Source organism: Pan paniscus, chromosome 10 (genome assembly GCF_029289425.2).
Source record: "Pan paniscus chromosome 10, NHGRI_mPanPan1-v2.0_pri, whole genome shotgun sequence".
Lineage (NCBI taxonomy): Eukaryota > Metazoa > Chordata > Mammalia > Primates > Hominidae > Pan > Pan paniscus.
Window position 1 is genome coordinate 34,379,938 of NC_073259.2, and position 72,089 is coordinate 34,452,026.

A 72,089-nucleotide genomic window follows, 5' to 3' on the forward strand; every position below is an offset into this window, starting at 1 on the left:
TTCAGAAATACATAATTTTTTTAATTGGATCAAAGCAAAGAAAAAAAGGACCAACAACGAAAAATCAAGCATGTAATAACTTGGGCCACTCTCTAAGACAAAGTGAGATTTCCCAATGGTAATTTTTATGTTCCAGTCACTGCACATTACAGGGGTAGCAGCTTCTTAGCTTCAGTATATTCAAAAATAGTGATGAGGCCTTAAACATATGCCAAAGTCCCTATCAGTGCAGCAAGAGATGTCACCTACTCCAAAAGGAAAATATCAAAAAGAATCCCAGGAATGTAGCCAGGCATTTGGCCTTTTCCTTGCATAGCATCTTGTTTCATTTTTCCACTTGAACACACCACCACTGTCTCCAGTGTTCTAAGCTTACATGTGAGGTGGGTCTTAGAAAGTCTGAAAACTCATGACAGTGGTGGAGTTTAGCCTATCTATGTTATATAGCCCAAAGGCTTACTTTTATATCCAGATATTTTTAACTCTTGGTATTAAAAAACTTTGTTGTTTTTGTTTGCTTGTTTGTTTTTTGAGAGAGGGTCTCGCTCTGTTGCCCAGCCAGGTTGGAGTGTAGTGGTGTGGTCACGGCTCACTGCAGCCTCTATTTCCTGGGCTCAAGTAATCCTCTCACCTCAGCCTCTGGAGTAGCTGAGACAATAGACATGTGCCACCATGCCTGGCTAATTTTTGTATTTTTTGTAGAGATGCAGTTTCACCATGTTGCCTAGGCTGACCTTGAACTTCTGGGATCAAGCAATCCACCCACCTTGGCCTCACAAAGTGTTGGGATTACAGGGGTGAACCACCACACACCTGGCCTATAAGAAATCTTTTATAAGCCTCAGAATACTGGGAAGGAACTGAAACTATAGTTTGATAAAATCTCTCTTATTTACTTATTCTGGATTGGAGCCTAGAAGTCGACCTTCAGGAATCCATTTTGTAGACAGGTATTTTACCTTTTCAGAAACCAGACACCAGGCGATGAAGTGTGGTATTTTGGTAAAAATGACAACAATCACCAGGCTGATATCAGAGGCATTATGAATAAATTTTAATGTCATTGTACTTCAAAGGGCTTTTTGTAAGAAGATTAGAACAAACTCTTTGTGGTTGAGTCTAGTCCTTATCTCAGATACAGGTGTCACAAAGAGTTGTGCCTTATTTCTACAGTTAGGCTTAAAGATAAAAAATTGCTATTTACTTTTCATTTATCCCATATGAGTTACTTGTTAGACTGGCTGGTTTGTTTTGTTTTTCTCCTGTTTAAGTTCTTTTGTATTAACTGAGCTTAAACAAATATATTTTATTTCATTTATTAACATTTATTTGTAACTGTTTATTATATTAGTAGTTAACCTATGAATTTATAGTATGTGTCTTATAACAGTGAACTGAGAATTATTATGTACTTCTTGTATAATGTAAGAAACTAAAATGGTATTCTTCCATTTACACTGTTCCCACATTTTGAGCTAATTTTGTCACACATTTTATTTCTACATATCTTATAAAAGCCACAACATATTATTTTTATTTAAGAGGTTTCTTTGTTAAGAAAGAAGAAAAATTCATTTTATATTTAACCATATATTTTCTATTTGTGCTGCTTTTTATTGGTTTCTGTAGATGTAACTTTCTCTCTGGTATCATTTTTCCTTCAGTCTAAATTTCTTTAACCTTTCCTGTATAGTTCTATTGATAAGATTGCTTAACTTTTTTTAATCTAAAAATTTTCCATTTTTCCTTCACATATTAAGTATGTCTATATAATATAGAGAATTCTAGGTTGATAATCATTTTTTTCTTTCAGTGCTTTAAAGATGGCATTTGTTCTGTTCTAAATAGTTTGCCCTATTTTAAAAAAAAATTATGGGGACATAGTGTTTGTGTATATTTATGGGGTACACGATATTTTGATAAGGCACCAATGTGTAATAATCACATAAGAGTAAATGGGATATTTATCATCTCTAGCATTTATTCTTTCTTTTTGTTACAAACATTTTAGTTATACTTTTCTAGTTATTTTTAAATGTACAATAAATTTTAAAGACTGTCGTCACTCTGTTGTGCTGTCAAATATTGGCTCTTATTCATTCTATCTAACCATATTTTTGTACCCATTAACCATCACACCCACCACTGCCCTTCCAACCTCTGATAAGCATCATTGTATTCTCTTCTTCCATAAGTTCAATTATTTTAATGTTTAGCTCCCATGGATGAGTAAGAACATGTGAAGTTTGTCTTTCTATGCCTGGCTTGTTTCACTTAACATAATGTCCTCCAGTTCCATCCATGTTGTTGCAAATGACAAGATCTCATTCTTTTTACTGGCTAAACAGTACTCCATTGTGTGTATGTACCATATTTTCTTTACTCATTCATCTGTTTCAAATATTGGCTATTAATAATAATGCTACAGTAAACATGGGAGTGCAGATATCTGTTTGATATACTTATTTCCTTTCTTTTGGGTACCTACCTAGCAGTGAAATTGCTGGATGATATGGTAATCCTATTTTTAGTTTTCTGAGAAACCTCCATACTGTTCTGCATGGTGGCTGTACTAATTTACCTTCCTACCAAAATGTATGAAGGTTTTCTTTCTATACATCCTTGCCAACATTTGTGATTGCTTGTCTTTTAGATAAAAGCCATTTCAACTGGAGTGAGATGATACCTTATTGTAGTTTTGATTTTCAGTTCTCTAATGATCAATGATATTGAGTATCTTTTTATATGCATGTTTTACATTTGTCTGTCTTCTTTTGAGAAATGTTTACTCAAATCTTTTACTCATTTTTAATCACGTTATTAAATTTTATCCTACTGAGCTATTTGACCTCCTTATATACTCTGGTAATTAATCCCTTGTCACATGGGTAGTTTGTAAAAATTTTCTCCCATTCTATGGGTTGTCATTTCACTTGTTGATTGTTTTTCTTTGCTGTGCAGAAGGTTTTTAACTTGATGTTATCTCACTTGTTCATTTTTGATTTGGTTTCCTGTGCTTGTGGGATATTACTGAAGAAATGCTTAACCAGACCAATGTCCTGGAGACTTTTCCCAATTTTTTTTGTAGTAGTCTCATAAGTTGAGGTCTTAGATTTCAGCCTTTAATTCATTTTGATTTGATTTTTGTGTATTATAAGAGATAGGGATGTAGTTTCATTCTTCTGCATATGAATATACAGTTCTCCCATTACTACTTATTGACAAGACTGTCCTTTCCCCAATGCATGTTCTTGGCAGCTTTGGTCAAAATAAGTTCACTGTAGCTGTGTGGATTTCTTTCTGGGCTGGCTCTTCTGTTCCATTGGTCTATGTGTCTGATGTTATGCCAGTACCATGCCATTTTGTGTTGTATAATTTGCAGTCAGATAATGTGATTCCTCGAGTTTTGGTCATTTTGCCCAGAGTGGTTTTGGGTATGCTGGATCTTTTGAGGTTCCATATAAATTTTAGAATTATTTTTTCTATAAGAATTATTTTTTCCTGAAGAATGACATTAGTATCTTGATAAGGATTGTGTTGACTGTAGATTGCTTTGGGTAGTATGAACAGTTAAACAATATTGATTCTTCCAATCCATGAACATGGACTGTCTTTCCTTTAATGTCTTTTTCAATTCTTTACATCAATATTTTATAGTTTTCATTGTAGAGATAATTCACTTCTTTGCTTAAGTTCATTCCTAGGTGTTTTATTTTATTTGTAGCTATTGTATTGTAAATAAGATTACTTTAGGCCAGGCACAGTGGCTCATGCTTGTAATCCCAGCACTTTGGGAGGCCAAGGTGGGCAAATCACCTGAGGTCGGGAGTTTGAGACCAGCCTGACCAACATGGAGAAACCCCGTCTCTACTAAAAATACAAAATTAGCCGACCATGATGGCACATGCCTGTAATTTCAACTACTTGGGAGGCTGAGGCAGGAGAATTGCTTGAACCTGGGAGGCAGAGGTTGTGGTGAGCTGAGATCCCACCATTAGACTCCAGTCTGGGCAGCAAGAGCAAAACTCCATCTCCACAACAACAACAACAACAGCAACAACAACAACAAAAGATTACTTTATTGATTTCTTTTTCACATTGTTCATTGTTGGCATATAGAAATGCTACTGATTCTTATATGTTGATTTTGTATTCTGCAACTTGACTAAATTTATCGGTTCTAATAGTTTTTTGGTGGAGTTTTTTCCAAATATAAGGTTTTTTATATGTATATATATATATGTATATATATGTGTGTATATATGTGTATATATATGTGTGTGTGTATATATGTGTATATATGTGTGTGTATATATATGTGTATATATATGTGTATATATATGTGTGTGTATATAGATGTGTGTATATATATGTATATATATATGTGTGTGTGTGTATATATATATATATATTCAAGGAAAATTTAACTTCTTCCTTTCCAATTTGTGTGCCTTTTATTTATTTCTCTTGCCTAATTGCTCTAGCTAGGACTTCTCATACTATGTTGGATAACAGTGGTGTAAGTGGACATTCTTATCATGCTCTAGATTTTAGAGGAAAGTCTTTCAGTTTTTCAGTTTTCAGTTTTTCCTCATTCAGTTTGATACTAAATGTGTGTCCGCCATATATGGTATGGCATAATATGTTGGGGTATGTGCCTTCTATACCCAAGTTTTTGAGGATTTTTATCATGAAGGGATGTTGAATTTTATCAAATGCTTTTTCAGCATCAATTGAAGTGATTATATGGTTTATGTACTTCATTCTGTTGATACATTGTATCACATTCACTGATTTGTATATGTTAAACCATCCTTGCATCCCTGCACTGAGTCCCACTTGACCATGACGAATGACTTTAATGTAAAGTTGAATTCAGTTTGATAATATTTTGTTGAAGAATTTTTTCATTAATGTTTATCAGAGATATTGGCCTGTAGTTTTCTTTTTGGATGTGTCTTTGTCTGGTTTTGGTATCAGGGTAATACTGGCCTGATAGAATGAGTTTAGAAGCATTCCTTCTATTTTTCAGAATAGTTTGAATAGAATTGGTATTGGTTCTTCTTTAATTTTTTTGCAAAATTCAGCAGTAAAACCATCAGGTATCAGGCTTGTCTTTGCTGAGAGACTTTTTATTATGGCTTCAATCTCATTCAATCTTGTTACTTGTATTGTTCTATTTAGGCTTTCAGTTTCTTTATGGTTCAATCTGGTAGGTTGCATGTGTCTAGAAATTCATCCATTTCTGATTAGCTTTTCCAGTTTATGGCCATATAGTTGCTCATAACAGTCTCTAATGATCCTTCAAATTTCTGCTGTGTCAATTTTAATGTATCCTTTTTCCTCTCTGATTTTATTTATTTGAATCTTCTCTCTCTCTCTCTTTTTTTTTGGTCTGACTAAAGGCTTGTCAACTTTGTTTATCTTTTAAGAAAACTTTTGATTTTATTGACTTTTGTATTTCTTGTTTCAATTTAATTTATTTCTGCTCTGATCTTTATTTTTTTCATTCTACTAACTTTGGGTTTGGTTTGCTCTTGCTTTTCTAGTTCTTTAAGATGTGATATTAAGTTGTTTATTTAAAGTTTCCTACTTTTTCGATGTAGGCAATTATTGCTATGAACTTTCCTCTTAATATTGCTCTATCCCATGAGTTTTGAAATGTTTCCATTTTTGTTTGATTAAATAAATTTTTAATTTTCAAAAATTTCTTTACTGACCTACTGGTCATTTTGGAGCATATGATTTGATTTCCATGTGTTGTATAGTTTCCAAAGTTCCTCTTGTTTTTTATTTCTAGTTTTATTCCATTGTGATCACAGAAGATATTTGAAATGATTTTATTTTTTAAGTTTTTAAGATTTGTTTTGTGTCCTAACATAAGTCTATTATTAGGAACCATCCTTGTGCTGAGGAGAAAACTGTGTGTTGTGCTGTGTCATTGAATAAAATGTCCTGTAAATATCTGTTTTTTCCATTTGGTCTACCGTGCAGTTTAAGTTTGATGTTTCTTTGTTGATTTTATCTCTAGATGGTCTGTCCATTGCTGAAAATGGGGTATTGAAGTCTCCAGCTATTATAGCTTTGGGGTCTCTCTTTTAGCTTTAATAATACTTGCCTTATATATCTGAGTGCTCCAGTGTTGAGTGCATATATACTTACAATTCTTATATACTCTTGATGAATTGACCCCTTTATCCTTACATAATAATGCTTTTTGTCTTTTCTTATAGTTTTTGTCTTCAAATCTATTTCATTTTATGAAATTATAGCTTCTCTTGTTCTTTTTTGGTTTCTATTACCACAGAAAATCTTTTTCCATTTCTTATTTTCAGTGTATTTTTGTCTTTATAGGTGAAGTATGGTTCTTGTAGGCAACAGATAGTTGGGTCTTGTGTTTCATTGTTTAACCCAGTCAGCCACCCTATGTATTTTGATTGGAGAGTTTAGTCCATTTACATTCAACGTTATTATTGATAAGTAAAAACTCACTATTGCAATTTTGTTATCTGTTTTCTGCTTTTTGCATGGCCTTTTCTTCTTTCTTTCCTTCCTTCATTTCTTTCTTTCTTTCTTTCTTCCCGTCTTCCCTTTTGTGAAAGAAATATTCTCTGGTGGGATGTTTTAGTTTCTTGCTTTTTTTTGTGTGTGAATTCATTATAGGTTTTTTATTTCAGCTTACGATGAGGACTGCAAATAACATCATATAATTCATTATTTTAAACTGATAGCTAAACTCTGATTCCAAAAACAAATAAAGAAACTAACAAACAAGCAAAGAAAACCAATAAAAACTCCACTTTAACCTCATCTTTCCTGCTTTTTAACTTTTTGTTGTTTCTATTTCTATCTGATTATATGTCTATGTCCTGAAAATTATTGTCACTATTTTTTAGGTTTATTTTTTAGTCTTTCTACTCAAGATGCAAGTAGTTTACACACCACAATTACAGTGTTATAATATTCTGTGTTCTTACTATTACCTGTGGGTTTTGTACCTTGAGATAATTTCTTATTAAATTATCTCCTTTATGATTGAAGAAAGTCCTTTTCTTTATGATTGAAGAAGTTTCTTTAGAATTTCTTTTAGGACAGATCTGATGTTGACAAAATTCGTCAGCTTTTATATGCCTGGGAAAGTCTTTCTTTATGTTTGAAGGATATTTTTAATGGGTATAATATCCTATGATAAAAGGTTTTTTTTTCAGCACTTTAAATATGTCATGCCACTCTCTTCTGATAAAGTTTCCGCTGAGAAGTCTGCTGCTGGATGCACTGGAGATTCTTTATGTGTTGTTTCTTTCCTCTTTCTACTTGTATGAAACTTTGTTTATTTTGACCTTTGGGAGTTTGATTATTAAACATCTTGTGGTAGTCTTATTTGGGTCAAATATGCTGGTTGTGTCATAACTTTCTTGTACTTAAATATAGATATTGTTCTCTTAAGTTTTTACAGTTTTGTTATTTATTGCTTTGAATAAACTTTCTAACCAAATCTTTGTCTCTATCTCCTTGTTAAGGCCAATAACTCTTAGATTTGTCCTTTTGAGGCTATTTTCTAGATCTTGTAGGCATGCTTCATTTTGTAATTCTTTTTTATTTTATCTGCTCTGACTGTGTATTTTCAAATATCCTATCTTTGAGCTCACTATTCTTTCTGCTTGATCATTTCTGCTGTCTAGAGACTCTAATACATTTTTCATTTTGTCAATCAAATGTTTTCGCTTCAAAATTTCTGCTTGAGTTTTAAAATTATTTCAATCTCGTTGTTAAATCTATCTGACAGGATTCTGAATTCCTTCTCTGTTATCTTAATTTTTTCTGATCTTCCTCAAAGCAGCTATTTTAAATATTCTGTGTGAAAAGTCACATATCTCCGTCACTCCAGGATTGGTCACTGGTACCTTATTTAGCTCATTTGGTGAGGTCATATTTTCCTGAGTGGTCTCGAGCCTGTGGATGTGCATCAGTGTCTTGTCATAAAAGAGTTAGGTATTTATTTTAATCTTTGCAGTCAAGGCTTCTGTGTACCCATCTTTCTTGAGAAGACTTTCCAAGTATTCAAAGGGAATTGAGTGTTGTAATCTAAGTCTTTGGGAACTGTAGCTGTATCTGCATTAGGTGACACCCCAAGCTCCATAACTGGGTGACTCTTGCAGACTCATAGGTGTGCTGCCTTTGTAGTCTCGGGTGAAATCTAGGATAATTCCCCAATTGTCTATCAGAGACTCTTGTTCCCTTCCCTTACTTTCCCCCAAATAAACAGCATCTCTTTCTCCATGCTGAGCTGCCTGGAGTTGGGAAAAGAGTGGCACAAGCACTCCTATGACTACCACCACTGAGAATGTTCTGGGTCACACCCAATGCCAGCACATTACTGGTTCTTGCCCAAGGCCTGTGACAACTATTACGTAGCTATTGCTGACGGTTATTCAATGCTTAAGAGTTCTTTAGTCAGCAGATGGTGAATCTAGGCAGGCCCATGTCTTTCCTTTCAGGTTATTGGTTTCCTTTCTGGACTGGAGTACATCTAGAAATGCCATCTAGGAACTAGTAGCTGTAATCAGGAATTTTAGGAAACTACTTGGTGATTTAATTTACTGTGGTTGAGCTGGCACCCAAGTTGCAAGACAAAGTCTTTTTTACTCTTCTCTCTCCTTACCTCAAGCAGAAGTTTCTCCCCACAGCCACTACCATCCCAGGCCAGTGGTGACTGTTGTGTGGCTACAACTGATGTTTATTCAAGGCTGAAACAGTCTTTGATCAGCAGGCGATGAATCCTGCATCTCTCCTTTCATAATAACAGGTTCCCTTCTGGCCCAGGGCAGGTCTAGAAATGCCATCCAGGAGCTAAGACCTGCAATCAGGGATTTTAGGAGTCTGTGTGATGCTTTATTTTACTGTGGCTCAGCTGGTATCCAAGTTGCAAGACAAAGTCCTTTTTACTCTTCTTGCTCCTTTTCTCAAGTAGAAGAACTCTCTCCCCATGGCCAACACAGCTAGCAATGTGCTTGGTCACACCTGAAGCCAGCACAGTACTGGATCTCACCCAAGGCCTGTGGTGACTCCTGCCTGGCTACCACGGATGTTTATTCAAGGCCCATGGCTCTTTAGTCAGCAGGTGTTGAAGCCTACCAGATGTGGGTCCTTCCCTTCAAGGCAATATGTTCCTTTCTGACCCAGGGTGGGTCTAGAAATGTCATCCAGTAGCTAGGGTCTGAAATGGGAGATTCAGGACTCTGCCTGGTGCTTTATTTTGGTGTGGCTGAGCTGGTATCCAAGTTCCAAGGCAAAATCCCCTTTACTGTTCCCTCTGCTTCTCTCAAGCAGAGGAACTGCAAGCCTCATTGCCTAGGGTCTCCCTCAGAACTTCAAGCTTCATTGCCTAGAGTTGGGATGGGGTCATAAACTGACTCCCTTAGCTACTCCAGATGGTGTCTCACTGGATCACATACACCCCAAGCCCATTGGGTCCAAGCCTAGCTGAGCACTAGGAGTTGCCCAGGAATTGCTTTCCTTGTGGCCTAGACTGCCTTTCAAGATTATTTAGAACCCCAGAGCACTTTAGCCTTAGATGACGGGGCTAGCCAGAACTCAGGTTCTGAATGCTGGGATGGGCAATTCTTCTCTGGCTAGGGCTGGTCTTACATGCTTCCTCTGTGGCCACTAGCTGAATTCTGCCTTGTATTATTTTCTGCTGTGAAGCGGCACCCCTGAGTTCCAATGCAAAACCTCACAATTGCTTTACTTCCCCTTCCCCAAGCACACAGATTCTCTCCCCACCACCCTGCCCTTCCATGGCACAAAGCTGCCTTGAGATGCAGTAGTATAGGTGATACAAGACTGTCTTTCTTACTTTTTTCAATGTCTCTCTCCTTGATATGATATTAAAACCAGGTAATGTGATCACTCACCTGATTTTTGGTTCTTATGAAGATGCTTTCTTGTGTGGATAGTTGTTCAATTTGGTGTTCCTGCAGATGGGATGATTGCTAGAGGGTTCTGTTCAGCTATCTTCGTCCTTGATGTTGGTCTTAATACTATTATTATCATGGGTAAGCAAAAGGGAATTCAGAGAAGCTAACTACCAAAGTTACAAAGTTAGTTTCAGAATTAGAATTTGAATAAATTCTATCTTATTTGAAGCCTTTTTTTCTGTCTACTGAAATACAGTTACTTCTCTATTAGATAGATGTTCAACAATATTTGCTTAATTAAATTAAAATGTTAATGTTTCTTTATAAGTAGAAGCTGAGCAACAGTGTAAGTCTAAACTTAGTTCATCTTCTTTTCTCCAAAAATTAATTGCACTACTTTTCCCAAGTTTTGGCAACCGTTTTCATGACTTAATATTATTTAGTGTTTCTGATTTTATTGCACAATTTTTTGTTGGTACAGGATGTGAAGCTAATGAGTAAGAGAGACAGGCTTTGAAGTGTCAGATATGTCTCAATTCTGAATCATTGAGTCAGTAAGCTAGTCAATTTTTAAAAATAATAACAAAGTAGAAAAAAATTAAAGTGGAGAAAAGGTCAACATTTTTTCTCTTCATGAGTTATACTTGTTTCTAAATGGTTTTAATGAATCATTTCAAATTTGAACAAGAAACAGGAGTCTGTTAATTAGAGATTTGGATTTAATGACATGGTTGCATAGGTATGGCACACAGAACATCTGTGTTCTAGTACCTAACATTAATTTAATTTCTTTACAGGAGTCATTTATGTTTTTCTTCATTTTTAATAAATTGTTTCACTGCTCAAAATAACATTGTAGTTGTGAAGTCATTGGCATCTACACAGACAGAATGCCGTGAAGCTGACTCCACAGCCTTCACTTAACAAGTTCTTCATTCTCATAGTGGATCATATGCAAAAATAACAAGAAAATAAATGAGTTCTGAATTATGAAAGATACTACATTCTTTGTGCCATGTGAGGAGATCTAAGTATTAGTAAGCTTAATAAGTCATACACTATCCAATTGTAAAGTACTAGTTTAGGATTGGATCTTTTTTAGGTTTCACTTTACTTATTCTTTGCACTATTATACTTGTGAAACACAAGATAAGAACCAGTCTTATGAGTCTTATGCTTGCTGTCTAAGAAGTTTATTTAGATAAATAAATCCAGTTTTTTTACTCTCATTTAAAATTTAACTAAAATATACATACGTATTTATTGGATATTTACCATGGATCAGACCTTGGGTAAAGCACTTTACATATATTCTTTTATTTGGTCCCACTCTCCACATTTATGGATGAGGAAACTGAGACTCAGTAAGGTTATAACAACTTGCTAATAATCACAAAGTTAACAAATGACAGAGCTGTATTAAAAGCAAGAATTTTTTTTTTATCTGAGCCTTTGCTCTTTTTTTTTTTTTTTTTTAAGGTTTTTTTCCCCCTCATAGGTTATTGGGAAACAGGTGGTGTTTGGTTACATGAGTAAGTTCTTTAGTGGTGATTTCTAAGATATTGGTGCAGCCATAACCCAGGCAGTATGCACTGCATGCTCTTTGTAGTCTTTTATCTCTCAACCCCTCCCTACCCTTTCCCCCTGAGTCCCCAAAGTCCGTTATATCATTCTTATGCCTTTTTATCCTCATAGCTTATTTCCCGCTTATGAGTGAAAACATATGATGTTTGGTTTTCCATTCCAATCTCATCTGGGTTGCTGTGAATGCCATTAACTTATTCCTTTTTATAGCTTAGTAGTATTCCATCATATATATACACACGCATATACATACATACACACACACACACACACCCCACAGCTTCTTTATCCATTTGTTGATTAATGGGCATTTGGGTTACTTCCACATTTTTGCAATTGTGAATTGTGCTGCTATTAACATGTGTGTGCAAGTATCTTTTTTGTATGACTTCTTTTCCTCTGGGTAGATACCCAGTAGTGGGATTGCTGGATTAAATGGTCACCTACTTTTAGTTCTTTAAGGAATCTCCACACTGTTTTCCATAATGTTTGTACTAGTTTACATTCCCACCAGCAGTGTAGAAGTGTTCCCTGTTCACAGCCAAGCCAACATCTATTATTTTATTTTTGGATTATGACCATTCTTGCAGGAATAAGGTGATATAGCATTGTGGTTTCAATGTGCATTTTCCTGATTATTAGTGATGTTGAGCATTTATTCATATGTTTGTTGGCCATTCATATATCTACTTTTGAGAATTGTCTATTCACATCCTTAGCCCACTTTTTAATGAGATTGTACATTTTTTCTTGTTGATTTATTTGAGTTTAAATCAGTAGCTCTTCTGTATATCAACAGCAACCAAATTGAAAGTCAAATCAGGAACTGAATGTCTTTTACAATAGCTGCAAAACAAACAAAAAAACACTTAGGAATATACCTAACCAAGAAGGTGAAAGACTTCTACAAGGAAAACTATGAAATACTGCTGAAAGAAATCACAGACAATACAAACAAATGGAAACACATCCCACTCTCATAGATGGGTAGAATCAATATTGTGAAAATGACCACACTCCCAAAAGCAATCTACAAATTCAATGCAATTCCCATCAAAACACCACCATCATTCTTCACAGAATTAGAAATAACAATGATAAAAGTTATATGAAGCAAAAAAGAGCCCACAAAGCCAAAGCAAGACTAAGCAAAAAGAACAAATCTGGCGGCATCACATTACCTGATTGCAAACTATACTATAAGGTTATAGTCACCAAAACAGCATGGTATTGGTACAAAAATAGGCATGTAGACCAGTGTAACAGAATAGAGAACCCAGAAATAAACCCAAGTACTTACAGCCAACTGATCTTTGACAAAGCAGACAAAAACATAAAGTGGGGAAAGAACACCCTTTTCAACAAATGGTGCTGGGATAATTGGCTAGCCACCTGTAGGAGAATGAAACTGGATCCTCATCTCTTACCTCTTACAAAAATCAACTCAAGATGGATTAGGAACTTAAATCTAAGACCTGAAACTATAAAAATTCTAGAAGATAACATTGGAAAAGACATCGGGTTAGGCAAGGATTTCATGACCAAGAACCCGAAAGCAAATGCAATAAAAACAAAGATAAATTGCTGGGACTTAATTAAACTAAAGAGTTTTTGCACAGCAAAATGGACAGTCAGAAGAGTAAACAGACAACCCACAGAGTTGGAAAAAAATCTTCACAATTTATACATCTGATAAAGGAATAATATCCAGTATCTACAATGAACTCAAACAAATCAACATGAGCCTTTGCTCTTAACTTCTAAGTGCATGATCCTTGAGAAATATATTCCACTTCGAGTGAGGCTCAGTAAATGGAACAATTTCTATCCATTTATGTTATACAAGTCCACTCACTATAGAATTCAGAACTATTCAACTTCCTTAGGTTTATCTCAGGACCACTCTCTGGGTTCAACTTTTAATACATGTTCTAAAAGTCATGAGAAGTAGGGCCAACATCACTATGTTCAAGACAAAGGCATATATGGCTATAGAGCAGACACTGGGGCCTAGACCAGTGTTCCCCACATTTGAAGTAAAACACCCTCTGCTCTCAGGAGGGAGTGATGGAAACTTTCTCACAGTCTCTTAGTAGGCACCCAGGGAAAGTAAGACACTCTCTAGGGTCAAGTGGAGTGCTAGAGAAAGTGGTTTGTTGCTTTAAAATACAGTTTGCTGTGAAAAGGAGAGTTAAAAATGCAGTCTTCATTACTCTCCTGGTGATTGGGACTCATGTGGTTCCTGAAAACTTGGATTCCAATACTTCAAGAAAATATTGCTACTTGAAATAATTTTATATTTGCAAAGAGGTGTTGTACATATAATAGAATGGAAGATCTGGTAGAGAGCAAAGGTCTGGAGGAGAAGTGAATAAAATGAACTTGGCAAGACATGAGGATATGATAATTCAGTTTGAGAGACCAGGGGCAATGGCAGAGCTTATGCAGCAGAGTTCCTGGGAACCAATGTGGAGATAAAGAAAGTGGAGTGGTACTGCTGGGTATCTACCCAAAGGAAAAGAAATCATTAAGTGAAAAAGAGACATGCACACACAAGTTTTTAACAGCACAATTTGCAATTGCAAGGATGTGGAACCAAGTGCCCATCAGCAAATGAGCAGACAAATAAAACATGGTACTATGTATACCATGTACCATGTATACCGTGGAATTCTAAGCCATAAAAAGCAATGAAATAATGTCTTTTGCAGCAACTTGGATGGAACTAGAGGCCATTATTCTAAGTGAAGTAACTCAGAAATGAAAAACCAAATATTGTATGTTCTCACTTAGCTAAACTATGAGGACGCAAGGCACAAGAATGATATAATGGACTCTGGGAATTTGGGGTATGGGGAAGGTTGGGAGGAATGTGAGGGATAAAAGAGCATATATTGATCACGGTGTATACTGCTCAGGTGATAGGTGCAGTAAAATATCAGAAATCACCACTAAGCAACTTATTCACATAACCAAAAACCACCTGTGTGCCCAAAAACTATTGAAATAAAAAAAATTAACAAAGTGGAGTGCTAAAGAAAGCAATAGAAGGCTGCAGTGCCCCAGGTAGAGCCAGAACACACCTAAAGTGGAGCAAGGCTCTGAGATGGAAGTCTGAGAGAATCTTTTCTTAGCACCACAGGGGCCCTTAGAGCATTATGTTTCCATGTGAGCAGTTTTACTGGCATCTTGAAAAGAGTCTACAAGTTTTTCATTTTGTATGATTTGTTTTCTACACATGAGAAGAAACAGCAGAGGCACAAAATTACCATAACAAAATTTTTTTACTAATCATAAGTTAGTAAAGGGCAATGATGTGTACACTTTGGGGCCTTTTATGGCCTCTTTTTAAATTTTATTTTAGGTTGAGGGGTACATATGCAGGTTTGGTATATAGGTAAACTCATGTCATAGGAGTTTGTTGTATAGATTATTTCATTACCCAGATACTAAGCCTAATACCCAATAGTTGTTTTTTCTGATCCTCTCCTTCCTCCACCTTCCACTCTCAAGAAGGTCCCAGTGTCTGTTCCCTTCTTTGTGTCCATGTGTTCTCATCATTTACCTCCCACTTAGGCATTATTCAGCTTTCTGTTCATGCACTACTTTGCTAAGGATACTGGCCTCTAGTTCATCCATCTTCCCACAAAAGACATGATCGTATTCATTTTTATGGCTGTGCAGTATTCCATGGTATATCTGTACCACATTTTGTTTATCCACTCTGTCACTGATAGGCATTTAGGCTGATTCCATTTCTTTGCTATGGTGAATGGTGTTACAATGAACATTAGTGTGCATGTGTCTTTATGGTAGAATGATTTATATTCCTCTGAGTATATACCCGGTAATGGCATTGCTGGGTCAAATAGTAGTTCTGTTTTTAGCTCTGAGGAATCATCAGACTGCTTTCCATGATAATTGAATTGTGGTCTTATTATCAATCGTCTACTGGCTTTAATCATCATATCTTTGGGAGCTTATTCTATCAGGGACTACTACAGGCAATGGGTATATAATAATAACTAAGTCATGCTGCCTTTCTGCAGAGCCTCACAATTTAATAAGAAAATACATTTGCAGACGTATAATTATAATACAAGAGTACGTACCCAATGATAGAATTTCAAGGAAATTACAGAAGAAAAGTAAAAGACATCACAGTAGTGGTTTAAATAGTGCTCTAGAAACTTCCAATGAAAAAGTTTTTAATCTTTTTATTATAAATATATATTACAAACATGGATTTTTAGGTGTTTGATATGTGTACATGCATTTCAATTATCATTCTTTTTTATGTTCAGATCATCCTATTTTAAACCATCAAATGAGGTCATAACCAAACAGTCTGAAACCCTCCTTGCTTTCTGGCAGAAAGCAATTTTCCAGGCTAATTTAGCATTTTTGTTACAACACATTTGAAACAAGCAATTTTCAATGGAGCCCTGAGAAATGTCTTTAGAGATCAGAATTTGGGCATTAGTGTGTTTATTGCTGCAGTATTAACATTGTTTCCAGGACTCTTCAGTGCATATAGCTAGTAAATGCATAACAAATCAAAGTTTCATGCTATTACTTCTAATTCAAATTTCAAATTATGGTGTTTTGAGTTAATTTCTTTCTTTTTTCCTCATCTATTTTTTTTAGGTTAGAAGTATTCGTTCTTAGTAGCATTGTTGCGACTTCCCTACTTCTGATGTTCGGAGGGAGTGGTTCCCAGTGATGACTTCCAGCAAGCGCAAGAAAGTGAAATAGCCCTTTTACTCCCACCACCAGCAGTTTGGCAAGCTGGAGTGCTACAGTTCCTGTACTCCCACAATTTGGCAAGATCTGAGTTCTTGTCCCACCACCAAGAAGAATAAGGCACTCAAACACCAGAGAGTGAGTAAGGCAGAGTAGGAGTTATTAAGCAACAGAAAAAGCTCTCAGAATAGAGGGGACCCTAAAAAGGGTTGCCAGCTGTGGGGCTAAGTTCAGGGTTTTTATGAACTGGGAGGAAGAAGTAGTGTACTGATTGGTACGCAGGCCATTTTGGAAAAAGCACCACTCAGAAAGAGACACAGTAGAGCAAAGAATAAACTGGAGACAGAAGTGAAGACTGGCCTTCAATCAATCAGGGACTGGAGTGACATTTCACTCTATACAAATGAAGACTCCGCCCATGGCCAATCAAAGAAAGGTAGGTATATCTAAAATAGGTGAAAGCTAAGGACCAATTGGGAGGAAGTGCACCAAATGGGAGTGAGAGTCCTCACTTCAGTCTGTTGATTCTATCCGGAACTGGCAGCTTGGTTTGCAGGCCTTAGATTGTCCTCAGCTTGAAGGTGGGGAGTTTCACTGAGGAGCCTTTCCTGCCTGCCTAGGAATTCGCCTGCCTCCTACCACTATCAGCATTGACATATTTGCTTTATTATACAATATTCCTGTGTTAGGTTCAATATAGCATTACCAATATTATTACCAATAGAAAGATTACCGAATATAGTTTATGATATTTCTCTTTCTTTCTTTTTCTCTTAATTGTAAGGATTATGGTCAAAATCCTGTGTTTGGCAGACAAGAATTTTGTCATTAGTGATTTGAAGAAATTGGGTAATTTCTTCCACAGCTGACATGGAAAATCTGGTAAAGTTTTTTAAAAAGACTATCAATTCTGCTTCTGCTTAAGGATTTGAAAAAAATGTTGTTGCTTTCATTACACAGGGAAAGTCTAGATGATGTACAAAACCATAACTTTTTTGGAATCTATCAGAGAGCTGAAGTCCCAAGGCAGCCAAGTAAACTAAATTCAAATGTTTAATGAGCTATTCAGAGGAAAGGCAGCACAGGAATAGTATTAGTTTTTCCAGAGACTAGGAGGAAATGCTGGTTATCATATAAGTAGTTAAGGAAGAACACAGCTACAAATGTCCATGGATTCTTGAGTGTGAGCCTGCATGAGTTTACAATCCTTGGGAACCTTAGACATGAGAGGAGTCCACAATTACAGGTATTTTCTAAAGACCTCCATCAGATGGTTCAGAGAAGGATCAGAGACAGTCTGCACTAATGAGAGGGTACCCTCATTGGTACACAAGCACAAAATCGCTCCTACTTCACAATTCCTTTTTTATAGGAAACAAGGTTAAGCTACTTGAGAAAGGATAGGAAAGCTTCCTGACCCATCCCAAGCAAAGGTAATTTGCTTCTGAGGGTGAGGAGGAGCAAAGTTGCTGGCCTCTATGAGATTTGTGAATTGGCGGCATGCTGGACTGAGCTTTTTCCCCAAACTGCAGAGAATACTACCCCAATTATCATTAGATTTGAATTGAAAAATAGTGGAAACTTTGATGTCTTGAGGTGATAAAGACCAGAAATTGGAGGTGGAAGAACAACTGGAAATTTAGTGAAGGGACTCTGGAAATAAGGGGATCATGAATACAGTCACATGAACCTCAGAGTACAGTTCCACCTAAATAATTGATCAATTTCTCAACTACATAGGCAGAAGGAAGACTTCAGGGGCCAGGTAAGAAAAATAGCAGCAAAAAAGCCAAAAATTTGTCAGAGATATTAGCTGCTGCAGATTGCCATGTGTGGCTCCAGGCAAGTTAACTTTCTAATAGAAAAAAAGTTATATATATATATATAATATATATATGTATATATGTGTATATGTTTATGTATATATACACACTAATTCCAAAGGTATTATAATATATAATTCTAATGTTCAGTGTTCAAATAGGACATGTAATAAAACAAAAGTGTAATACATCTTTGGGAGTGGGGTAAGGGAGAAGGCAGTCAATAGACATAGGCCCCATGTATTGGATTTATTAAAGAGCTCACAGTATGTAATATAAATATACTTTAAATTATTTTATTAATGAAGAATTTATGTAGAAAATGGAAATTATATAAAACTAAAGATTCTAGAGCTGAAAACTATAATATCTAAAATAAAAAATTTATTAGATTGACTCAAAAGCAGATTGAAGTGAGCAAAAGAATCAATGAAATTAATAGACCCATTGAAATATCCAGTATGAAAACAGAAGAATAAGATACTGAAGCTCCAGAGACCTATAGTGTAATACCAAGAAGCCCAGCATACTTCATATCCTATATGTAAACATTCTTCAACAATATTAGCAAATTTAATCTAGCAATGTATAAAACAGTAATACATCAGGAACAAGTGGGGCTAATCCAATGAATGCAAAGTAGCTTAACAGAACAATAGGATAAAGAGAAACAAAATTATACAATCACTTAGATACAGAAAAAAGACGGACTCATCCGTGATAATAAACTATCAGCAAACTAGAAAAAGAAGAGTATTTGCTCAGTCTAATAGAGGGCCTCTATAAAGAGCCTACAGCTAATATTATACTTAATGCTGTAATACTGAATGCCTTCTATTTAAGATAAAATAAGATCACCACTTCTATTCAGCATTTTAGGAGAAGACTTAGCCAATGAAATAATAAAATAAAAAGAAATAACTAGTCTATAGGCTTGAAAATAAGTAAAATTTTATTTATTCACAGATAGCATAATCACTTACATAGAATGCTCAAATTATTCTATAAGATACGTACTAGAACTAAGGAGTCAATTAAGCAAAGTCACAAGGTACAAAGTCAAAATATTAGCTGCAAAAAATTGGGAAATAACATTTAAATAAATACCATGTACAATACCATGGAAAATATAAAGCATGTAAGATTACATTTAATACAAGGTGTACAAGATTTGTACAATGAAAACTAATATATCAAAACAATGTAAACAGTTGGAATTATATAAAATGTTCATTAATAAGAAGAATCAATATTGTCAATATGGCCAGTGTGCCAATATTGATTAACAGACTCAATACAATCTCAATAAAAACACAGCAGGCCTTTTCATAGAAATTGAGTACTTTATTCTAAAATTTATCTGGAAATGCAAAGGACCTAGAATAGCCAAAACAATTTTGAAAAAGAGCAACAATTTGGAGAATTAACATTGCCATATTTCAAGACATATTCTAAAGTTCCAGAAATCAAAGTTTGGTATTCATATAATGATAGATATATAAATCAGTGGAACAAAATAGAGCCCAGAAATAGAATCACACATACAAGGGCAAATAATTTTCAACAAAGATGACAAGGTATTTAAATGGAGAAAAAATAGCCTATCCAGTAAACAGTGCCAAAACAATTAAATCTACCTGTCAAAAAAAAGTAATGTCAATCTGTACCTCAAACAATATAAAAACAAAAAAAATAAAAATGGATCATATACGTAAATGTATGAGCTGGAATAATAAAATTTTTAAAATAAGGCATAGAAGAAAATCTTGATTATAACTTAAATAAATATTCAATAGATAGGATGCAAAAAGCATAAGCTAGACCAAAAAAATTAAAATTAAACTTTATAAAACTAAAACATCATGCTAAATGAAAAAAGAAAACAAAAGATAACATACTGATTAATATATTTACGTAAAATTATATGAAAGGCAAAGTGACAGAATTGAGGCTTGTAAAAAACTCAGGAGAATTTTTTGAGTTGGCAATAGTGTATGTATTCACTGTGGTGGGGTTACATGACTATGTACATATACCAAAAATGATAAAAAATCTACATTTAATTTTAAAATGGGTGAGTATTATTTTAGGTAAATTATACATCAGTAAAGCTACTGAAAAAATGCTGTGTATTAGAATTACTTGAAATAATGTTTTTCTATTTTGTTGAAATACCATCAACTTCATAAACAATAAGATGTTTTGATTCAGTATGGTTTTTTTATGAATTTTCCCACAACTTTGGTTTAACTTTGTTTCTTCCTAAGTTACAAAATGCATTTACATAAACAAAATGAAAACTCTGAAACAATTTACATTCACAGAAGCATTGTTTTTACTCTGCACCTTTCACACTGAAGGGTCAATTATTAATGATTTTTTGTTTACTATTCCATCTCTTTTCAGATAAGCATTTCAAATCCCCTTTCATTACTCAAAAGGTAGACTACTAGAAACAATATTTACCACCTGCTATTTTTACCTAATAAAATGTGCGGTAGATTACTCCACTTTAGTGGTATAGAAATGTTTGTTATTGTTTTTTAACTGTGTATAGTACAAATAACAGCCTTGAGGGGTGGGAGGGAGGGTGGACAGAGAACAGTATTTGGAAACTAGAATAAGTTTGCTGACTAACTACGTAGGTTTTCAATGAGAGTATAGTTATATCACTTTTAATTTGAAGTTTGGGAGAGGAAAGGGATAAAAAAAAAGGGCTTATTTTATTATTTTTCATGTTAGGTAACAAAATAACAGATATACAACTCACAACATATTGATGTAAATGAATCAATTACAACACAACTACAAATTTTTCTAAACACCAACATATAAAAAGTATGTTTTTAAGCTTTTAGTCCAGTAATCTTAACTAATAGAAATGTATTCAAAATACACGATTGGCAAAAATACAAAATGATATTTGTGTGAGGCTCATCTTTGTGCCATTATTTGTAATAGCAAAAGACTGAATGCATCCTAAAAGTCGGTCAATGTGGCAGGACTCGTTGAATGAATGATAATGTATTAATACATGGGAATACCAGCTATGGTTAAAAGGGATAAGAAACATTTCCATATACTTAAATGGAGCAATCTGTAGCATATTTCTTTCACACAGTTTTTTTCTGCCAAACCAGTCTGGTTCATCTACTTGTAATATAACCAAGGAAAACACGCAAAATATTAGTTTCTATTGGAATATCATTTAGATAGTATTTTGAGACCCTGTGAAGTTAGGCTAATTCCTTTACTGCGCATTAAGACCATAGTGTGGCATGGTCTTACTATACTTTATCCATTAATTAATTTTCTTAATTATTCATTTAACAATCATACAATGTAGTGCTAAAGAGAACTTAGAATTTATCTAGCCCTATCTCTCTATTTTATGGATGAACAACCTGAGAACTGAAAGTTGAACCACTCACTCTTCTACATTTTAATTTAAAAATTATGTCTAGAAAGAATCAACATGCTTTAATAAAATGTATATTATAAATGAGACTCATACTTCAAATTAAACTACGTAAATTTTGAGTTTAGAAAGCTAGGCTTCCTTAAACTCACATCATATATTGAATTTCATTTCTAATATCTACCATATCTATATATATATATGGTATATAGATGTATATATTATATACGTGTCATATATATGATGTATATGTATATGATATATATATAGTATATATATGGTGTGTGTGTGTGTGTATATATATATATATGGTGTGTGTGTGTATATATATATATATATGGTGTGTATATATATATATATATATAGTGTATATATGCCCAGGTTCTTCAAAGAATAAAAACATGTTCTTTGAAGAATGAAAGCATTACATCAACCTACGTTTGTACGTTTTTGATATAGAGATAATTTTACAGTGGACAGAAAAAAAACAACAGAAAATATTGCTAACTTTAGGTAAGATAAATCTTTCTGTATCCTGGGTCTGTCACATCTTAACTATGTGAATTCAAATGATTAGCTTCCTTTCTAATCTATTTTTTTCCATCTGTTAAATGAGACACTTTGTAGCTGTATTAGAGAGTTAAATCAGGTGATACATACATAGTATGAATTTCAGTTACAAACTCCAGTGTACAAAAGTGAATTTATACAAACATCTTTATTCCACTAAAATGATAGTATATAATCTCAGTTAGTTTATGTCTAGCCTTTTCCCAAGTTCCTGTTTAATTTTCCAGGGATTTACACTGTATCAATTCATAGACCACAGTTCTATTAGGTTGGTGCAAAAGTAATTGTGGTTTTTGCTATTAATAGTAATTAGTAACCCCACAATTACTTTTGCACCAACATAACATCAGATCCTTAATTGTCCTTGATGTCTCTTCTACTCTTAGATTGCGTAGCTCTTACTATTAATTCTACTTATTCTATTAATGTAAATCATGATACTCCTGGTATATTAGGACCATCTAAGGCCACATTATGAGCCATCACCTCATCATGCATTCATTTTGTATTATATCTATATCTAGGTATATAGATATAAATTTAGATAGATTGTCTACCCAAAACTCTATAAAGAGGAAGTACAAGTTCCTTCTGCTCTTTTTTATTTTTATAAAACAAACAAAAAAAACAGGACATCAGTCTGTTACTCAGGCTAGAGTGTAGTGGTGCAGTCATACAACATAGCTCAGTGCAACCTCGAACTCCTGGGCTCAAACGATCCTCTCACCTCAGCCTTCCAAGTAGCTGGTACTACAGGTGTGTGCCACTGTGCCTGACTAATTTTTTTAAATATATTTTTTATGAGACAGGGTCTCACTTTGTTGCCCAGGCTGGTCTTGAACTCATGAGCTGAAGTGATCCTCCTGCCTTGGCCTCCCAAAGTGGTGGGGTTATAGACACGAGTCACCGTGCCAGTTCTTCACATCTTAATCTGCTTACATTTATACGGAATTGCTGCTGCCTTGCCAGGCACAGTCCATAGTGCCGAGAGTATAACACTTTACCTAGAAGTAAAAAGTATCTAATATCTCATCTTTTACCCTCTACATACTTTATTTCCTATCCCAGACATAGTATTAGAGAGATGGGATGTAGTGTGATGGAGGAAGGTAGAAGGGAGAGTTGTCTCACTTTAGCAATTTTATCCTATATCTTTTATCAATATCAAGATTATATCTGTAACCCTATGTGTCTAGGCTTTTAAACATGCCCTCTCCACTGCCAAAAAAAAAAAAAAAAAAGGGAACTGCTTTTTTTGTCTCATTTCTGCTGCCATATCCCTTTTTGAAACAATATCTATGAAGCACTACATCGTTGAAAAATGGAAATTCAAACTTTAAAAGTTACCTTGCAACATACATATAAGTGCCCTACAAGTAATGTATGTTCTATAAATAATATTATACTTGTCCACTTTTCTCCTTTAAGCACCTCTTTCTTCTACTCACTACTTTTCTTTTAAATTTTGGCAATGTCTTTGACTAGATGTGAGTTACTGCCTGAGGTTCTTTCATTTCTTAGTAACACAACTGGTTTCCATAAACCTTTCTTTGGTGCTACAATTTTTTTTTTCTTTTTTGCCTCATATCTTACCTTTACTACATCAGGAATTCTGAGATTGTCTCTTCATTGAACTAACCCATGATTCAAAAGTTTTAAGAGTTTCCGTCTCCCAAAAATGACAAAAGTCTGGCTGTACTTTCTTAAAAGAAGGTACATCTTATCAGTAGTATTTCCTTGTGTCTTGTGGTCCCTGGGCTGCCTAAAGTTCAGAACAGACTTCGCCTTCCCCTTTGGACTTAGGACTTTTTCTCATTAAACCTACATTTCTTACCGACAGATTCTTTTCCTGGTGTTATAATATTTGTGAGCATTTAAACTGGGCACATATTTGCCATAGATCTGTATATAATCCATGGATGTAAGTGAAAGAAAATATGGGAATTTGAGTAAATGATTGCAATGTAACATTTAGTCATCCACTACTTATTGACTGTAGGATAATCTTAGCATCCTAATTAATATGATTTAAAAGTCTCACATTTATCAACAGCAGGACCGTATTAATGAATGGAATGAGATTTTAGTCAACATGTCCCATAGATTCAAACAAAATAACTGGAATCAAAATGCACTATATACTTCCTGCTTTCCTTTACACCTAATTTGAATTGTCTACTTTCTCCCATCTCAGGGGAAGGTAGGTGATATAGTGGTAACCCTGCTAGCACTTTTTGGCAACCCAGTGAGCACTGAGTGACATTCTGCTGTATTAGGTGTGATGGGTTTTCAATTGGGAGTATGGTTTACTAAGGACATTTGTCACACTATGGATTATGTGTGGAGCATTAGCCTGGTCCCCAAGATACTGTAAAATTAATACTTTCACACTGGACAGTGAGGACAATTTGTGTGAGCATTGCATTTCATATATTATTCTGCTATGTTATTTTTCCCTTTGCTGTAAATAACATCACTAATGAATGTCAGTCTCAGAGTTTAAAAACAGGTTTTCTCTGCATTTATCTAGTGCATTCTTATAAGAAGTCTCAAAATATAAGTGACAACATAATTACATCTTGCTTTACCCATAATGTAAAGATCATTTCTTCAGTACCTCTACTTTATACATATAAATCCCTCAGCAATCACTGATGGATCATCAAAGAGCAGTATAAAAATAACTTATCTTTATTGTAAGGAAGAAGTTAAGAAAACAGCTTTGAAAACAAAGGGGTTACATTAAATATAACTAAAACACTTTATAAAGTGAATCACAATGTTTTATCAAGGCAAGGAGAACTTCAAAAAGACAGTTTAATTGGGATTAAGACATATCTTGCTTTCTAACTAGGATTTTCTTTCTTTCAAAGGTTTCTGTGATTGCTTGTTTAATTCTCTGTAACTTCCTTATGCATCACAAAGGGTTAGCATTTCAAATGAGTTTTCAAAGATTTCTGCTCATAATTCTTCATCTTGACTCAGTTATTGCTCAGGAAGTGTTGTTTATTGCTATGAATAATTTTAAGCATTTACGATAAAATATATCTCAGCGGTGTAATACACAGATTTCTATATAATAAAATCAATTATCTTAATCTTAGCCAAAAATTTTAACAATATCCTAGTAGTACAAGTAATATTTCCAAATCAGTACAAAAGTTTGATCCTCATAAACATGCATTAGCTGAGCAGACACATGCTTCCCATAAAACCATCTGGATGAAAACCTGATCCATTTGGCTACTGGAAAAAGCAATTTTAAGCATATTCACTAATATCCTTTTCATAAATGAACAGAATAACTAACATTCCATAGAGATACAATCTGTTTAATCCACTTAAATTCTAATGGTCACTGAATTATTTTTAATATCATTGAACCTAAATTTAAACACTTTGAAATCTGGTGATTCCATTTTTTTTTAGTGTTAGTAAATGTAAAGCAACCTTCCATAAAAGCAAATTAACTTAAATACTTATTTAGTACCTATTATTAGACATTGCTTGATGCAGATTACTTACAAATACTTGTGTGTTGGTTATTTTTCCCCTGTAATAATGCTGAATTAAAAATAAAACTCCAAAATTTCAAAGAATTTAAGAAATTAAGCTTATTTCAGATTCATAGAATTGTAGGTGAGCTACAGTTTTGCAGCTATCAGTCAGACTCAGATTGACTTAGCTGGACCAGGCTGGACTACTGATTTGGGGTTATATTTTTCCTCCATATAGCTTCATTCCTGTATTCAGGCTGAAAGATCAATGCCTACCTGGGGCTGCTCTTTGCATGGAGAGAGTAAGCTCCCTGAGTATTGGTGGACACTGCCATGCCTCTTAAGGCCTTAGATCAAAACTGGCACAATTTATCACTTCCACATTCCATCAAACTAAGTCATATGGCCATATCTGAAATCAATAGTGTGGAAAAGTATACTCTGCCAACAGGGAAGCTATAGCAAGGGAATGTAGCAATGGTAAACGTAGAATTGTGGTAAAATAATATGACCTATCACACCTTGAAACAATCCCATCAGATCTCAGGGAAACAGAAACTTGAAAAATCAGCTATATATCCCCGTGAAAATACAGATATGTTAAGGTTAAAATAGATGCAGGCAACAACGCTCTTCAAGTCAGTGCTTCTCATTACAAATCACCTGGGGAGACTTGTTTTAACACCGAGGCTCAGAATTTTTCCTGAATATTTGCATTTACTTGATCTAGAATGGAGCTCAGGCACCAGTATTTTTTAAAAGCTCTACTTTTTCAAAGTGTAGCCAGGTTGTGAAAGTGACCAAGATCCCATTAATATTTTTCTGTCTCAGAGGTTTGAAACCTCAGAAGTTGTTTAGAAAGTCAATTTAATCAAATAAAGATGGTTTTGGTGAAATAAGCTGTTATTTCCCTTACAGCCAATATTTTTAAAGTGTTGCTACCAGTTTGACTAGAATCTGAACTGTTTGGATGAACAGTATTTTCTGGTGATTAAGTAGGCACAAAATATGCAGATATTCTTCCTCCATGGTATCTGAGAAAACAAAGTTGTTTTGTGGTCACTGATTGGGCAAAGATGCCAAAAAGAAAAGATTGTATTATCCATTGATTTTCTGTACATTTTCCTCCTTTTAATCTCTCAGTCCATCTAATGTACTCACTCCACCACTCAGCTGCATTCTTATTCAGTTTTTTGTTTGTTTGTTTTTTGTTTTTGTTTTGGTTTGTTTTGTTTTTTAAGACAGAGTCTCGCTTTCTTGCCATGGCTAGAGTGCAGTGGCAGGATCTCGGCTCCTTGCAATCTTCACTTCCCGAGTTCAAGTGATTCTCGTGCCTCAATCTCCTAAATAGCTGACATTCCCAATCATTTTCCACAGAATCTAGGAACTCACACCATGACCCCATTTATGAACTGAGGCTTTCTTTTTTGGTTTTTACTCTCAGCATATTTGCTCCATAATACAATTGCAGAAATCCTTCTGCAGACAAGTGTATTACTACAAAAGATACAGACTAGGCTAGAGAACAAAATCCTTTCTCTGAATTTCTCAGATTTGATTACTCTACCTTCAGTTTATCAGTTCAATAATGGACTTTAAAAACTTGTTTCTACTTCCTACTTAAGATAACTATAGCTTCGTTTTGCAACCAATTGACTATATTAGAATTTGCTATCTCCTTCTGTCTATATTATTCATTTAACCATCTTAGTTTCAACCACTAACTTAGATAACATTTGCACTTTAACAAAAGGCTTCAATGGTTTAACAAAAATGAATTAAAAACTATAGAAATTACTGATATTGCCAGGTATAGTGGTGCATGCCTATAATCCCAGCTATTTGGGAGGTTAAAATGGGAGGACTATTTAAGCTCATGAGTTCAGGACCTGCCTGGGCAACATACCATGATCCCATCTTAAAAAGAAATTATAGATATTGTAACATGAGTGTTACAGATGTTGTAACATGAAGTCTGAAATATTTCTTGCAAGGGAAAAAATTTGAGAAATAACAGATTGCATTCTATATTCACTTTATAAGCTTATTACATATATGAGAATCTATCTATTTGCTGTGGTTTGAATGTTTGTGATTTCCAAAATGCATCTTTTAAAATTATAATTCTCACAGTGATATTAGAAGGCAGCATCTTTGGGAGGTGATTAGGTCATGATGATGGAGCCCCCATGAATGGGCTTTCATGCCCTTGTACAAGAGACCGCAGAGCTTGTCCTTTCTAGCATGTGAAGACAAAAACGATAAGGTGCCATCTATGAACCAGAAAGAGTCCCCCCACCAGACACCAAATCTGCTAGTGCCTTGCTCTTAGACTTCAGAGTCCATAACTATGAGGAACAAAATTCTGTTGTTTATAAGCCACCCAGTGTATGGTATTTTGTTATGGCTGCCTGAATGGACTAAGACAATATTCAAATTAATTGCTTGAATGACCACATGTTCAGGAGAGCATGAAATCCAAAATTCCTCTTGAGGATTTCCCCACTTCAGTAAACCTAGGTGCATTCTAATATATGAGAAGCCAGTTGCTCATACATCATCATGCTCTGCACCCAGTAAGTGTTTGTGTCTGTGTCCCTGCTATTTTTGCAAGTACGTGTGGCTTAGTGATCGATTTCCCAGCTATTGATGTTCTTTGAAGGCACATGATCCCTCCCTTTCTGGTTTAAGGCTTATTGCATTATGCACTCTGTCTTAGTCCTTATTCCTGAAAGACACCCACTATTCCAGGTTTGTCAGTTTTATGGTGGCTGTAATCTCAGTCACAGTTTTACTTTTGGTGACACTTGTCTTTTCTTGCTATGAAACTTCAGTTGAATCTCAAAAAAACAAATGAATATGTTCTTTATTCCTTGACTCGCAAAGGCAAATGGTCTAAATACTTGTTTTCTATTTCTTTGGTATTTTTCTTCTGTTTGATTGTTAATTTCTCCCCTGTGATTAGCTTGGCATATCAATGGGAACTGAGAGGGAGAATTAGTTACTTCCCTAGAGCTAATGTTCACTTACCTTTTACTTACTTACCATTGAATTCCATAACTAAAAAGTTTTTCACTCCTGAGAATCCTTCAGAATCTTCAAAGTGGGGAAGAAGCGTAGAGTGAGCATCATATTATCTAGTGAGGTGCAGGGCTATGAGAATTCATAAACCACTTTGGTTAGACTATCCCCTTCCTCCACTGAAACACAGGGATATAAGTAGTGTTTTGAGAAAACAAGTTTAACACCTTGTTGGTATATCAACCAAACCTCCCTTGGGTAAAACTGCATGGTGTTAACTATACTTGTGATCAAAAGAGGATTGTACTTTGAGCTGGAGAGTGAGGGCTTTGAAAATGTATTCACATTCTCTTTCCAAGCTATTCATCGGGCCTTCCACCTCCACATGGGTCTCTAGGGCTCTTCTTAGAAAGTGTTTGTTGTTTGTTTTGTTTTGTTTTGTTTTGTTTGAGATGGACTTTCACTCTTGTTGCCCAGGCTGGAGTGCAGTGGTGCCATCTCAGCTCACTGCAACCTCCACCTTCCGGTTTCAAGGTTTCAAGTGATTCTCCTGCCTGAGTAGCTGGGATTACAAACACCTGCCACCATGCCCAGCTAATTGTTTGTGTTTTAGTAGAGACAGGGTTTCACCATGTTGGCCAGGCTGGTCTCAAACTCCTGACCTTGTGATTCACCTGTGTCAGCCTCCCAAAGTGCTGAGATTACAGGCATTAGGTACCACGCCCAGCCCTTAGGGAATATTTTAATGCATCATTCTTCTCAAATATGACATCAGGAAAAAAGTAATCAGCCCTCCCATATAGAAGGGGAGCTCACACTTTGCCCAATTAAGCATAGATTTTGATGGTTTTTGACTAGCCCTTGACAAAAGATTTCAGGGCCCAGAGCAAGAGTACAAATAGAGAATCATACATTTAAAGTTATAAATCAAGCTAACAAACCATTACACAAGACATGTCCTATTCTCCTACCTTGATAAATATCTTTATAACAACCTAGAAGACCCAGCTTGAACTTCATTTTCAGAGGATTTGGATTTCCACAGTGGTATAAACACAGTCAGCCCTGGAGCATAGGTGCTTAAACCTGGCTCAAGTTAATTTAGACAGAGAATTCTAGAATTTCAAGTACCCAGAACATAGTCCAGAAGAAGAAAAGGCCTGGACTCAAAGTGAGTCCACCTCCTTGGTTCCTTGATTCCTTGATATCTTAGAAGAGGTGTAGCCAGAGAGACTAGAGCTGAGCCCCCTAAATTTCAGGGTCCAGGTCTGTTGCCTGAGGCTTAAGGATGGAACTGGAGGGACTTTTCTCTACATAACAGAAGGAGAGTAGTAGGGACCTTTGCACAAATTTGGGAAAGAGCAGAGCTAAAAAGAAGGAAGATAAAGAGACGAATCAGCAGATGGTATAAGTCTGAAACTAGGTGAGCTCTCTAAAACTCAACAGTAATGAAATGGCCAAAATCTTTAAGAATAAAATGTTTGCTGTAATTTTGAAGTGTTTAAAAAAGCAATGAAAGTAGTTTCAGGAATTTACAGAGCAAGGCAAAGTTTTTATAAGTACTCAGTAGTAAAGAAGTGTGTAAATGCAAGGAGGAACAAGCTGGATAAAGCAGATTTTGAGGCAGAACCAGAAGATTTTCCTGATACAGTGGTTTACACAGAGTTGATTTTTTCTAAAGTACCATAGCTTTACCTAGGGGAGAGAGGGGAAGATAAAGGTTCAGACACTCAGAAAATTCTGGACTATTAACAATTACAAGCCAATGACAAATGAGAAGAATTTTAGATTTCTAACTTGTATCTTGCACCTTTACTTTTAAGTGAGTAAAAATATGCCTTGCAACAAGTTCGAGGTAATAAAACAACATACAGAAAAAAAGTCTCCCATTTGCTTCTTTCCCCAGCCGCTCATTTTTCCTCACTGGAGTAATTACTGTTGTCAGATTCTAATAACTCCTTTCAGAGATAGTATATATATTCAAATATATTTATATTTTTCTCACAATTATAGCAACTATACAGACTCTTCTGTACTTTGTGTTTACACTTTACTGTTTATCTTGGTGGTCCTTCTGCAAGTGTGTGTTTCGTGTTGCCTCATTATTTTTAATGGGCGGCATAGAGCCTGTTGAATTGGTGTAACTTGATTTACTTTACAAATCATCTATTAAAATTCAGGCATATGGTTTCTTACTTGTGCCATATATCTATACTATAAAATCCTGGATGTGGAATTTCTGAGTCTATGTTGATAGTGCTAAGTCATATTTCATAGAAGTTATTATGGGTTGGATTGTCATTTAGCAAATATTCATTCCAATTCCCAAGCCCTTGTGGTTCCATATTTTATACCACCCCACTGACTTTGGTCTTGACCATGTTGTTACAAGAAAAACTTGGGACTGTTACCTCCCACTATCCCCAAACTGGAAAGGAACTAAGGGACCAAAGAATGACTTAGATGAGTCCACCTTGGCAAGTAGGTCAACTTATTAAGACTTACATACAGGGCACTCTTGGATGGTGGCAGGACAGCTCTAGAGATCTGCACTGCCTCCCATCTCTAAACTGCTTGTAAGCTAATTTTCTGCCTCTTTGCCTACTGTGTTTGTGTAGGTCAGTTTTAGATCTGCTCCATATGCTGACTTTGGCCCACCAGAGTCTCTGCCAAATTCAGACAACTTTAACCAAGTCACAGCTGATCTGCATACCAATGAGGATAAAATAAATGTTTGTTGTTGCAAACCAGCAACTCTGGGAGGTGGGGACAATTAAAGCAGCAATAGCCAACTGAGACTGGTTTGGGTTTTTTTGGTTTTTTGTTTTTTGTTTTTTTTTGTTTTTTGGTAAGTTTTTGACATCCCAGGGATGTTTGGGTTCTCAAGAATACCTGTTCCTTAGCTGGGCAACATGGCCTTGGCTCACTGCCCAGCCTTCAAGGTTCAGGCATAACACCCTTAAGCCTAGTGGGGAATCCATCACACTACACATGACTTGCTTGAACTAATCAGATGTGATCAGAAGTTATAGTGTGCAGCTTCTGAGCTGAGGCCTTAAAAAGTATGGCACAATTCCTTTGCACTCTTCTAGTGTACCGTAAGAATAACATGCTTCAGGAAGCTGGTGCCCTTTGATCCAGAGCCCCAGCACTAAGAGAGCCTTAAAACCTAGATTTTAGGTCGGTTTCAGGTCAGCTCCATATGCTGACTTTGACCCACTAATGTCTGATCAGAATGCTTGATCTCATCTGTATGAAAGCTTTCTTATTTTAGTTTGAGGTTGAGCATCTTTTCATATATTGAAGATCTGTTTTGTATTAACTTTTCCATGAAATCTGTTACTATCTTTCTTAGCATTAATTTCTCAGAAAGCAGAGTCTAAGCCAGATGGCTTATTTCTTTTGCACCGGGAGTAAAATTCCAGAAAGCAGCAATGGATTTGAGGAGTATAGTAGGGAAGGTGAGAAAGACAATAAAATAAGGCAGTATCAACCTGGTTGTGCAATTGGTTCTTGATTAGGATCTCCCTGAAAATCCACATAAAATATGTCTAAGGGCTTCCATCTGGGAAAGGAAAAGTATATTATTCAGATTCCACCTCCTATTCGTCGTTTTGTCACGTGAGGAATTAATTCACTGCAGTTCCAAGTTGCACATAGTTGAGCAGTGAGTGAGTTTCCACAATGGCACCATCAACAAACAAGCTCCAAAATGGATCCAAAAGGCAGAAAGTTTGAGCAGAGTTGTCTGCATTAGGTGGTGACTATGTGAAGTTAATCAGAGTCCATACAGATCTAATTGCTATACTGACAGCTTGAAGAAGGGACAAGTGAATAAGAGATGATCTGAATAGATGCATAGTACGTGTTTGATATAATCAAAACCTTGCATCACTCAGATTATCCATGCCCTTCATTATATCCAGATTCCACATTGCAATATGAAGCCTGTGTTTTCGTGAGAACATAAGAGGGGAGATTCAAGCCCAATGAGTCACAAAGTGCACAATAAGTTTAAAATAGTAGCCAGCTTCAATCAATTAATTACTTATAGCAAGAATGTTCAGCCTTCACTGCTGAAGCTGATCCCCAGGCCATAATTGTAAGTGATCAACTACTCCTCTAACACTGATCCTAGAATACACTCACCTCAGCCAACACTTCAACTGGTCTGTTTTGCTGGCTTGATAGAGTGATGCTGACTGTCACTTCTCATGAGCCTGTAGTTGCTTTGTCCTTGTTGAGCTGTGGTTGTGGCAATTGTCCGGCAAAACTTATCACTGGGTATAAGAGCGTAAAGATATATTAAAACTATCACTGAATTGCAGACATATCTTTGTCCCCATTATGTAGCAGCAACTCAAGTTTCTCACAGTGATAATAGTCTATTACCTCTGCCATTAAAATCACTGTTGTTTTTCTACTGGTTTACTGGATAAGTGAGAGAATGACCAAAATCAGTGGGACTCTATTTCTTTGGTTAAAAAAGCCTTTGATAAAAGACATAAGAATTTGGATCAATAACTTTATGACTAAAGTTATATGAGGATAGAAAACAAAAAAAACTCTCGAATGGGCCTCCGAAATTTAGGAGGAGGAGGGCAATCCTACTTTCATTCCTTAGTTTTTAGACCTACTTTTTTTATTTTTAGAGTCACAGAATCATATATCAGCCATTATTTCAGCATGTCTTGCTAAAGACCAAGCAGCATCATTATCTTTTGAGGATGCCAGCACCATTGGATGGATGGATGGACAGACATAGATAGATATAGATAGGTAGATGTGGATGGATGGATGGATGGATAGATTACTTCAAAAATATGAATATACCAAATGAGAGCTGCACCTTTTATGCAGTGGAAAAAAGAAGTAGTAAAGTATAAATAATCTGCTTTTACCTTGGATAGGCTAACCAAATCTGGACTACTGAACCCTAACTTCAGTGAGGTAGCAGATCCTTGAATCTTTACAGGCTGAAATTCCACCTTCTGGCATATACATTTTATTTAGGCATCTAGAATACGTGTCTCTCCTTCTCACCAGGTTCAAATAGTATGCTGCTATCAAGATAGTGAACCAGTACAATGTGTGTGGAAAATTATGGTAATTGACATCCCAGTGGACAGAGAAAGAATTATCCTGTCCCCCAGGGAAGGACAGGGACTCAGTGCAACTATCTCTTCATGAAAAGGCAAAATGCTTTTTATTTTCCCTATGGATGGAGAACAAGAAGATAACACTTGCCAGATCAATGACCACATACAAAGTGCCAGAGGCTTTAATGATCTGCTCAAGTAAAAATCCAACATGGCAGCTGAAATTGAATCTATCAATTGTTCAAATTTATGGTTGTCAATTTTCACAGACTATTTTCTATCTCATTTTTGGAAGGACTATAACAGTTGATTAAATAATATAAAATCCCTGTAATTTATTCCCATAAGACATTGTTGCTCCTGATTTATATCTTGGCAGGGACAGAATAGTTCCAGAAGTTTCTCAGACTTCCATTTTTATTTCATACTATAATGTCTCTTATTTCTCTAATTAGGAAACCAATGTGATTATTCTGACAGCTGCTAGGTATATCAATTTTAAATATACATTCCAGGGTAATCACAAAATATATCCATGGGTACTTTTAGATATGCTAAGAGATAGACTTCCCCAAATTATTTTCACCTGATCTTCATAATTTCTTACTTTGGTAAGCCCATAATTGTGTTTTGGTTTCTCAGGTATTAATGTTAGATCAAACACACCTGGAAAACAACCACAGGTTATTTTCCATGGGGAAAGAATTGGAAAGTTTTGTTGTATATATTTTTAGAGGTGTTGAAGGGTCTTTCTTCAAGACTTCCAGACTTCTTCAACCAATGGGCTCTGGGTTTGTGAATTTAATTTGAAATGATCTAAGCAAGGGACCACATTTTTTCATTGTAGCAGCTTGCATAGTATTTTGTTCAACAGTTCTTGAGTTTTAATTACCCAATACCACCCTTGTTAGTGGTCCATCTTTCTTAAGAAACACCATGTGATTAGTCAATACCAAAGATTCGTAACAGTCAAGGTTTTCTGATTGCCCCTCTGGCCTTTTTGCCCATTAAGGTAATTATACCCAGTTTGCCGCCCACATTTAAGTGCTCAACTTTGTCTCTACCTTTTTTTAATTTCCTTATTCCATTGATACTAGGGAGCCAAGTTCCACAGCAACAAATCCTACCAGCAACTCCAGCTAACAAAAAAAGACCACCACAAGTTTATTAAATAATCTAGTGTCATCTTTTTCCAATACATTTTTTGATGCCTTAATGAAAGAGGTTTACTTTAGCCCCTCTCGGGAAATACAGTAAAGTGGCGGATTTTCAGGCCTTACATTATCATTCTATTCTAACATTCATACCTCCCTGACCTTCTGCCTTTTCCTCAATACTATATCAGAAATGTTTTGTCATTTATCCAAAATTCAGCAAAGTCCCTCATCACATCCAACCTTCAAGTAGCCATCACAACAGATACTGGTCAGATGGCCTTGCCAAAACATTGAACAGCAAGTGATGGATGAGCTGCTCATGTCAACAATTTTTTACCAACTAGTCATATGCTCTGTTCCTAGTTTCAAATTTTTGAAGACCCACTCCAAAATCTGTTCCATTGGTTTCTAACAGTAGGTATTAAGCAAGTATTGCAATTTATTCAGCTTTAAGGCATTTTTTCCAGGGTGGTGCTGATACCTGACTGATTATCACCCTGAAGTCATGAAGTCAATGAAACTTTGCAGATGGTATAATTAAATGTGTCTCCTGCAAAAAATTCATGTGTTGTAAATTCTCAATGCAACAGTGTTGGGAGACGGTATTTAAATAGGAGGTGTTTAGTTTATGCCAGCTCTGTCCTCATGAAGAGATTAATGCTGCTATAAAATGGGCTTGCAGAAATGAGTTCACCCTATTCTGCTCTTTTTGATGTGAGGATAGTGTTTCTCCCCTCCAGAGCATACAGCACTGAAAGTATCCTCTTGGAAATAGAAATCATGCCCTTACCAAATACCAGGTGTCAGCACCTTGATCTTGGACTTCCCAGCCTCCGGAACTGTGGGAGAAAAAAATGTTTTTTTTATAATGACTCATTCTTAGGTATTCTATCACAGCAATACAAACCAAGAAAGCAGGGGAAGATCCAGGGTAGGATAAGTGTTATCTTACAAGTTACAAGTCAAGTCACTAGTACCAAGAATAAAGAACTTTCTGTCTTACAAAAGAAAAAGAGGGCAACTTTTGACACCCAGTTAATTCAGACTCATCCACATATATGGGTCTATCCTAGGCCTCAGAATTATATTTTCATATCAGGGTCCTGACTTTGACATTATAAGTAATTGAGATTGGACAGCCCATCTCCTCTGCAGTTTTGCCACCCTTGTGACTGTATCTTGGGCTTAATTTTTCAGCCTTTTTCCTTGGGACTACTGTAGTTGGATATTTCCTTAAAAGCTGCAATAGAAGATTTCTGGCTTATTGAAATACCAATTGGCGTCCATTTTCTGTTTGTAACATTTCTGATTAAAATTTAAATTAGAACCCAAATTTAAATTTAAAATAAACCAAAATACTCCACCTTTTAAAAAATTATTATTGCACTTATATAAGCTCCATAACCACCAAAAATACCAATATTTACCTTACACCTGTCCTTGATCCCAATGAGATACTTATTTTAAATGTTCTCAAATTACTGTATGTATTTGTCCTAGTCCATTCAGGCTATTATAACAAAATATCTTCAACTGGATAATGTATAAACAGCAGAAATTTATTGCTCACAGTACTGGAAGCTGAGAAATATAAGATCAAGGTCCAGAAAGTTTGGGGTCTGGTATATTCGTCCATTCTCATGCTGCTAATCAAGACATACCTGAGACTAGATTATTTACAAAGAAAAGAGGTTTAATTGACTCACAGTTCAGCATGGCTGGGGAGGCCTCAGGAAACTTACAATTATGGCAGAAGGGGAAGCAAGCACATCCTTCTTCACATGGCAGCAGTAAGGAGAAGAGCCAAGTGAAGGGGGAAGACCCTTATAAAACCATCAGATCTCATGAGAACTTACTACCACGATAATAACATGGGGAAAGCAGCCCCCATGATTCAATTACCTCCCACCAGGTCCCTCCCAGGACACGTGGGGATTATGGGAACTATAAGATGAGATTTGGGTGGGGACACAGCCAAACCATATCATCTGGTAAGGCTTGTTCCTCATAGATGGGATCTTCTCTGTGTTTCACATTGCAGGTTGGGCAAAGCTCCCTCAGTACCTCTTTTATAACAGGACTAATATCATCAGCAGTGTGGAGCCTTCATGGCCTAGTTTTCTTCTAAATGCCCCTCCCTTAATGCTATTGAGATTAGGTTTCCACATATGAATTTTGGGGGATACCATTCAGATGACAGTATTTTAGTTGATTTCTTTATTTTCTGTTATAATTCAGAGATCTGTTATCTAGTAGTATAATTCCTCTCATTCATATTTATTTTTTAGAGTTTTCCTAGCTATTGTTTATTTTCTAGTTATATAAACTAGAATCAGCCTAGCTAGTTCCAAGATGTCCGTTTGATCTTTTTATTGGGAACATGAAACATTTAGCTAGTCATAGGTAAAACTGTCATTTTAAAGATGTCAGATATTGCTAGTAAAGAATATTATATGCCCTTCTTCCCCCTCTTTTTATTATATAAATTTACAAGCATTTTGGAGGGAGTTGGGGGAAAAGTGTGGAGATTACTATTGTAAATGAGGCCTGTTTCTTATTCATTTCCATATATTTACTCAGCCACATTATCTTTTAATTTTTAATAATTTAAGTATTTTAAGCATACAATCATATATGCAATAATAATGTCTTATCAACATTTCTGGTGCTTTATTTCCTTTTCTTGTCTAATTATTCAATCTGGCATCTCAAGAACAAGGTATAACAATATTGGTGACATCTTGTCTGGACTTATAACACTTTCAGTGCTCCTTTATTAAACATGATGGTGGCTTTTGATAACATTAATGATGTATGTATTTTTGGAGAACACATCATAGAAATACACAGGTGATGTGATTTTACATCTCAATTTGTTTCTACTTTTTTATGAAAACTCCAAACTATATAGCATATCTATTTTCAGATTCTTAATTTTTATACTTGATACTTTTCTTTTGCATGACTCCTAATTAGGCCAAATAGGTACAGAAGCCCAACTTCAAAACCTCAACAGGGTAAAAAAATGACAAAGGAAATGTGAGAGTTCTTAAAAAGGGTGTGAATGAAGTAATTTAGATGAAAAAGAAGTTACATCAGTGAAGAAAAAATTTTTAAAAATGTACACTTATAGATAGGAAGAATAGAAATCCTTCAGTTATTAATCATTGATCAGAATACTCATAGATAAGATATGAACAGGGGTTATGCCCAGAGAAAATTCATTTCTTAAAAATTGTGCTTCCAAAAGATTTGAGAACGAGTGAAGAAGAGTAAGATGATTTAATGCATCACTTTAAAAAATCATATTTGGCAGCAGTACCGTGGATGGACCAGCATGAGAAGATTGCAAAGTGAATACCCAGGGAGCTGAGGATCAGAATATCATAAATGAAAAATATTTTTGAAAGGCTGGGTAAAAAGCATTATTAAATTTTAGAGAAAATGGGAAAAGGAAAAAAACTAAATATGGTTTCACCTGATCATAAGCATAGTAGAGAATAGTGCTGTGTTTTTAACATTGAGGAAATGGGAAAGTGAGAAAAAAGAAAAAGAAGCAAAGCAGAGTGCTGAAATCCAGTTAGAGTAAATTGATCATAACATCAGTGTAGTAAGATTAACTTTCAAGGGAAAAGGAAGACTCTGCCAGGACCACAGAGAAGCTGAGGCTGAGGAAATAGGGAGAAGGAGACCCTAATGTTGGCATTAACTAAGATGAAGAGCTAGTGCCTGTATACAGCAGCAGAGACAAATAATAAGAAATAGGGTGTGAAGTGCTTCAGCTAACACGGAAATGTGTGAAGCACACAGATTTGAAGGGAAACTTACTAGCTTGAAGTTGTACTAAATGAGAAATTTTGAGTGAATAAGAGGGAAGAAGCTTGAAGAAATTGGCCAAATTGTAGGCATCTTCCATATGGGAAAGGAGAAAGGAGGCAGTTAAAGCTTCATACGAATAGAGATGGATGAGAGTGGCATTCAGAAGTGGAAAGAAAAATAAGAGGAAGAGAAACAGGTACCAATAGAAACTGAGAGGGCTTAAAAGGAAGAAGATATTAGAAGTGAGAAAGAGTTTCAGAAAAAAATATGAACTATGAAATGAAGATAGAGGAAGATAATTGGTTATGAAAAAGAAAAAATGGTTATATGCAAGTCAATACTGTAGGAGCAATGAAGAAACAGCAAGAGTGAAATCATAGAGATCTATATATTAAGATCTCTGAATGGTGCTATGTAGAAAAGTGGGTGGAGAAGTGGGATTGCCAATTTTACGTGTCAACTTGGCTACGCTAAGCTCAAATACCAGTGTAGAAGTTGCTGTGTAGGTATTTTTAGATGTGATCAACCGTCATGTAAATCAGTAGACTTTAAAGAAAGATCACCATCCATAATGTGGATGGGCTTCATCGAATCAGTTGAAAACTTTCACAAGAAAAGGCTGAGGTCTCCCAAAGAGAAAGGAGTTCTGCCTCTAGACTGCTTTCAGACTCAAGACTGCAACATCAGCTCCCACTGGAATTCCTAGCCTGCAGGCCTGCCCTGCAAATTTCAGACTTGCCAGCCCCCACAGTCTCATAAGCTAATTCCATAAAATACATATAAACACAAACATACATCCTATTGGTTGCATCCTATTGATTCTGCTTTTCTGGAGAACCTTGACTGATACAAGGGGAATATTAACAACAAAGCAGCCTGATAGTACTTTTACCAACAGGTGGAACCATAAAACTCATTAACATTTGAAACATGAAGCAAATTAAAAGCTTGAAAACATTTGCTCCATTTATTTGTAAAAGGTAGCTACAACTAAAGAATTACCACGACTGTGGGTGGGCCCAGGGGCTCACGCCTGTAATCCCAGCACTTTGGGAGGCCAAAGCCAGCAGATCACTTGAGGTCAGGAGTTCAAGACCAGCCTGGCCAACATGACGAAACCACCTCTCTACTAAAAATACGAAAAAAACACAAAATATTAGCTGGGCATGGTGGCGTGTGCCTGTAACCCCAGCTACTGGGGAGGCTGAGGCAAGAGAATCGCTTGAACCAGGGAGGCAGAGGTTGCAGTGAGCCGAGATCATGCTACTGTGCTCCAGCCTAGGAGCAAGACTCTACCTCAAGAAAAAAAATTACCACAACTGTAGTTTTAAAGCAAACCTCTTCCCCATTAGCCTCATTTGCATATTTATAGTTTACTATTAAAAACATGCCTTAGCTGCTCTCATTGTAGATCCAATAGGCCTCTGGTAGAGCATGTTTTTCATTGACTCTTCACACATCAATTACATTGTCATCTAACTTTATATTCCACAATATTTATATAGGTAAATGCTATCAGTGAGATATTTACCAGAAAAATCATTGTTTGGTGTTCTTTTATTGGAAAAAGTTACTAGTCTGGAATTCACCTGAAATACTCTGCTTTAGAAGAACCAATCGAATACTGATTTTGATTACTGAATATTTCCTTTTTGTATCCCTACTTCATGTTAATTATGATTTTTCACCCTAAAAAATATTTATAACACTTAGTCTACTAAAGTTTGTTTTTGCTTGGTTTTGTTTTATTTGAAACCTACAGGAAAAAAAAATGACATATACCAAGTATGAGAAAAAATACATTCAATAATATTACAAGACATAGTCCTCTAGCTATAAGACTGTAGTGTTGAAAGACCTGCTCACTTCTCTCTCCTCAACTGAAATAGTTTGTAAAAATCTGAGAGCTAAACAAATTAAAAAGCACATAGAGACTATATTTATAAATTTCATTTATCATCAAAGTGAACAAATATGGCAGAGTCTGATGGTATTAAAAAGTTAGACTATGATTAGTTTATGAACAAATATACAATATAGAGATTAAAAAGAAATAAGCACATAAGCAGAAAGTAAAGGAGAAATTTATTTGCATTATTTTACAATATTAGCATATAATTAAAATTGGTAAATTATAATGATTTGTTTAAAAAGCATGTATTAATCTGTTATTTTATAGAATGTACATCTTATACAATCCACCAAATTTAAGAATAATTATGTTCATCTTGAACATAGTCAGTATCAAGTATAGAAGTTTTAAATGCATATTAAAATAATAGCATTTTTCTTGTAAACCTGATTAATAAATATTTGTAAAGTTAAAACTAACACCTAAACTTAAGTAGTACTTGGTATGTATCCGGTACTCTTTAAGTAATTCATAAGTATTCATTTATTTTTCATGAGTCCTGTGAAGTGAATATTACCATTGCCTCCATTGAAGGTGGCGAAACTGAGAAACAGAAGGATTAACAAACTTGCACAAAGTCACACAGCTACTAAGTGGTAAAACCAGATTTGAACCGTGATCTTCTGGCTTTCTTAATTATTACAATGAATTGACCTCAGTGTTGACTCTTTGCAAAGTTCTGTGGTACCAACCCAGGGCAGGGAGGCACAGGAAATCATGTTTTCAAAATGTAAACTGTAGGTGCTAATTCTCTAACACTCTTATCAACCCTATGAAGTAAATACAAATGAAGAAATAGAGATTCAATACTCTCAAGTAATTTGCCCAAGCTCACAGAGCTAGAAAACAGAAAATTATCTACCCAAGTCCATGATCTTCATCATTTTCACCAAGAAGGTGAAAGCAATGGTAGAACTGATAGTCCTTAGGCATCAGTTGTGTACAAAGCTCTGCACCACAAATTAGAGATGTACATACAGTACAGTCTTCATCCTGAGGAGTTCATTTTTGTGTAAAGAATCTATGCACATATAAAAATATATGGTGATATATGGTATATTTTGACACTAAAAAAAAATCTAAGTAGTCTTTACTACAAAATTATTTTACAGGCAGGAAAACTTAGTTTAATGGGTTCAATCAGGTCATAAAAATAGCCACTGAGCAAGGGTAACCAATATCTCAGTGCTCTTGACTTCACATCCAGCCATATCTCCCCTACCACCTGCTTTCCTCCTCCAACAAAACAGCATAAACAGTAAGGTTCTAAGAGTTTGAATGAGGGAGAAAATACTGTGGGCTGAAGTAGCAACTCAATATTTACTTAAGATCTTATTCAGAAGATTTTGTTTTTTGTATATCAGCCAATTCATTAGAAGAAGGAACAGGACTGGATTTATTTAAAAGCAAATATGAAAATACAAGTATTTGTTTTATAATTGTGCAGATGCTATTGATTTTGCTCTACTGTTGTGTTCATGCCAGTGGACATCCAATACCATTTGTAGTATGTCTAAAGATAGAATAACCATATATTATTTGCACAAACTAAAATTGTTGGGACATTAGATATTAGAAGTGATAGAAATTGCATGTGACAACTTTGGAGATGTTTCTTTGTTTAAATTCTACAATAATAGCTTTTCAGAGTTTTTGCAACATCCCTGTTAAATAACAGCTTGGACAGCCCAACAACAGAACTTTATTCTATTTAGCTAGGAATTTTCTCCCCAAACCATCTGGGCTGGCAGGTGTTCATCATCAGATCTGGGTTGCTATGAGACTGGAACTTGCTAATGCTAATGAGGTATAGAGACAGAAACCTAAATTTTGCTCATTTGAATCAACTTTATATTTGTCACTACTGGAAGTACCAGCAATGCCTTATGACTTTCCAAAATGCAGAATTTGTAATTAAAGGTTCCCAAGGAGGACGTTCTAGTGATCAAAAATGATACAGCAAATTGATGGCAATGTGTGCTTGTTTTCATTTTAAACACTGTATAAATGCTAATGCTTTTCCTCTTACTTGGTATGCAGCAAGTTCCTAGACTGTGTATGGTTTTAAGGTGAATGGACAGAAGAATGGAAGCAGGTTTTCTCTCATATGAGAGCTGTATTCCTAGCCTGATAGAAAGGAGGGTCTCAAGTTATTTGCAGATGATTGTCACAGTGAAATTTAAAGCACACCAAAAACACACAGAAACAACAGTTGTTAGAAAAATTAACTTGGTGTTTTTCATTAGTCTTAGTGGTCAGCAGTATCATATCAAATTCAACATGATGGCCACGAAAAGGCAGAAAGTCTGTACATACGGCAATTTTACAGAACAATGTAGAACTGATATTTAAAATGACCATAAGAAACTAGAGAAGCAGGTTTACAGGAATATGGTAAAGATTAACAAAGGAAGTTAAAATTGTACATGTGGTGGCGAGGATAACAATTCAGACAAGTAATAGCGCAGAAAGATGCCTGGAGTCATGCTGCATCCAGTGATGAACATGGATAGATAATGTAGACACTTTGAGTGCACTAATAAGAAAAGAGATATTTAGTGATTTTATTTTCTCAACGTGGTGTTACTATGTTGCGTACAGTTTGTATTACTATGAAAGCACACCGTAGCTGAAGAGCACAAAATGGGTTGATGAAAATGGTAGTTTTCACTTGTCTTTTGCTGTGCCCAGTTTGTCCAGAATGACTCAGGGATTGCTGGGGACAGGTGGGCAGGCAGGGAAGAGGGAAAAGTGAATAAGAAAATTGTCGATTCATTATTTCACCTTTAATAAAGGTCAACTTACATCATTTTTATATTTTGAGGTTCTGTGTAATAGATTGCTTGAAAAGGAGGGCAGGGTTTTGATTGCTAAAAATAAAGGAACTTTGAAAGTCGCTGTATGAAAGCATAGAAAATGTGTGTAGGCGGACTGACCTAAAAAATAAAGATATACTTAAGGTAAATTCTGTTAAAAGATGATGTTAAAAGGCATAATGACAGGCATGAAATAGATTTTTTATGAACAGGAATAAAATTGTTTTTGTGCTTTATAAAATATACCTAACCTTTAAAAAAGGATTGTGTGTGTGTGTGTGTGTGTGTGTGTGTGCGTGCGCACGCATGCGTGCCTGTGTGTATGTGTGTTTTGCAAAACTAATCTATGCATGGAGGACATTTCTACTGAGGTACCAACGACAGAAAGAATCAACAATGCCAAAGGAATGGAAGTAAGTGTTGTTTAATAAACTATTTTCTAAATTATGTATGCAAAAGCAAAGTTATTTTGTAAAATTACTGCATAATTTTATACAACTACTGTGCTGTAAGAACTTTGCATATTTATCTCAATTATTCTTCACAGCAGTCCATAATTTAGGTACTTAATCCCCATTTCAGAGATGGAGAAAGCAAGGCCTGTAGTGATTTGGTAATTATCCTCAGACCACAAAACCAGTAACTGACAAAGAAGTCTGCAGAAGTTCAAAGCTTGCAATTTCCCACAGAGCAGCCTGCCACAAAGACAGGTTGAAAAGTTCAAAAATGTCACGTAATGTGTTTCTAGAAATCTAAAAAATGTATAATAAAAGAAAAACCAGTGTTTCTTTTATTTCCTCTCTAAACAAACACAGCCCAATCACTGTCTTAGCAGGTATGGCATGACCCAGGTAAACATGGCTTGTGTTTTTCAATAGTTAATTCAAATCTTCATCTAGGGAATTGTTTTTATTTATTTTAAAATTTCATTTTGAGAGCTGAATCTCTAAAACAGCAGAAGTGTTATTAGAATAATTCCTGAGTAGTATAGTTACTCGAAATTCTGGTATAATTCTACTCTTCCATTGATGTTTAATAATATATACCAGTGTAACAAAACTGCACAATTCTGCACATGTACCCCAGAACTTAAAGTATTTTATATATATATATATATATATATATATATATATATATATATATGCCAAAACCAGTTGTTCCTGTGAGTTCTTTAATAATAATGAAGTAGATTTCCATGGGATCAATCTAGTGAGAAACATGTAATTTATTTGTTTCTCTGAAAAGGAAACCTGCCCTTCTGGTAGAAGAATCAAGGTGGTATGATGCATCCAATTGGAAAACCACTGGATAACCCACTTCTGTTAAGAATATCTTGTTCTCCTAGGCAACCAGGAAGAACCTGCTGATTCTTTGAGAGTTCTTTGTCTTGCTAGAGTTCCTTTATTGATCATCAGATATATGGGGATGCTGAGATAGTTGTGAAATATAGAAAATCATTTACAAATTTTTCTTCTATAAGTTAAGGTTGTCTTAACTTACAGAACCTATGAATGAACAATTAGGTAAAATGATAACAGACTCCCACCACTGGCAACCGCTGTGCAATCCTGTTAATTTTCAAGAGTATTCAGTTTAATGGGCTACAAAAGCAAATACAATCTTACTTTATACTCCTGAGTCAACAACTCAGTTAAAGACCCACATGTTTCTCCAGCCACAAAGAACAGTGAAATGTCTGTTTGATGTTTAACATCTACATATGCATGAGACTTACAGCCACTCTAGGTTGAAAACAGGTCTTTGGACTCTGCCAACCACAGTATTCATGCTGCTAATGTTCAAACAACTGGGTAACCTGGCTTTGTGGCCCAGAGTTTTGAGAAATTTCTAAAAGTTTACCCTTGATATGCCATATTATGGTGTTACCTATTTCAAGAACAGCTAGTCTTGAAAATTCCACTCCATCCATACTGCTGGATTTGGGTAAGTTTTCATGGTGTAAAGGTTATCACATTCACCTAACATACTATTGGTTTCCCCTCTCAGCCTCTTTCCCTTTTTTTTTTCTGAATAGTTTCAAATTTTCCAAGCACAACAAAATACCAATAAAAGTAGAAGAAATGACTCTGGCCCTATTTCCACCTACCTCTTCAAGGCAGATCCCTGTGGGTATTAACTACATGTCTGCATATTAAGGTTTAAAATAAGCAACACAATCATGTCTTTTATAATTTGGGTTGTCTTCCAAATTAAAACTGAGTATTACCTAGACAGAAAATCGGATAAAGTGATGATAAAAATCTTAGTAATTGCTTTGTTAGAATAAATTTCATATTTTTTTCATTTCCCAAAGCAAAAAATAAATCTAATAAAGAATTTGGGTAAAATATTTAAAATAAGTAAATAAATAATACAGTCCTTTAAAACCAAAACCAGGTGAAAAAGTGTCCAGGCACAGTGGCTCACACCTGTAGCCCCAGCACTTTCGGAGACCAAGACAGGGAGATCACTTGAGGTCAGGAGTACAAGACCAGCCTGTGCAACATGGAAAAACTCCTTCTCTACTAAAAATACAAAAATCAGCTGAGCGTGGTGGTGAGCACCTTGGTTTCAACTATTTGGGAGGCTGAGGTGGGAGGATCGCCTAAGCCTGAGAGGTGGAAGCTACAGTGAGCCAAGATCATGCTGCTGCATTCCAGCCTGGGCGACAGAGATCTCTCTCTCTCTTTCTCTCTCTCTCATACACACAGATTATTTTTAATATTTTAGTGTGTATTTAAAAATATGCTCACATTATTATTGAGTTCCCTGTTTTAGATAAAGACACAGGTATTTATCTGTTTAATATAATTAAATTTACAGATATCCCTTCCATGTTTTCTTTTGCAGAAGAAATTTTCATGTACTAGACTACTTCTATCATTAAACCCTACCCAGAGTTTTAACAGGAAGCTATCTGCTGCCCCAGGTTCACAACTTATGACTCATTCTGCTTTAATAAATTGAAAAGACTGTGTTGCAGAACTAATTAGGCAACTGGCTATCATTAGTGTTGCAAAGTCTCTTGCAGTTTGAATTTTATAAGTGAAATTGGTGTGATGATTTCAGTACACTTTCTAGCAGACATTACACATTATTAAGCTGTGTTTGGCCCACCTCCGCAATTAACTTACTCTCCAATTATACTGTTTTTCTCTAGTTTCTCCAAAAGCAGATAGAAAGAAGATTGGAAAGCCAACCAATTCCAAGTCATGACATAGATAACTAACTAAACTATGTGGGAAGCCATATGGTGTATGCATGTTTTAATCAGAAACATCTCACATCAAACCCTAATTCTTGATGAATTTTAAATGTATCCCATGGCGTCACCCATTTAGTCATTGGTAGCAACTGCTATATTTATATTAAGATCTACCAGGACCAGGGAACTATGTCTGAAAAGAAAACAGAAGTAAAATATACTGTGCCAGGTAAAATTCCCCTTTTAAAATTGTTATAGATAAGAAAAACCCAAAATGTTTTTCCTACTCTCACAAACCATTTAACACAACATTTCTGAAAACAAATCTGTGGAGTTTTCTCCCCATGCACCAACCAAGCAATTCTGCAGTGGACACCAGCTGGGTGTCCTCTAGTTCAATTTAATTGACACTGTCTTCCTGGAGAGAGTGTCAGTACAACAAAACAAAAATATATACATCTACACACATACATGTGAAAAAAAAAAACTAATAAAAACTGAGCTGACTAGGGAATGATTTTTTAATATGATTCTAGAGTGTATTTTTTGTATAAATTTAATGGGTACAAGTGCAGTTTTGTTACATTGATATATTGTATAGTGGTGAAATCTGGGCTTCAAGTGTATCCATCCCCTAAATAATATACATTGAATCCTTTAAGTAATTTCTCATCCCTACCCTCATCCCACCCTCCCACTCTTTCGAGTCTCCAATGTCTATTATTCTACACTGGGTGTCCACCACATCATGATTCCTATTATAATGCTTTCTAGCTTAAAGCCCTCACTTATTTCTTATTTCCTAAGACAGGGGTCAAAAAACCTTTTCTTGAAAGGTCCACATAATAAAAGCTTTGTAGGTCACTGGTTTTCTGTGGCAACTAGTCAATTCTCCTGATGTAGTGGAAAGTATTAGCCGCAGACAATACCTAAACAGGCATAGCTGTGTTCCAATAAAACTTTATTTACAATAAATAGGATGTGGCTTGAATTTCACATTTAATACTCTTTTCTCCATTATAAAAGGATAATCCCAAATGAACTGGATTACCAGGGTAAGAGATGAACAATGGAATTTTCATTATTTTCAAAAGACATTTGAAGAAACACTATACTTGATTCTTCCATCTGTATAGTGATAAACAGACTTCTATAACGACGGATTAACCCATCTCAAGATTTACATGACTAGACTGAGGTACAAACTATACATTTGCTGCATTTCAGCAGAGTAGCTATAAAACTGGATGTTTTACTCTTTTTCTTTGCAAACCATGCATCCCAGAAGGGAGTGCGACTCTGTGGCAGGGTCTGAATTGAGAAAAACAGGAAAACTAGAGCTATAATGGTTCAGCTACAACATTCTCTAGCTCCTTTTATTAACTGTTCAGTTTTAGATTTCTAACCACAGTAAACACATTTAATGCAGCCAGGATGTAAATTGTTGTTGTAGCAAGGTAGTTCTCTTGGGGGTAATTGCACAAATTTCCTTCTATGAAGAAAAAGGAGAAAGCCTAGGTTTCAAAAAGGTTTACTTTGGAATATTGCTGGTCCCTAGTTTGAAACAAAAGACAAAATCAGCATCATTCGTCATCTTGTTCCTTTGATGCAAAACCATTTTAGTATTATTACTTTTAACTTGATGTATGATCCAAAAGAGGCTCTTAGTTAAGGAGTCAAAGATCTTAGTTCATATCTCGTCTCTACTATATACAGGTTTTGTTGCTCTAGACAAAGTCTTTTTACTTTTGTATTCAGTTTCTTCACTTATAAGACTGTAATCAGAACCCTAACCCTGTCTGCTTCTGAGGATTAATATAGTAACCAGATAAAATTATTTGTGTGTGAAAGGGCTTTGAGAAGGTGCAGGAAATAAATATTATCCACTTCCCAAAGTTGAAATAATTGTATGTTTATATATAATCTTTCAGTGCCTTGAACACCCACATACTTTATCAGTAAGAAATGCTTTTGAGTATAAATGTCAATATCCGAATAACAACTGCTTATACCATAGGGACACTTATTTTCATTTAAAACTGTGTCGTGGGTTCAATAAAGGTCACGAGCTTTCTTTGTGTTCTGAATTTTCCTTAGAGTATGGATTTTTTCACCCACGTGCATGTTACCATCTCCCTTTTCCAAGTAATATAATGACTTTCTAAGCTCCAGAGGAGCATCAGGTACACACATAAGGATGGGAAGGCAGGCATTGGCAAGGGGAAGACAGCCAGCTCTCTTCTTGTATCTTACCATTTCATCTAGAAGCTATCTTTTTCAGGAACTCTCCCTATTAGATTTCTTTTTACACATCAGTGTCCAGAATTAGATTATATGCCCCCGGCTGCAGTGAAGGAGACCTAACTTTACAGCTTATAAGATGGGAAGGCTGCAGGGATAAAGGAGTCAGAAATGGCTTTGGGATAACCAACCAACAATGTCTGCTACATGTTAACTACAGAAAGTTTGGTACGTCTCCCTCAGAATGTAACCTCAGATCTCACAGTTGCTGCTATTGATTCAGATGATCACGTGATTCTATTTTTCTTTTAAACAACTATAGCAAGGTGACTTTATGAGCCCAAGTCCCTTCCCAAGTCTTATTTGGGGTATGAAGTTATAAGCTGGTTTTTAATTGTGCCCTTCGCTCTGAGCCATTATTAGAAACACACACACACACACACGCACACACATTATTCTATGGAGACTGAAGCATCAGCCTCATCTTGTTAAGTAATCATTTCTCACCATCAAATTCTTTGACTCTCTTTTTAAGACAAAGTTCGTAGCCTATCTTATCTTTCTTCAGGATTATTTTGTTACAAGAGCCTCATTGGCCTATATTTTTTTAACTAGGTCAGAGAAGAGAAGGTTATATTATAAAATTATCTCCTATACTGCTTTGTCTATAAATACAAACTTAATGATGACTCCCTACCCATTCTTCACTGAAGAAAGATTATTTGAATCAAGGTGAATTTCTATGCCTGCTCTCAAGATAAAGAAGGTGGTAATGATTATCTTTCCATCTCACTCCTTCAAAACAAAATTATTCCTGTTTCATCTGGGCTTCTTATTATTTATGATGTGCTTATTAAACCATTTTCTTTCGCATTATTAACAAAAACCTAAATTAGAATAAAGGAAAACTCTGCTCTGGTCAGTCATTGAAACCAAAGTAGTTTCTTCCTCTCCTCATTTTGCCCTTCAAAATCCAGTAAGAGTCAGAAAATAACTCTATTCCTATATACATGGCTGTGGAACTTGTTCATTGTCTCCGAAGCAGTTCTAAAAATGGGTTGAGGAAACTAGTGTGGTAACCACAAGGAATAATAATTAGATTTTGCAACCCCCATAGATGCCTCTGGTATACTTGATTAACCTTGAGAGGCTTTAGGAAATGTCTCCAGAATAATAAAACAAAAACGTATTGGCCAGTGCTCAACCTTGCATACTGAATCCAAGGAGCTCATTTTCTCCTAAGTCAGGTAGGGAACATCTGGAAAAAAAATTAGGAAATCTGTTTTTTTTTTTTTCCCCCCTTTTAATGGAAACAACATATTATTTTCCATAGAGGAGTTACGCTCAAATTGTCTGGGATAGAAAAAGCATGGTCTCTATATATGTCATGAGAAAGCCTCCACTGGAGCTGTTTCTTAGAGTATTTCTAGACCTTATTTTATTCTTTTTATGCAGAAACCCCTTCACCTTCTTCCTGGTATTTTTCTCTCCCAATGTAACTCAGTGGAAAAGACGTGTACATCCTTCACTTGTTTATCCTTAACACTCTTCTTCAGTGTGGGAGTTAAAAAAGTAATGGTTTAGTAAAATATTAGTTTATGATATTAAATAAATAATATTTGTATAGTATAATAGAGAAAGATTTGTTGAATAAATATGTAAATGAGAGTAGCAGCTTGACCACATAATGGGAAATGTTGGGCAGAGCATATAAGGACAAGCAAAAAGGCCTCAAATTCCAAATGTAGCTTAGGGAAAAAAACTTGAGCTTCCCATAATGAAGCAGGATATCAAAGAAAGGTGACCTACCTTAAAGGCATGGATAGCCTGACAGTAAGGTGAAGGAAGATGACAGGTGCTTCCAACGACATTAGAGCTGAGAGAGTTTCCTGAGGCATAGAGAGTTTGTGTCTGAAATAAATGTGATGCTTGATGGGTTTGATATTCATTGGAAACCTTTGGGAAAACATTTCAAGTAGTTTGCTTTCCAAGCCGTTTTCTTGGTAAAGTAAAGATTGGGAATGTGTCACCTAAAGCCCAAGCAACTTGCTTCCCTTGGCAGCAAAGTCAATCTCTATTCATAGAATGGGCATGTTCCTGAGCCTTAGCAATTTATGTTTCTTTTATTCTCAGAACACATATCAGCTGAGCAAGTCTCAGTTCATGTGCTTGACATATTTCAATGCTATGTTAGGAAATAAAACATTCTTTCTCTTCATGTGCACTGAGTTTTCAGATGGGAGTTCTCACATTGCAAAACTATCAGTCAAATCAAAGTAGTATGTCCACAGACCCTAGTTTCTATTTATGCACTACACATTCAACAACAATGAAATATTCAGTTTCTTCATAGTCATAACAAGTCTCTTGCTAAAGAACTCACAGAGCAGAAATAACTAAGAGCTAATATATAGTTTTGAATATTTTCTCTCATTATGTATATTTCCTAGAGTAATCTGGGGGAAATTCCAGATGGGTTATTACTATTTTGCTTTTTACTTATGAAACATTAGCTTAATTAAAATACTTCTACTTATATCATCTGTACCTGACAAAATTATAAAAATATTTCAAATGAAAACATTCTTACTAAGTTTATGGTTAAGTATGTCACCCTGACACAAACTTATGTCACAATTTCGTAAATGAAATAACAGAACAAAACAAATGGTAACTTCTCACAGAAAAAAAAAATCAACAAAATGAAAAGGGCCAACCTACAAGTTAAGAAAAAATATTTGCAAATCACATATCAAATAAGAGGTTAATGTTCAAGACTTATAAATAATTCACACAATAGTAAGAAAACATGAAAATAAGTAACCCAATTAAACAATGGGCAAAGGACTTGAATAGATTTTTCTCCAAAAATGACATAAAAATGGCCAACAGGTACATGAAAGGTGCTCAACATCACTAATCACCAGAAAAATACAAATTAAAAACTCCATGAGATACCACCTCACACCTGTTAGGATAGCTATTATCAAAAAGACCAGAGACAAGTGTTAGTGAGGGGGCAGAGAATATGGAGCCCTTGCGCACTGGTGGTGGAAATGTAGATTGGCGCAACCATTATTGTCAAAAGTATGGAGGTTCCTCAAAAATTAAAAATAGAACTACCATATGATCCAGCAATCTCTTTCCTGAATATTTACCCAAAGGAAATGAAATCAGCAGCTCTAGGAGAGGTTTGCACTCTCATAATCATTGCAACATTACTCACAATAGCCAAGATATTCATCAATGGATAAGTGAATAAAGAAACTGTGAAACAATTTATAAAAATAAATGTTTGTTTATATATAAATATACATACTTAATATTTGTATTTGTGTGTATATATAAATATACATATATTTATATATAACATAAACTATATAAATCTATATTATATATAACATGTATTTTATATATAAATTTATACATATGCATATATGTATGCATTATATATGCATATATGTATAAATGCATATATATGTACTTATACATATATGTATATATGTGTATATTATATATAAATATATATTGTAATAATGTATTTTATATATAAATATGTAAGTATATATAATACAAAATAAAAATATATAAAGTATAAAATATATAATACATATTTATATATAAAATACATGTTATATATAATATATATTTATATATAAATACACACATATATATGTATATGTATAAATATACATCTATAAATACATATTTATATATATTTTATACATGTATGGAATATAATCCCTTTTTATGTATAAATATATACATATATACATGCATATATGTATGTATGTATATTTGTATATTTAAAATGGAATATTCAGCCTTAAAAAAGAAGCAGATTCTGCCATTTGCCACAACATTGATGGATTTAGAAGACATTGTACTAAGTAAAATAAGCCAGAAACAGAAAAATACTGGATGATCTTACTTACATGTGGAATCTAAAAATAAAAAAGTCAGATATACAGAAATAAAAAGTAAAACAGGGGTTATCAGGGACAGATTAAGGGGAAGAAATGGGAGATGTTGATCAAAAGATACAAAGTAGCAAACATGAAAGAGTCAAAAGATGTAATGTACAACATAAGGACTATAGTTAATAATAGTGTATTGCATTCAGGATTGTTGATAAATGAATATAGCTTTTCCTGCCACAGAGGGAATAAAACAGGCAACTATTTGAGAGGGTGCATATATTAATTATTTGTTGAACAACAGTAACCATTTTCCTATATAGTTGTTCCTATTTATCCACAGAGGATTGGTTCCAGGATATCTTGTGAATATCAAAATTTACAGTTAGATACTCAAGTTCCTAATATGAAATGGTATAGTGTTTGCATATAACCTACACATATCCTTCCATATACTTTAAATCATCTCTAGATTACTTATACCTTATACAATATAAATAATTGTGATACTGTATTCTTTCATTTGTATTTTTCATTGTATTGCTTTTGTAATTTTTATTTTTAAATATTTTTAATCCACAGTTGGTTAAATCCGCAGATGAAGAATGCGCAAACATCAAAGGCCAACTGTATGTATGTATGTATCTTATAACATCAGGCTGTATACTTTAAATGTTTGTTTTTGTTTTGTTTAAAACATTTTAAAGAACAAAATAAATAAAATATAAGCCTCTTGGGCTATTCTAGGCTCTTTGCTTTGCCATAAATTTTAAAATCATTTTGTCAACTTCCATGAAAAAAAAGCCTTCTAGATTTTGATTGGAATTGCATTGAATCTATAAATCCACTTTGGGAAAATTGACATCTTAGCAATATTCAGTATTCTGACCCATGAACATGGTATATCTATTCATTTATTTGAGTCTCCTTTTCTTTCTCTCAGCAGTGTTTATCATTTTCAGTGTACTTTTCATTATAAACCTTTATATCCTTTTTAATTTTGAAGTCACTTAAAAATTACCTGTTAAAAATTAAAATAGAGAAATTGAATTTTTAAATTAAAAAGAAGAAATATAATGAGAAACCAAAACCTATTTTTTGATCTATCCTTTTTCAGATACTATCTTTTTTTACATTTTAAATACAAATTTTAAAAGCCATTGTTTATCTTATGCATGTTTTGGAAGATTTCTGTAGTTGCATGAAGTAAATTTTTGTACATTTTGTTCTTGTCTATTTTGTTTTAGATGAGAAGTATTAATGTTTCCTACATCTCAGTTTTTATTTAAAATAACATAAAGTATTGTGACTTCCTAATAGCCTAAAAATAACAAGATACTGGATTTTTATTTTTGTAAACACCAAGTGCTTATCTGAGTGTCAGTTTCAAGGGTAAATCAGATATTTTCCAGGATACTTAAGGTCTTTTCCTGTTCTAAAAATCAGTAATCAATGGATATGAAATATATGAGACTTTTCGCTGAAATTTCTTGGTCTTACTGCTGAGTACCATCTTTACTAACTCTCCAAAGATACATACCCACCCATGGACTGAATCTTCCCATGACCTGCTTTTAGTAGCTCTTAATCAGTAGAACGTGATAGGAATTAAGAAGTGTGACTTCCAACATCAGATAATAAGAAATCATGGCTTCCATCTGAGTATATGGAACCACTTGCTCTGTGGAAGTCAGCCACTATGTAAGTAGTTTTACTACAGTGAGACTACCATGTTGTGAAGAGGTCTAAGCTTATCATGTTGAAGGCCACATGTAAATCAAAACACAGTCAGCTAACTTCCAGCTGTTTCAGCTGTATCAGTTGAGGAACAGTCTTGAGAATGAAGAAGCTATCATGAATATCCACCCTAACTTGGTGTTCTGTGTTTGTTTTGTTTTGTTTTGAGACAGAGTCTCACTTTGTCGCCCAGGCTGGAGTACAGTGGTGCAATCGATCTTGGCTCACTGCAATCTCTGCCTCCTGTATTGAAGTGATTCTTCTGCCTTGGCCTCCCGAGTAACTGGGATTACAGGTACCTGCCACCACCCTAGCTAATTTTTGTATTTTTAGTAGAGATGGAGTTCTACCATGTTGGCCAGGCTGGTCTCAAACTCCTAACCTCAAGTGATCCACCCACCTCAGCCTCCCAAAGTGCTAGGATTACAGGCGTGAGCCACTGCACCCAGACCCTCATTACCTCATTAGTTGTTTTAAGATGACTCTTGCTGCAGCTACCATCTTACAGCAGCTATATGAGAGATCTCAGCCCAACCCACCTTCTGTGAGAAATAAAAGCAACTAAGATTTAGGGGGTGATTTGTTACAGAGCAATAGGTAAAAAAATGTTAACTACATTTGTAATTGTATGTAGTTGTGTGAAGTAAATCGATATCACCCTTTAAAATCTACGTTTGCCATTAAAATATTTTAACTATCACATTGATAACATTTTCCTCTCATGTAGTGAGTTAAAAAAAATTTTTTTCCACTAATGGTGGAAAATACCTCATATTTTGAAAGATAAAAAGATAAATAAAAACATGCCCTATTAGGTAGTAAATACCCTGTACAAATATATCAGCAAATCTAGTTTCTAATCCTCATTTCACACAGTGGTTGACTTTCTTTTGACTGGAAGTAAGTCTTTGCATACCTTTTCCAAATCTCACTGTATAGAGTTTGTGTAATTGTAGCAAAGTTTACTGCACTGAAATATTTACTAATGCCAAGAAGCAACAACAAAACCAGGAATTGAAAAAAACTGTAGATTCCACTATGAAAGAAAGATTTTCTAACAGAAAATGTTAAGTTTTCTGTCCATTCCAGAATTTTATTATGACCTACTTGATATCCATAAAGCTTATCTTTATATCAGCCATCTCTTCATTTTAAAAAAAAAGCAAAAAAAAATGACCTTATGTTTATCTCAAATGTTAATGTCACATTTAATTACATAGATAAGAAGTTATATCTGATTCTGTGCTTAATATTAAAAGTTCTTATCTAAGTAATGGTGATAAGAAAAAATAGCATGTTTTTCTAGTACTATACTGTGCACATTTAATTAAGACCAACTCCACTAAACCCTGTCCTCTCTTGCTCATCCCGTACCCCTCAAGAAATAGAGGAAAGATTTGACTTCTGTGAAGGATGGTCAGTTTGACATTAAAGAGAATGGAGAATTGCATTATTCGCAAACAAACAATCAAACAAATAAAAATACTGTCCAGAAAAGGGCCAGAGCAGAGTGTTGATGCTAAAGAACATGCCTACAATTTTCCCTGGGTCTGGTTCCCTAGATTTTTAAGACTCCCCTTTTTTTGTCACCATCAGTTTCTTGGGAAAATAATAAAAATATCTATACTCCAAAATATAAACTGTTTTGCTATGAAGATGCAAGTGTGGATTTGGATTTTAAGTAGCATTATCAATTGGATAGGATGAAGAGATGGTGAGTGGACTGGTTGATCACATCTGTGATGGCTTATAAAATCCAGAAGTATGACCTGTTAGCCTACAAAAGAAAAGGGCTGAGGTTCCTTTGAGGTATATGCATTATATTAAACAGCATATCAAACATCTTAATATTAAAAATCCCACCTTCAAGCACAGTGTCTCTAACAATACTGAGTGCTGGGGAACACTCCTGAAAAAAATGTTTTCTCAGCGCAGACTAGGGTAGCCTATTTGGAGTCTCTGTGGACACAGAGACAAATCTTATCCCTGTTATTCTCCCAACCTGCTATGAACATACCCAACCTGCTATGGAAAGATCGTGGTAGTGCCCTTCTTGCCTAGTACTCAATCTTATGTGTGGATAGTTGTGGCATATGTGAATATGAACAAGGCCAGCTGTCCAACTTGAAAGAGTGTGGTCCTTATTACCAGCCACTACCCAAACTAAAATAACCTGGAATATTTCTTATTAGGTAGCTGGGTAACTTTACTACCAACCTCAGTACATAAAACCTTGAGGAGCTACCTTCTCTGGATGGGATCCATCCCAGTACTGAATGTCCATATTATGCTCAGTATAGTGGGAGAAATTCACTTGTGTATACATTGTCCTATCCTATTGTGTAACTGCTCTGCACCATTGCACCTTTCAGAGAGAGAGATGCAGGATGTAGGTGAGACCACTAAATTATAATTGAAAAGAGAAATATATGTGGAGGAAGAGCTTTACTGCAAAATTCATATAAATATTAATTGACTTTTGACATGTAGAAAAGAAAAGGAAGTAAATGGTCCTTAAAAATCAAAACTAAAACATCAAATTGCATGCAATAGTTTCTCCCATATTATTTTTAAAGGAAGGAGGGAGGGATTTGCCTGAAATATGTGTCTGGTGATACATATATTTAAATATATTTGCTGGAATTTCTATTTTTAACCTCTCAATGTAGGTTAAAGCTGTATATTTTCTCACTCTTTAACGGCTGTTAAATGAATCTGTTCTCAAACACCAAAGATAATAATTTTAGAGTACAGAACAAAAATGTTTCTGTCATTTACTCTCTGAATGTTAATGCACTAAGCTTATTACTAGAATGCATGATTAAAACAGCATATTTTAATAACTACCAAAAGCATAAAAGTTATGTTCATATGTCTGCTTGTATAAATTTATGTTTACTCAACAGAGAGGATGTTTCTATATACACAGAGAAAAAATTAAAATAAAAACTTCTTTCCACAAACACAATTCCCTTAGTATTAAAGTAACTAAATACATAAAAGCAGTAGTTCCTTAATTATAAAATTCATAAAAATTATTGGAATATCTGTTTTTAAAATTGTAGTTTTGGAGGCTCCTGAAATTCTGATTCAATCAGTCTTGGGAGGGGCTCAGAAACCTGTATTTTAACTAAGCATTCTGGGTAATTTTAACACAGGTAACCCATGTGTCATATTTAGAAAAACATTGATCTAAAATTATATGTTTGATTAATTTACTTTTTGCATACATGTTTGTGTGTGTGTATGTATGTGTACATGTGTTATAGCCGAGTATTTTAAAGTGAATGAAGATGCAAATGTGAAAATGTACAGAGGTATTGTTAACAACCACAAAAATTGAGAGCTTTGATAAAAGAGGCTCGCAAATGTATAATTCAGGCATTTTTCAGTGAATTTCAAGGTCACATAAGATTTTTTTAAACAAGAAAACTAGAAAAAATACGCCAGGCAAATATATGGAGCTAGAGTCTAAAGGAAAGATGAGACCCGCTGAAAGTGGATCCCACAGATGCATGGGAGTTGGAGCACATGGCCAGCATGGATGTGAAATTGACCTTCAGGGGAGAATTACTCTGAGAGTATAATTTTTGAAAATTGAATTCTTTTCAGACTCAGACGCCACAAATATTATATTTCTTTCTAAATATAACCATACAGGCAAAATATTGCTACATACATAAGCAAAACAAAGACATGCTCTCAAAAGAGAAAACAGAAAGAAGAAACTCTGATCAGAAGAAGTGTTAGCCCTAAGAACAAGATCAATTTAAGAAAAAAGTTGTTGTTGTTGTTCTTTAATGTAATAGACTTGAAGAATGGGGAAGAGGACTGCTGGAGAGTTTATAAAATTTATAAAGTAAAAAAGTTACAGTAAGCTAAAATTAATTTATTATTGAAGAAAGAAAACTTTTTTTTTTTTTTAAGATAGAGTCTCGCTCTGTCAGCCAGGCTGGAGTGCAGTGGTGCGATCTCAGCTCACTGCAGCCTGCACCTCCCGGGTTCTGGGACTACAGGTGCGCGCTGCCACGCCTGGCTAATTTTTGTATTTTTTTAGAGACACGGGGTTTCATCATGCTGAGCAGGATGGTCTTGATCTCCAGACCTCATGATCCTCCCGTCTCGGCCTCCCAAAGTGCTGGGATTACAGGCATGAGCCACCGCACCCAGCTGAAGAAAGAAAACTTTTTAAAGCCAGGTGCGGAGGGAGGCTCATGCCTGTAATCCCAGCACTTTGAGGGACTAAGGTGGGAGGATTGCTTGAGTGCAAGAATTCAAGACCAGCCTAAGCAACATGGGAAGACCTTATTTCTACAAAAAAAATAAAAAATTAGCCAAGCGTGCTGGGACACACCTGTGTTCCCAGCTTGGTAGGCTGGGGTGGAAGGATCACTTGATCCTAGGAGGTTGAGGCTACAGTGAGCCATAATTGTGTCATTGCACTCCTGCAGGGCAATAACAAGATGCTGTCTCAAAGAATAAAAGTAAATAAAAACAAATAAATAAATACAATTCATTTAGTGTAGCCTGAGTGTACAGTGTTTATAAAGTCTACAGTAGTATACAGTAATATCCTTGGCCTTTATATTCACTTACCACTCACTCGCTGGCTCACCCAGAACAAGGTCCAGGCCGGCAAGCCCTATTTATGGTAAGTGTCCTATATAGTTATACCATTTTTAATCTTTTATACCATATTTTACTATACCTTTTCTATGTTTAGATGCACAAATACTTGTCATTGTATTATAATTGCCTACAGTATTCAGTACAGTAACATGCTGTACAAGTTTGTAGCCTAGGAGCAGTAGGCTGCACCATATAGTCTAGATGTGTAGTAGGCTATACCATCTAAGTTTGTATAAATATACTCTATGATGTTCACACAATGAAGAAATCACCTAAAAAGGCATTTTTTCAGAACTTATCCCCTTTGTTAAGCAATGCATGACTGTGGTCTTCTTGAAGATATCCTACTAAAAGTGGAGTGTTCAGATTATAAAAGAGAGAATATTGTTGTCCTATAAAGAACCATATGTAGTGTCTAAAAGAGAGAGGCAAAAGGGAAACTAAAATTAATAGCTTTAAAATATAAAAGGACACTAAGATGGCAAACAGAGCCACAGGAAAGACAGGAATTAGATTAGCCGCCTTTGTAAAATGCAAAATATTATAAGACATTAGGAGGGTTTCAGATGCTGTTTTCTAAGAGAAGAGGCAGTTTTTATAGAAGTAGATTATATTACTAGGCTATAGAAATAGAATACAAAATAACCTTTTGATGAATGATTTCTACCAAATTACTTCTAAATTCACAAGCTGTAGTCTTGAGATGAATGTTAGATGAATTGTAATTCAAATAAAATTTAATGAGACATTCCTAGTGGGTAGATGACTTTCCATATGGTCGTTCATGGTTTTTCCACAGTGTTTCTTCTACTTGTGACCTTTCTCAACTATCAAGCCTCAGAATCTTCTCCATTCAGCTAGTGAATAAGGAAAGAGGGAGGATGGAGGATTGTACAGGAATCTTTTATAGGACAAGCTAAGCAAAGGCATACACCACTTCGGACCATATTGTATCCAAAATATTCATCACGTTACCCAAGTTGGATACTGGAGGAACTGGGAAACATAGTCCTTGGCTGAGCATTTTTTTTTTTTCATCCCAGCAACAGCTCTTCATCATTGAAGGGGAGCACGAAACTTTGGTGTGCAAATAGTTATCTGAACTGGCATGGATAGACTCTCAGGATAGCCAACCTGAAACCAAGATTTTTCTTGTTTTTTCTTTCCTGCTTTCTCTGTTAGCCCTTTTCTCCAGATACACTATTCTGGGCTTATGTCTCCTAGCAGTAAAAATGTGAGCTGCCACTGCGATAGGTATAGGGTTACATAAACGTTTTGCTTGGGATATGTTATCATATTGTATCACCCTTAATTAACAATATTTGTTCCTAGAGATTTATTTTTGTTTTCTAAATTTTCAAACTTTAAAAACATAGACCACATCCAGTCTGGAAAATAATGAATTAAATAAAGAACCTGAAGAATCTAAACATGCTATTTCAGGTCCAGGGGAAGACAGCTAAGGATATTTCTAGGATAAGACCTCTCCAGTTATTTTCGATGTGAGGAGGAAGAAAAAAGAAAGATTTGATGACGTTAACTTTTCTAGGAAAACACAGTAGAGGGGCTTATTATATATTGGGCTTATTTTGTTTGGGCTTCATTATTAGCATTTTGATTATCTATTGCAGAAAAAAATAGAAGAGTTCCACTTGGGTATCTCTACTTTATGGAACTTTAAATTACTTGAAGCAACATGGAATTGATTTAATAATGGGAGGAGAATCTTATTATTCAATATATATTATAACATGCATATGGAGTTATTGGGATATACATATCATGTAACTTTATCTGCCAAACTCTATCAAACAATATTACCGAGCATAATTTCAAGTGGGAAAATGAATGGCAAGACAGTGGAGCTAATGGTAACATTTTTTGGCCTATCAACAGTGTGGCCTTGGGATAAACTTAATTAATATCCAGGTTTTACCTGTTCTAGTAGCTTCAGGGTGCTTTGAGGAACTGAGATGTCCATCTCACTGGACCCAGGAGCAGTACAGAAGTAGTATTAAAGATTAAACAGATAAATATGCAAACTAGACTATATATACACATGTACATTTCTTATATATAAGATAGAGATATAGTTACAAATGTATATACACACATATATTACATACTTTTTTTCAAGTATTGAGTGATATAGAGTCAGAGAATAAAAGTCTATAGAACTAATACTGGCATAATCAATTACCCAGCTATTTATGCACCTGGCATCCAGGTGACCCTCTGAAGCAGCATTGTGAGCAGAATGTCTTCAACAGCTGGCACAGGTAATGTTACAGAAAAATAATGCATAAGGATTCACTTCATATGGCTAGGTACAAATCTAGAGCATGAGGTAGAGAAGCAACTTTTTCAGTGGAGGGGATGGAGGGGGTATGGAGACATCAGTAAAGAGAGTCTTCTTCCTTCTTTATTAGACAGCTAAGTTTACTTGCATATTCTAGAACTTCAACAAAAGAATAAATCTCTTAATTTGTAACAAACTCTATCACAGCAGTATCTGAAGTTGGTGCAAATTCTATAAATTCCAACTTCTGTTTATACAGGCTTTTTACCTGAGAGACAATATAATGTGCTGCTTAAGAGAGCTTAAGAGTCAGACACAGGCTTTTTCCTTGACTCCATCAAGCAGGTAAATTTTGTGACTTTTAGGAGCCTGCTTCTTTAGTAGTAAAAGGATGAAATACATCTACTTCACATGGCTGCTCTGTTGATTGAATTAATTAGTCAAGAAACACAAAGTAGTTTTGCTTAATAAAAGTTAGTAATTATTGCATCGTTAATCATTGCAAGGTAATTCAAGTTGCCAGCCTGCCTGTTACCCACGTCCCCTACCTTTTCCAAGCACAGACATGCGACAATATATTGCAAGACAAAAGTCATGGAGAATCAACTGATAAGATTTTAATGCTTGTATTTATGCTGAAATATAAGCACTAAATAATCATTTAATAAAATCATTAAATCATAAAAAAGCATTATCATTTTTATGCTGAAAGTGAACAGGAGGTTTGTGGGACAGAGATCAGAGTTATTTTAACTTATAACCACCACATTAATTTCCAATGCCTGGTGCTCCCCAGGTGAAAACATGAATGCCCGAGTCAGACCTGCACATACAGGGGTCTGTTCTGCAGGAGAACTACCCTGAAATTAAATTCTGGTGTTTATGCAGGTTACATGCTGCCCCTCTTCTCTTGAGAGAGGGAGTAAAACCTTTCTCTAGTAATTTGCATTCCATTGCAATATAAATGACTGGCTGCCTGGCTCCAGGTTTCACTTCCCTTTGAAATGTAAACACTAGGGAAATTGGTCTCTGAGATGTCTAGCTTTTCAACCACCCCTTAACTTCCAAGGCTCCTCCTTTAACCCAAGTGTCAGCAACATTTTCTCAGACAACCCTTTGTAGAAATGTTCAAATATTCACTTGCTGATGATAATCATTTCTTTTTGAAATGGCTAGCCATTCACATGATAATCTAAAATTCATCCCTTCCACTTTGCCAACATTGCTCTGACTGAAATTGGGCCAGTGAGCAGTTTTTATCTTTGTTTACTTGATTTCAGAGTTGTTCTCCAGGTACCACAAGCTGAAAAGTCAGAAAATCCACATTTTCTTAATTGATGGACATTTGGGTTGGTTCCAAGTCTTTGCTATTGTGAATAATGCCGCAATAAACATACATCTGCATATGTCTTTACAGCAGCATGATCTATAATCTTTTGGGTATATGCCCAGGAATAGGATGGCTGGGCCAAATGGTATTTCTAGTTCTAGATCCTTGAGGAATTGCCACACTGTCTTCCACAATGGTTGAACTAGTTTACAGTCCCACCAACAGTGTAAAAGTGTTCCTATTTCTTCACATCCTCTCCAGCACCTGTTGTTTCCTGACTTTTTAATGATTGCTGTTCTAACTGGTGTGAGATGGTATCTCATTTTGGTTTTGATTTGTTTTGCTTTCTGCTGTGACACAGCAGCACTGAGTTCAATGTAAAGTCTCCCAGTTTCTGCACTCTCCTTCCCCAAGTGTGCAGACTCTCGGTGCCACATGGCTGCTACTGGGGGCACGGAGGAGGGGTGGCATCAGTGATTCAAGACTATCTCACTCTTTTTAATGCCTCCTCCAGTGATATGAAGTAAAAACCTGGTACTGCAATTGTGGTGCTGTCTTTCTGTGTGCAGATAGTAGTTAAAATCTGGTGTTCCTGTAGGGGGAGGGGGAGAAATGGTATAGGCTTCTATTCTGCCATCTTGCTCTACCCTCTGCAATATATTTTTTTAATGAAAAAACGAGTTGTAAAGTCCAAGGACCTCATTTAATCCCAGAATTCTACTATCTTTCTGGTTTTCATTTTTATCTTACCCTCTCATATCTTTTTATTCCTTTCCTTCCCAGATTTAACTGAAAGTTCCAAATAATTTTCCTTTTATTATACAGAAAAATATCCCACTAGTTACTCCCTTAGCCATTCACTTTATTTTTTTCATAAGTTATTGGGGATACAGGTGGTATGTGGTTACATGAGTAAGTTCTTTAGTAGAGATTTGTGAGATTTTGGTTCACCCATCACCCAATCAGGATACACCGCACCATATTTGTAGTCTTTTATCCCTCACCTCACTCCCACTCTTCCCCCCAATTCCCCAAAGTCCATTTTATCATTCTTATGCCTTTGTGTCCTTAGAGCTTAGCTCCCACATATCATTGAGAACATACGATGTTTGCTTTTCCATTCCTGAATTACTTCACTTAGAATAATAGTATCTACCCAGGAGAGCAGAAGTCATTATGTGAAAAAGATACTTGCACACACATGTTTATAGCAGCACAATTCACAAATGAAAAATCATGAAACCAGCCCAAATGCCCATCGATCAACAAGTGACTAAACAAACTGTGGTATATATAGTGGAATATGACTCAGGCATAAAAACCCATTCACTTTAGATGAATCTCTTCCTCTGGTCAAGTCCCTCACCAGGTGGTAAGAAATCTGCAGGCCCACTGGGATGTGCCCACCAGGAGTCAGCGGTCTTCCTTTAGAAAATGCATTTTTAAATATACCTCTCTTGGCCATTTGTGTGTGTGTATTAGTCCATTTTCGCACTTCTATAAAGATACTACCTGAGACTGGGTAATTTACAAACAAAAGAGGTTTAATTCACTCACAGTTCTGGATGGCTGAGGAGGCCTCAAGAAACTTATAATCATGGCAGAAGGTGAAGGGGAAGCAAGGCACGTCTTACATGGCAGCAGGAGAAAGAGAGAATGGGGAAGTGCCAGATACTTATCACACAACCAGATCACATGATAACTCATTCACTATTATGAGAACAGCATAGGGGAAATCTGCCTCCATGATTCAATCACCTCCCACCACACCCCTCCCTCAACACATGGAGATTACAATTTGAGATGAGATTTATGTGGGGACACAGAGCCAAACCATATCAGTGTGTCTTCCTTGAGAAATATCTATTCAAATCCTTTGTCCACTTTGTAATCAGATTGTTTCTTTACATATTTTGGCTATTAACCCCTTATCGGATGTATGGTTTCCAATCTCCCATTTTGTATGTTGTTTTTGTTTCAACTTGGTTGTTGATTATTTCCTTGGCTTTGAAGAAGCTTTTTAGTTGGAATTCTATTTGTCTATTTTTGCTATTGTCTGTGTTTTGGGGTTCATATCCAAAAAATTATTGCCCAGACTAATGTTGTGGAGGTTTTTCCTGTTATTTTCCTCTAGTATTGGTTGGTGCAAAAGGGGTTTCAGTTTATGCTATTACATTTAATGGCAAAACCTGCAATTACTTTTGCACCAACATAATAGTTTTATAGTTTTTATGCTTATGTTAAAGTCTTTATAACATTTTGAGTGACTTTTGTGTATAGTGTAAGATATGGGTCTAATTTTATTCTTCTGCCTGTAGATATTCAATTGCTCAACCCCATTTATTGAAAAGGCTGTCCTTTCCACATTCTGTGTTTTGGCACCTTTCTCAAAAATCAATTAATGATAAATGCATTTATTCCTGGGCCCCTTATTCTGTTAGTTTATTCTGGAATAGGCCTATAGTCTGAGTCCACAAGGTTTTACCTGGTAAAGAGGCAGGACTGGAACCTGAGTCTATGGGGGCAAGTCTGGATTCTGGGTCTGCAGGGGTGGACTTGAAATCTCAGTCCATGGGGTCCCTGGCACCAGGATCTAATGAGGTGGGTCTGGACCCTGCATCTGCTGGAGTAGGTCTGCACCCTGGAGCCTGGGACCCTGAGACTAGTCTGGAGCTTGGGGACAGCCTAGTGTTGGGGCTGACACAGAGCCTAGGTATACAAGGGCTGGTCTGGAACCTAGGATTATGGGCACTGGCCTGATGCCTGGAGCCGCTGGGGCTAACCTGAAGGCTGAAGCCATGGAAACCAGACCGGAGCCTGAGTCCACTGGCATAGAGGTTGTGTGTGCAGGTGCTGGCATGGAGACTAGGTTCTGGAGGGCTGACCTGGGTCCTGGGACATCATGGGCAGGCCTAGGACCTGGTACACAATAATGATCCTGGAGCCTGGGCCTGGGGCAGCTGGTCCAGTGCTAGGGTCTACTTGGGCAAGCTGAGATTTTGGGTCTGCTGGAGTGTGGGGTCACAGAGAATGATCTGGAAGATGGGGCTGAAGAGACCAGCCTGGCCCTTGGCAGGCCTTGAGCCTGTGTCTATAGTACCTGCCTGATATTTGAGGCCAGGAGTGCTGACCTGGCACTGGGTTTGGCCAAAGTGCTGGATGGGCCTGCATTTTGTATTTACAGGGACCAGCCACGAGGCTGGGTATCTGGGTGTTGGTCTTATGTCTAGGGCTTTGGGAATTGGTGTGATGCCAGGAGTAATTCATAGCTTGAGGTTTCTGAGATCAACTTGGTGGTGGGGCAGCGAGAGACTGAGTTTGCCCAGCAGACCAAGGACTCATCATGGCACTGAAGGCTCAGTTTGTGGCATGGGGGCCTTCCCAGTGCTGGGTTTTACTGCAACGGGACCAGTGTTGGGATACAAGGCAAGGTCCAGTGCTTATTTTCTCTCTCCTTTCCCCATATGGAAGGTATGTACCTCCACACTGTGCTGTGTGGGGTTGGGGGGAAGGGTGACAGGGATAATATAAAACTATGCCTTCCTACACCCTTTAATGCATGTTTTCTTATTTCTGTGCAACACCCAGGTGCTATAATCCCTCACCTTGTTTCTTTAGTTCCTGTGAAGTTATTTTTGTGCATGGAGAGTTGTTTGAATTGTTGTTTCTCTAACAGAATAAGCATTGGAAAGTCCTATTCCACATCTTGTTGACATCCCCACTCTACTATTTAAAATATTTAGACATAAGAAGGTATGTAGGTGTCCATTTGTACTCTTGATCTGGGACCTGCAAATGTTAGGCTCCTCTTGTTCTTAAGCATGGGCCCCACAACACTTAACTCTTAGGAGTAGCGGGGAGACTTACTTTCTACCCCGAGAACTTTCCAAAGTTTTATTTTGCATTTTTATTTCAAACAAGAACATTTTTGTGCCTACTAGGATTCCTGGTATTAGCTTTTAAGTAATAAGCTATTTTACAACATTTTTATACAAGGAAGACTCAAAACTGAAACATGGGCTATAAAGCTGTGTGTACTTTGTTACCTATACAATTTACCATCCTGTCTTCTCATAACCTGATTTTTACTACACGGGTCATACTGGGCATTGTTCAGTTCCCTTGACAGGGCATGGTCTTGCCTGCCACAGGGCTTTTGACTATGCTGCCATTTCTATTTAAAGTGCCCCTCACTCCTTTGTTTATCCTAGCCAAATCCACCCATACTTAAGGTATTTGCTTTAATATAATCCTCTTGGGAAATCCTCTGTGGGTAGGTTAAGGCTTATTCTTGTTTCCTTCTCCCTTGTTCCGTATATTCCCATTAAACTTAACTCCACAATTAATTACTGTCTGCTCCTTCCACTATATGACTAAATCCACATCTGTTTGTGTATCCATTTATTTCTAGTTCCTAGAGTAATGCTTGCCACGTAAGACACCTTCAATAAATATGTGTTGACAGACCTGCTAGCAATTCAATGTTTTGCAAATTTATATAACAAAGACTCTATCTCTATAGTCTAGTAATATATGAAAGGCTGCTGTGCAGAACTGTTTAATAATAATTATATACTTCAACTCTGAAATTTTTTGTTAAGTCATTCCATGCTGCAACAAGTTATTATTTGAGAATTTTAAACTCATGAAGTCCTGCAGTGAGTTTGTTTCACAATATTATCTTCACTTCAAGACAGTTTTGACTTTCCCATCTCAAATGTTTCAGTACCATGTGTTTGTGCATTAAAAAAACCTGTTATTCAAAGACACACTGTGGGGCTGAAGACCAAATTTGTCCCTTCTATATTATCTTTCCCTGACTTTAGCTTCATGTACTATTTCATGTACATGAATAGTACATGAAGGAATAATTTCCTTCAAATCTGTGATCCATTTTGCATAATCTTCATACTGAGTTAAAATAAAATCTTGTTTCCAAGGAGTTTAATAGGTGGCTAAAATATAATTGGCTAAATTTGCTGGCATCAACATCCCAGGAATGTCTGCCCCATCTGTGGGGAATGAAGTTTGTGAGTGTATGAGTTCCTAAGTGGCCTACCTTTTTTTGCAAGGCACTAACATCATGGTTATTTCCATTTGTGCATTAAAAAGAAAGGGCTTAACTGTATGTTAACATGGTTAAAACTTGTAGTTGAGGAATGGCAAATTCATCTTAACTTATGTGCCTGCCCAGAATGCTTAGTTGAATGGAATTCTGAGAAGTTCTCTGAAATATAAAGGGAAGCACATACAGACATTGTTCTAATACATATATATAATGTATGTATATAGGTGTACATACATTTAATATGTTGTATATATATTACAGATTTATGTAATCCCATAAATTAGGAACTATTATATGAGAAAACTTAGTGAAGACGTTGAGTTCCTTGCCGAGGTTCACAAATTATTTCAACCAAGGCAAATTTTACCACAAATATAAGATTATGATGATAGTGATGATGCTTACACCTACTACTATGGGCTCCTCAAGGTCTGCGTTATTTGCATAGCACGAATTTGAACCCAGATAGCCTAATACTAGAGCCCATGTGCTTCAATACCAATCTATACTTTGCCTTTGGCTAAGCTAGGAAAAGTGTTTTGATCAATGAGCAAAATCTCCTCTCAGCATCGGAGGAAGAGTGTTGGTACTCACATCAGACACGGTTGCACCTGCAGTCATCTTTTAACACTACAATTGCGCCCTTACCTTTTAACTGTCTTTAGGCAACAAGAACAATAAACCTCATTAAGGCATGATAAATAGAAAGAAGCTTAGTTGGGTTGGGAAAGAAAGAGTTTTTCTTTTAACTTTTACAAACTATTTACTATATAGCAAATATTAGCTAGTTGTTTTCATAAATGTTCTGCATTCATACTAAATAACTGTTGTTGTTACTATTTTAAAAATGAAAAACAAACTGACATTCAGAGTGTATAGGTGAGTTGCAAAATTGTATATCCAATAAGTACTACAGAAGGCCAGATCCTCATATTCTAAATCCACTGCTCTTTTCAATACACAGTGTCTGCTTAATGTAATTAAGTTGATATCTGAATACATGGGAAACTTGAGATTTTAAATCAGAAGAATATGCTTGTCAAAAATATAAATTCAGTACAATGAATAGCTCCATAAAATACTTCCTAAAGAATGTAACATCTTAATCCTTTAATATCTCTAAGCCTGAATCGAAAATAGAAAGCCCTTTAACTCATTTTCAGTCATTAAATACACGCTAATTGTGAGCCTTGTATATGCCAGAGTCCCAGCAGGATTCTAGAGATTAATTAATTTCAAAGATATTAGACGGCTGTCTCAGAATTAATAGTCTATCAAGTCATCTATTCAAAAAGATTTCTGCACTCCTACTATGTGTCAGACACTCTAAAGATAAAGATGAAAAAGACAAATGTGATTCTTGTCCTCTGGATTCTATTCTAGTAGAGAAGAAACACTTTTAAAGTAGTTAACAAACTGTAATTCCTGTAAAACAATCTCATACGGGAATTTTTTTAAGGATACATGGAAGGTGCTGAGAAAGAGAAAACTTATCTTTTAAGAGTCAAATCAAGGATGATTTCTGTGATGAGACAATACTTACTTTAATCCAGAATAAATACAAAAAGCTAACCATGGAAAGAGCACTCCAGGAAAAGGGAGTATAGCAGGATTTGCTTGCTGTGTGCTAGACTGTATAGTAAAGAATTTGGCCTTGAGCAAAGAGAGGTCTGGCCTTGTCCCAGACTCCTTGCAGGCAATCTCCAAATCCTTGGAAGTTCTTCAGTGATGAGTGTCTTTATTATTTACGATGGGACCCTCAGGCCACACCTAGTGATAGTTTATAGTCATGAAACTCAAGGTGGGCCCTTGTGGACCACATCATACCAGCCTGAACTCCAGGAAGAGGGTGCAGAGAGCTGGAGACTGAGTCAAAGCATGTAGAAAATTAATTGATCAATTATGCCTACATAATGAAAATACAATAAAAATTCTGGACAATGAAGCTCAGGTAAATTTCCCTTGTTGGCAATCCTCCATGTGTATTGTCACACATTGGCATCAAGAGGGTAACATCCTGATGACAATGGAAGCTTCCTTTGGAACCTTCCAAGACTCTGTGCCTGTTAGTTTGGCTGGTTCTCATTTGTATTATTTCCTTGAAATAAACCATAACTGTGAGTATAATAGCTTTCAGTGGGTTCTGTGAGTCCATCTATTAAATTATCAGAACTAATTTTGATTTTAGGAACCCTATTCAAATTGCAGTCAGTGTCTGTCGATAGCAAAATGTTCACCAGGAAGAAGCAAAGGAGAAAAACACTGGAGTCTTAAAAAGTGCTTACATAACACACTCTAACACAAAGAATTATGTATGTGGGAATTATAAATGTGAATACAGTTTTCAGTGATCAGTTATGACTGTTATGACAGGTGGTATAGCTTTTCTTTCATACCCTCAGAGTATGAATTCTTCAGATTCTTCAATGAATTGTTCATTTTTCAATTCTAATTTGTTCATTCTGGGTGGAGCCTGATGAAAAGATTAGAGAGAAGGGAAAATAAGAAGTATGAAATCAGAAGGAAAAGAGATCCTGATTCTGTGGTCTATCTTCACATAATCAGACCTTTCACATCGACTAGGAAGAATAAGAATAAAAGAGGAAAATCTAGCCTGCCATTTATATGTATCAAAAAAGTATGTAACCAAGTTACACACTTAGATATTGTAACTTGAACGAATGTTATTTCTATAATTTACTTTAATATACTTTGAGTTTGCCAATGCAGTATATTTGTGCATAAGTTAACTTGTATCTATTCTCTAGGTAGTTTTTAACATTTTTAAGTATCCTTATCAGGAATCCACACATCAAATGAGGTTAAACTAGCATTTGAAAATAATGATAATCACCTTTCTACATTCCAAAAGCAATTATGGGCAAATTTCAAATACTGATATTTAAATGTGTACTAGAAATTTTGTTAATTAGTACAAATAATGCTAGAAATAAATTTTAATTTTTGAAATGAGTCATGTTCAAGATAAATGGCCGGAAATATTTTACAGATGAGCCTAATTTTTCATAAATGGGTTATAACAATCTAGTGAATACAGAAGCTTAATATCTTCAGGGTAACTTTTTAAGTCTAGAAATATCTTTTAACTAAGTATTCTGTTGCAAAGTTTAGCAAGCCCTACAGTCAGAATATTATTGCATTATTGTTTTCTATTGAAATCTTTACACAAAATGTCTGAAAGCCTATGATCAACAACAGTTTGTACAATTATAACTATATGCATATAAATGTATGTAAATAAACATGCAAATAATCACATATACAAATACACATACATATATACACACTTACACATACCTATGTATGTGCATAGGTATATACATACCTAAGTATATGTATGTATACACACCTATACATACATATGTATGTGCCTATACATACACAAATATATATGTGTGTGGAGATACATATATATGTAGTAATAAGAGGCTTGTACATGGCAAAATTCATTCTGAGAAGACTTGCTTTAAAACCATCAGGTAACTTAATTTGGGGGAGGAAACTAAAAGTTTCTGCCACCTGTATTTGTAAGGGTTCATTACTGCTCATCAAAAATAACCTAAATAGCCAAACTGAATTAAGTTGTCATGCAACAATGTTTAAAGAAAAATTATCTCCATCATTTCTAAGCCAACTGATATTATTAATGAATTCCCACTAGCTGAATAACAAGAAATAAAACTAAAAATAAAATTGTTTTGAAACAATTTATTAATATTTTTCTAATAAAAATATAAACATGTTTTGGGTAATTTGTCAATTTTATTATATAAAATCCTCTTTTTCTCAGATCTCCTATTTTTCCCTCTGTTTCTTTCTGCAATGGTGGCTGGATACATGGAAGAAAGGAAGGTTTCTGAAAGAGTTATAACCAAGGAAGACCGGATCTAGAAACACATATGGTGTCTTCTGGATTATTCAAACTCTATTCAAGCTTGAATTTCAACTATTCTTTTGAGATACATACTTGTATAGCCACCTCCATTCTTGACAGCTATACTAAGATAGCTCGTAAATATCTCAAAGCAACAAAGTCCAAAGATTGTTTTTTTCTACACCTAAACCTCCTCCTCCCCTTGTGTTCCACATCTTAGTGATGTCTCCACCACACGCTTCATTGTTCCTGCCCCAAATATAGAATTTGTCTGAAGTTCCTCTGTCATACTCCACATTATCAAGTAGACTTGGCTCTTGTCTATTATACACCTGTTCTATCCTTTTACCTCCAAGCTGCCATCATCTCTCAACCTCACCTACTATAATGGC